Here is a 53,897-nt window from a genome sequence, read left to right as displayed (position 1 = left end):
CTCACTCTTGAGAGTGGGTAGAATCAGTGACTGACTTCGAACTGAAACAATATGGTGAGTATGGAGAAATTTGGCCAAAGTAATTGAGGATCTCAATCAGATGGTTTTGACTAATTAAAATGGAGATTATTTAGATTGAGGGAGAAAGGGGTTGACTTATTCAGATGAAATCCCCCAAAAGACAGACTGTGAGGATGATGAAAGTAACCAGCCGTATGTGGAGAAGACAGCAAGGAAGTTTAGGCAGCCTACAGCTGACAGCTAGCAAAATGCAGCCACAAGGAAATGAATTCTGCCAACAACCTGAAGGACCCTGGAAATGAATTCTTCCCCAGGCAAGCCCCCAGATGAGAATGCAGGCCTGGCCAGTATTTTGGCAGTATTCCTGTGAGATACTGAGCAGAAGACTCGGCTGCACCATCTGCACCATTCCTGACCTGTGTAATAATGGATGTGAGTTGTTTGAAGCTTCTTAGTTTGTGGCAATTTATTACCAAGAAATAGTAAACTAACATAGACTTCTAAGCTATCAAAGATGTTTTTCTTGTTGTTGTTGTTGTTGTTTTCTATATACTTTGGCCAAAATGGCTTATATATCTCAAGGAACAACTGACAAAATATACTAGTTAGAACAAAATTTAAATGTATTTCTAACCTACTTTCCAATTATGTGAATTACAACAGAGTACTTCAATTCGATTTGTTCTTTACGATAGGATATATAACTTTTATTTTCGTTTTTGTTTTTGGTTGCTCAGGCTCTCATTCTTAGCACTTTTTCTGACTTTTAATGAACCTGTTGCTCTCAGATGGAGGAAAACACAGATGCAGAAACATAACACCTCTGAGGATCAAAACACACCATAAACAAATGGGAGAGCGCTCCACTGCGCAACACACAGCAGCACGTATAGTAGTCCACAGCCTGGCCTGCTGCAATGTGTTCTTTGCCTCTGCCGTTTGAGTCAGTTATCTTCCCATATGAATAATTTTATAATAGGAAATTGATGACCCAGCATCAAATAAGTCATCACTATGACTGATATGGTCAATTTACATATAATAAAAGTGAAGAAGAAATTCAGGGCCTCTATAATTTAAAATGAAAATAGTATGCTTCAAGTGATATAAAATAGGCATAAAAACAAGCATAAGATTCATCTTGATTATATAATAAATTTATAAGTAATATAATAAATGTGGTATAAAATAACTTTATAATTTTTAAATCTAATATGCATGTAAACATACATCATTTAACATAATTTTAAGAAGCTAATTATCCCCTATACAAAAACCTGGCAAAGTTAATTAGAAACCTATATCGTTTATGACAATAGAATTGAAATTCTAAAATACCAGAGAAAAAGATGCAACAGTATATAAAAATAATCCTCCCTGACCACGTAGAATTTATCCCTCAAATAAAAAAAATGGGTCAGTATTAAAAAATAAATTATAACACATCTATTAATAAAGGGGAGAAGGTTCAATTTGATAGGAGAAATGTGTTATGTTGAAAACTGTTAAATTTCTGTTTATACTTTTAAAGTTTAAAACTCTGAAAACTAGAGCGAGTAGGATAAACCTAAAATATCCAGTAACCCACCTAATGTTTAAAAGGTGGCTTCTAGATTCTTTCCTGTGTAAATCCACTATCTCTGATCAACCTCATGCATGAGATGCCTCGCTCCTTCCCCCATATCAGGACACAGTGAAAAGACAGTTGTCTATGAACCAAGCAGATGGCTCTCGTCAGACATCAGAACTGTCAGAAACACATTTCCGTGTCTGCAAGACATTCAGTCATGGTATTTTTTAATAGCAGCACAAATGGACTAAGACAACATCACTGCCCTTGGTTTAATTCTCAAAAACATTTTCTTCACTGTAGTCAGAATCATCTTTTTAAACTTAAACACAACCTTTTCCTAATTTAAACCCTTTGTTCCTTTTTATTTTCAAAAGAAAATTCTAGCACCCTAGCTTGCACGCAAGGCTCTTGGTGCCCCGACGTGGCCGATCTCTGCAGCCCACATCTTGCTCTCTCTGCCTGGCCCTTGCAGGTCCTGTGCTATTTCCAGCCTCCTGTCCGGACAACACTTCCTCTCTTTTCACTAGGTGTATTTCTGTTCATCTTTAATCCCCAACTCAGGCCTGTGCTCCCTACTTTACTTCTTATTACCTCTAGGAAGCCTTCTCAGATACTACTTTACCTTTTCAGGTTGCAGCTAATGCCCCTCTCTGCTGCCTTCATAACATGTGGTGCGTGCATCCACTCCCTGCTCTTAGCACAATTATTCAATTTATATGTCTGTCTTTTCTGCTAGATGAGTGTACTCCTCAGTATGCTCCCCAGTGCTTTAGCACACAGGAGGTGACTACTGTTCACTGAAAACATGAAGGCGTGAATGAAAAAAAAAAAAAAGTGAAGAGGGAGCAAAAGTAAGCTGTCAGTTGGAACACTTCTACTGAGGCACAAGTTGAAACAGAAGCTTCTGTGGAAGTTGCCCAGACAAGGGGATAATGCCTGAGACTATTATCTACCACCAATCCTGTGAGAAACCCCAGCAAAGCCAACTGTCTAGATTTGGGATCGCCTACAGACCTGCCAATACCACCTCACGCCCACTCAGAGGATGTGCTACTCCCCTTTGAAACTTAAAAAGGAAGACTAATGTATAAAATGGATGTCAGCAACGTTCACCTAACAAAGTGAAGATGGTGGCCACTTTAAGAGTCTTCATGCTTTCTAAGGAGAAAGGTGAGGACAGAGAAACTCATTCCCTCGTTTTATAATCTACAAGCAAACATCCCTCTATTGGATGAAGTCTAGACTCAGCCATTTCTTACAAAGCCCTTCCTGACCTGCCTCTCCAGTCTTCTCTGCACAGGCTCCTTCCTGGGGCCCACGTTCCAGGAATTTCCTCCTATTAAATTTTAGACAACTTTGTTCTTTGCCAAAGTCAATGACTTATTTGAAGAGAGTTCAATAACGATAGCAATATTTAGACAACCAGATAGTCTTCAGTTTCATTTTAGCAGATAAAGATCTACTGTGTATGATTTTTTTAAATAAAAAATGTTTTCTCATTTCGCTAGTATTCAGATAATAGAGTAGGTGTCTTTTTACACAAAATGTGCTTCGAATTTATTTTGAAAAGTTCAATTCGTCTGAATGTCAAATAAAGCATAATTGCTTTTTGACATTTTAATTTTAAGTGAGCTGATTGTCAGATTTTACTTGAAAAGGACTCACAATATCTACATCAAGGATATGTCAACTATTTCAACCATTGTTATCATTTTTCTATGTTCAGCTATTTATTCTACTATAATAAATGCTATTGATGTGTAAAGAAAGAATAATTATGGTTAATCAAATTTCCAGTTTATTGCAAAATCATAAACATAATACAGGAATTACAGGGATTAAAACTTTATAATAATCTCGACATGTATTCCACATTATTTGACAATTGATAAAATTAGATATGAGATAATACTGAGCCTCTATGGTGGTCAAAGGACCACACTAGATATTGCATCTACAGAAAACACTCAGAAATGGCCTCTGCCCAGTGGGAAAAGAGATTTGGAGACAAATTATCCCAATTCTATAAAATTTGTAATTGTAGTAGATTGCCTTCAGGTCATGGAAAAATGTCACAGAGGGGGTGACATGTGAGAAGTGTCCTGAAGGATCTACAGGATTTTGCCAGACAAGGAAGAATGAAAGTGATGGCCCATAGCCATGAAAGGGCATGGTTCTCCCTGGAGCCTGAGACTGGAATATCAAGGGCAGGGTGCACGGAGAAGCAGGAGACAAGTCTTCAAGGAAGGTCCAGGATGTCACACCAAAGACCATGGGCTTTTCCTGTGGAAAGTTAGATTCGCCTTTTGAATGAAAATAACTCTGGTAGAAGTGTATACAACAGACAAGAAGGAATAGAAGAAAAAAAAAAAAACCTAGTTAGGAGTCTCTAAAAAATCCTAGCAAGGCATGATGAAGCGCTAAATCACAGCAGCTGGAATACAGATGAACTGAGATGTTTTATCAGTTACCTACTGCTCTATAATAAACACCAGAAAACTCTGTGGCATACAATGGAAGGCATTTATCCCTATATATCTGAGAGTCAGTCAGTTGGCCCAGACTAGGCTGGGTTTGACTGAGCAGCGTGGCTGAGACAGCTCTACTTCACGTCTTACATTCCTTTTGAGACTACAGCTAGCCCAAGTAGCTTTGTGTGTGTGTGTGTGTGTGTGTGTGTGTGTGTGTGTGTGTGTGGTTGTTTTTGTTTTATTGTTTTGTTTTGTTTTGAATATTCATGCTGGAGGTATTAGAGAGCAGGTGGAAACATGCAAGAGTTCTTAAAGCCTAGGCTTGGAATTGGTACACCATCATTTCTGCTTTATTGACTAAAGCAAACCACATGACAAAACCCAAAGTCACAAGGTGGGTAAATACACTCCACTGTTTTTGTAGGAACTGCAGTCAAATAGCAAAAGGCAGGAATACAAGTAGGGGCGAAGGACTGGTAGTAATGCTGCAATTCCACACTCTGCTCTCTGGGCCACTACAGCTCAAGTGCCTCCCAAATGCAATGCAAGCTCACCCCCATCCAAGACTCTGCAAGTTGCATCCAATCACAGCATCAGGCTCAGTTTGTGATCTTGTGATCTACACTGGATTCAGATGTGTAACATCTTGATAAGAACAATGACTGCTCTCTTCAGAGACGATGAACAAAAGGATAGGCTATCCGACCCACCCCTTCTCTCTCTCTCTCTCTCTCTCACACACACACACACACACACACACACACACACACACACGCACGCACGCACATGTGCACACACAGCCTACCAACAATGGCGAAGCTGGCACAGAATAACTGGACATTAACAATTCTGAAATCCCAATGGGCAAATGCTGCTTTGTGGATGGGTAATGTTTCTAGATTAGGCCTGGGTTCTACTTCCTGGTAGTGCCTCTCCAGGCAATTGTTCTCCACCATTTTAGACTCTGTTCTTTGAGACATCCTTCCCTTTTTTATCCTCCTCTTCAACCACTTCCAAAAAGAGCTTTGGAAGGTATGCCCTTTTGGCAACTAAGGGGCTGTCCCAGCTTGCCTTCAGCAATAGAAGTTTGCTTATTTTATGTTTCACTTACTATTATTTCTATCTTAAGGTCGAAGCTGAAGTCTGACTTGAGTCTTTTCCTTTTCCAATAAAGGCATTTAATAATATAAATTTAGCTGATTCCCATAAATTTTTATGTCTTCATTTGCATTCAGTTCAATATACTTTCAAATTTCTTTTTATATTAAAACTATCTGTGTCTTTATATTTGAAGTAGGTTTCTTGAATTCAGTGTATAGTTAGATAAAAAAAGACAATCTGATTATGAGGGTAACTGACAATTTACACAAAGTAATTGCTATTGATAATGTGATTACTAATATGCTTAAGTCTACCATTTACTATTTATTTTCTATTTGTCCTATGTATTCTTTATTCCCTTTTCTTCTTTTCCTTCATTCTTTTGGTTTATTTTTTATGGCTACATTTGACCGTCCTTGGTGGTTTATTAGCTGTTTTTCTTTTTTGTGGTTGCTTTAGGGTTTACGGTATGCATTATCACAGGCTACTTGCAAATATAGGAACAGCACAGGAACCTTAGAGTAGAATGCTTTCATTTCCTCCCACCCTTGGTATTATTGTCAGACATTTCACTTTACATATGTTAACCACACAATGCCTTATCAGTTTTGCCTTAAGGAGTCAATTATCCCTTAAAGATAATTTAAAATAAGAAAAAGACCTTCATACGTGGACTATTTTTTTGTGTGTGCTCTTCACTCCTTTACCTAGAAGTAGATTTCTACCTTGTACAATTTTCCTTCAGATTAAATGCATTCTTTAACATTTCCTGCAGGCAAGTTTGCTGGTGAAAAATTTTCAGTCTTCATACGTGTGAAAAAGTGTTAATTTCATTTTCATTTTTGAAATATATTTTTGCTGGGTATAAAATGCTGAGTTTTTTCCTTTGGTACTTCAAAGATGTTGCTCCACTGCCTCTGACGTTATCTTTGTTTCTCTGTGTCTTTTGACTTTAGTTGCTTTAAGAATTTCCTTTGTCACTGCTCTTAAAAAATTTTATTATGATGTGCTTTGGTGTAATTTTTTTAATGCTTGTGCTTCGAGTTCACTGAGTTCCTTGGGTCTCACCTGTTTTCCTCTCTCAGGTATCATAGTCTTGCGCTGCCTAATGTCCAATATTTGAAAACTATTTCACATATTTTGTCTCTTTTAACAATTTCAGATGGGTAAATCCAATTCCTATTATTCCATCTTGGCCAGAGGCAGAAATTTAATTTCAGATTTCCCATTTTTATCATATAAAAATTTTATTTTTTTGTACTTAACTTTTAAGTTCCATGACAATGTTTTAACTATATACATAAAGTTACTAAAATTTTTTATTTATCCCTATTCTTTTAATATACGGTAAGTACATGAATAGAAAAAGGCAATAGGAAAATATTAATGGATTTAAATACAGCATGTAGGCAAAACACACTTTTATGTCTTCTAAACCTGCTCAATAATGATATATAAAGAAACTTGTTACAAGTCATAATGCTTTCATAATCCACCAGGAAAAAGATCACAGTAGCACCCTTTTATGCTTCAATACAAACGTATTCTCTGAGCCACCCTGGGAAAAAGTAACATTTCCATGTTTATTCCTCGAAGTAGTTATTAGCATGTTTACACTTACTAAAAATATCCTTAAATTTTTCCATTGCGTTAGAAAACCATAGTTAGTAAGCTAACTCAATTTCCTTTTTATTTTAGTAAATATTTTCATCTCAAAAGTGAAAATTGGGCAAGAGTACTATTATATAAGGAACACAGTTTAAATCTTTGGAATAAGACTATAAGGAAGTAAACAAGCCAGTAACTCCATCTAATCTTATACCACTAAAACTGTTGATCATAGTAGGTAAATGTATACATCTACCTATTGTCAAAGAGGTGTAAATTCTGACAATTAACCTTTCTAAATTTTATGGTTAACATAAAATTATTACATACAAAGAATTAGAGAAAGTTAATGATATAAACCACACACACACACAAAAATCCACACTTCATTTGGGAGAAAAAAATGGCAATAATACAATAATATTTAGTTTCTAATTTATATGTTCACTGATTATAAGTTGAATCACGTTGGCTGAAACTTTATAGTATAATTTTGCTTGTTATTAATTCATGTGATAATTAGCAGATACAAAGCTCTGGTCGAATCTTATAAATCCTTATAAGTTTTCATAAGTAAAATAAAGTCAGCTAAAAAAACATCAACCATGAGTACAGATTTGTCGGAAATACAATACAATAACATAAATGCAATAGATATAATGTAATCTGTGCAACTGAAAATTCCAAAAATTGTCTAATAAAATATACAAGTAATAAATAACAGTCATACTTGACTTTATCAAGTTAAAATAATTACTAACTCACCTTGTGTTTTATTAATCAATTACTTAGAAATATCAATTGCCATTTTTAAAATTACTTGCTCCATAAAAATAGAATGTGTATCTGTTTAATCTCCAAACATCCAAAAAAATTTGGAAGGCAATTGTCAATTGAAAATATATCTGTTTAAAAAAGGTGATTTTAAAACATCCATAACCTATTTTTTGCACAATTTTCTTTTCTTATGAAAAAGGGCACTTAGTGTTTAGCTAAAGCTTTCAGAAAATAAAGATCCTATTGACTTTCCTATTAGGCAGATCATACACTGCACTGCTTTTAATATAAAAATATAAATATTTTTGACAGAGAAGATGTGATAGTGGTTGGTATAAAATCCCATCACCTTTTTACCTAATATATGGCAAAAAAAAAAAAATTTTCCCAGAGTCCTTGAAAACAAGAAAGATTCCATGCACTGCTGTGTTGCCAGAAACTTTCCAGATTACAAAACACGTAGAAGGCATTCACTGAAATTTCAAAAGTGGGCCCGCAGTCTTTTGTTTTCTTCTCGTAGTCTTTCAATTTCGGCCACTAACCCTTCATTCACTGAGTATCTTTCCAGCAAAGAGTGCATTTCATTCTAGAAAAGGACAAAGATGCTTTTAAAATTATGTGGTATTTCACATTTATTTTACATATTTATTGTTTCTCTCATGTGCAACTAGCTAAATGATATAACTTGTACTTAATCACCCTTATTACTTCATTAATATAAATGAAAGGTCATATTAAAATTTACATATTTGGAAGGCTTATATTTGCACATTTGGGAAGTTTTTTGTTTACCTATTGAAAAGAATAAAGAATTGTAAAAAATTAGCCTTATCTATCATAGATTAAAATAAAGGGTGACCTATTAAAAACTATTCTACGTATTAAATTTCTAAAACTCCATTTATCAGAGCAACCAGATACAACTAAGTAAAAAATATGCATTTATATGGATTTTGTATATCTACAACTCTACACTAATTTAAAATAAAATTTTCATACATACCAACTGCATATGAAACTGTTTAATCATCTCCACTTGCAAATTCACAATGTCTTTATGACATGCTTCTCTAGGGGAAAATATAAAATACTGTTAAAATTGTAACGGTTTACCAAATCTAGATCATTAAAGCAAATGGCTAAGCTCTTATTTTTCAAATTATTGGATGTTAACAATTATTATAATAAAAATACTAGCATACCTAGCATTTATTTAATACATGCTAGGTACTAATTTTTGTGTTTTACATGTAAGAACTCATTTAATCTTCACAACTAGGTACAATTATTACCTCCATTTTACCAGTTAAGTAACTGAACCACAGAGCAGTTATAATTCATCCAAAGTCACAGAACCAGTTAAGTGGTGGACTTGGATAGCACCTAGGATAGAACGGGAGGCTGTCCACCTCCACTTCACTCCACTCCATTGCTTAATATAGAAATTATCATTAAGGAAAGACACAGATTTATATTACAATGAAATAGACAATTCACTAGGTTATAATGTTTTAACTATTATCACTATATTAGCTATTTAAAAAAATACTTCCAGTAGAATGGAAAGGGGTGATTTGGGTGGTTATATCAGCTTACTCATAAAATGCAATTAATTCGTGCTTATACAAAAATATATGAAAATTGTGATTATAATAAAAAAAACACTCAATCACCCACCACATAACATAAGCTAGAACATCACCAAAATCATATATACTGCATGTATGCTCCTGATTCCATCACTTAACTCTTGCAAGAAGCTTAAGAAAAAAGACACTACTCTGATGAATTTTTCTTAAGCGAAAAATGCTTTAAAAAATGCATGTGTATAATAGAGAATATGTACTCAATAATGCTTAAAAGCATTACAAAAAGGGTACTATATCCTATGTAGTCTGTGTCTATCTGAGTAGTAATCTGAGTAGTATACATTTAGACAATAATCCAATATCACATTTTCAAGATTTATGTTCTATACATCCGTAATTCACTGATTCGTCCTGATGTATACATTTTCCTGTCAATTGATATTTAGATTATTTTCAAGTTGTATTATTACAATAGTGTTATAAACAATCATTTATATATCTCTCAACCCGCACGTGCCAATTTCTACAGATGACATATCCAAGAGTAGGTATTGCTGAGTGATAGGTATGACCCAGATGTACACTTGTATAATGCGAACTGTTTCTGGAAGTGGTAAATATCAACGGACATGCTCATTATCAGTGTAAAAGAGTTCCTCTTGCTCCACATCCACATCAAGACTTGTGTTGTCAGACTTTTTACATTTTCCCATCTACAGGGTATGAAATATCACATCGCATTTTTAGTTCCCTGATTGATTACAGGATTGAGCATCTCTCCTAGTTTCATATACCATTTCTCTTCTGTGAAACGCTGTTCCATGTCTTTTAACAATTTTATTATTAAATGCCTTTTTCTTATTAATAAGAGTTCTTTACATAATCTGATCCTTTGTTATGTGAGTACTGCAGATATTTTCTTGTCCTTTCACTTTGTTAATAGTGTCTTGTGATGAGTTCTTATTAATATGCTGATTTACTAAGATACCACAGTCAAATCTAGCAAACTATTTTTATAAGTAGAATATCTTCTTATTTCTTAATAACTTTCCAATCCTGAAGTCATAAATTCCCTTATATTGTATACAATTTTGCCCTTTAAATTTAAACTTTTACTATATGTGAATTTGATCTTTTAATAGCATGAAATAGGGCTCTATACTTATTTTTCATATGAATAACCATATTTCACAACACTATTCATTAATTTTCCATATTCTGCACACAGATCTGCCATGTTTCCTCTGTCATAGATCACATTTCCAGATGTGCATAGGTTTCTTTCTGGCCTATTTGATTCCTTTGGTCAATATGTCACCCTGTACTATTGCTACACTATTTTAATTATAGCTTAATAATTAAGCTTATATCGATAAACAAATCCCCTTCAACATTACTCTTCTCTAGACATGTCTTGATTATTCCTGGATCTTTTCTTCTTTCATATGCATTTTGGAACTATCCCATCATCTTCTTCCAAAAAACCCAGGGATTTGAGTGTAACTGCATTAAATCTATAGACCAACTTAGAATAAATGACATCTTCTTAACATCTTTTCAGTTAGTAAAATGTTCATGCTTTCTAACAAAATTTTAAAATGTTTTTCTATAAAGATCTTTATCATTTTTGGTTAGATTTATTCCGGAATGCCTTATTTTTTCTGTTTCAACTATAAGGGTATGTAAAAAAAAATTTTCTCTCTTGCTTTTTGATAAAAGCTATTAACAAACTGCAGGAATCAGAGAACCATGAAGTAGCCAGGATTTCTTCTCTTGCAAAGAAGAGAAGTCTACTAGATAAGTACCACATTTCATTCTGTTTTTCCTTCTGGAGAATGTGCTGATTCCAGTGTGGGGAAAAGAGGCTGAGCTGAAAACAGTGCCTTGGAGCTTGAGAGAGTCTCATTGGGGAGGGGGGTGGGGGTGGAGTTTGGGGCTGCCAGAGCACCCAAAGCTGCAAGGTCCAAGATCCTGGAAAGAGAGCAGCTGAAGTGAAGTAAATCTGAAACTGTGCAATTTCCCCTGGAGACATCTGTTGATTCCTAAGCAATGCCTATACTGGGTTAGATGACGGTGAAGCCAAACAAAAAGCAGCAGCTCTAAAGAGCAGAGAAAGTATTTTGCAGCCTTATGATGCTAAGGAAATGAAGGCTGAAGTTCAAGACCCAACAAGGTAAAAAGGCCTGTGAACACTGCAGACATTCAGCTGATGTTCTCAAAGGCACTAGGAACAAAGGCAAACCAGAAATAAACTAGCCCTAAGAAAACCTGTAACCCATCAAGTACAGACAAGATCAGTGATGTGCCTGCCGAAGAAACTTAAATCTTCTTGAAAGACAAAAGAAATAGACTCACAGACTTCCATTTAGGATGTAATCTCTCCAACCCTAGTAAATGAGAACAAGCCAGATTGTCTATAAAACCATGTGTTTTAAAATTCAACCACAGAGCTGAGAGTGTAAAGAAACCTAAATGAAATAAGATCTAGAAAATAATGATTCTCTCCTAGCAGAAGAGAGACCCATGATGTTTTTCATCCTCAACAGAGCACTGGGAGAAGACATTTGTCATTGATGGGTAAGGAGAATTAACTGAATTTTTTACAGATTTGTAAAGGCCAAATGAAGACTGGAGCAACAGTTCAGAAGAGTCCCAGCCACAGAGAAAGTCTGCAGGCCTTCGCTGAGTACTTCTGTAAAAACAGGGGCACAGCAGGAGGGCTGAGAGAGATTCCCTCGCCCCCGCCAACACCTAAGGAACAGATACACAAAGCCTAGTAAAGACTTGGGTTAAGGGAGAACTCAGAGTAACCTCTCTCAAGCTCTAGAGCACTCCTGGCCAGGCCCTTGTGGAGAAGGCAGCCACACTCCACAGCTGAGGAAGAACTGCCGAGAGATTCCCTCACAGCCTCCTTTGTGCACCTACTCTGAGATAAAGCTGTGCAAGACCTACTGTGCAGAGCAGGGAAATTTACAGAAACCCTTTGAGCCATTCTGGGTCCTCACTGAGTCCCAGGCAGAGGCTGCCTATGGTATGTGGAGTACAGAAGAGCTAAGAGAGGCCCCTACCCACGCCCTCCCTCAAGTAAAGGATGCAAGGCATGCAGAAAGCTGAAGGCAGGACAGGGCAGGACAGGTATCTTTCTAAGGACGTCGCAGCAGAAGGGCTCCCTTTCCATGTTCCCAACGTTGCTTTGTTCACATATTAAAATCAGCTATATCCAGATGATTCTGCTTTTTTGCCATATATATGCATTCCTCACATTCTTTAAAACTATGTACTAAAAATAATGGAGACAAATTTCTAAATTGTGATATATACCATAATAGAATATTCAACCTTAAAAAAAGGACATCTTGCAATATTCAACATGAACATGAACAACATAATGCTAAGTGAAATAAGCCAGTTACAGAAAGACAGACAAATACTGAATGATTCTGCTTATGTGAGATATCAAAAATAGTCAAACTCATGAAAACAACAAATAGAATTGCAGCTGTCAGGGGCTGGGGAGAAGGGGAAACAAGGAGTTGCTAATTTACGAGTATAAAATTTCAGTTACACAAAATAAGTTCAAGGGATCTGCTTTACACCATGGTGCCAAGAGTTAACGATACTGTACTGTACACTTAAAAATCTATTAAGAGAGTAGATCTCATCTTAAGTGTTCTTACCAAATTAAAACTTTTTTTTAAAAAAAAGGAAGAAAAAAGAAAGAAAAAAGAAAATAATAGGACTTAGGGAAAAAGGATTAGGGCAGACCACTCAAAATAGATAAAACTTTGTAACCAAAGCACTATAAAAACAATTAAATCCTAATAAAAATACTAGCCTAGTTTAAATATTAAAATATTTAATAAAAAGACTTCACCTTAAAAAAGTGATTGTCCCTTGATGAAAGGGGAAAGAAGACAGAAGGAAGAAGCATTGAGCTGTCAAGCATGAAGGCAAAAATAAAATGTCCAAAAATGGAAGAATAATCACAAAATAAGTACTTCCTAACACAGAACACATAGCCGAACTGGCTAAGAGGAAGGCTTCAGAAGATGGACACTGACAGGCGGTTTGCTGCCTTCGGCGATGCTCATGCACTTTGTCGTGGATGCTGTCACACGAACCGACACTATTTACTCATCATGTTGTCATCACTGCTTTATCTATCGATCATAAATGAATTAATTCACATTAAAAAAACACACATCATAGCAGGACACGCTGTACCTATCTCAATTAAAATATAAGGCCTTTGAGAGCAGACCATTCATTTTTGCATCTTTAGTATCTGTAAATGTTAAAATGATTTTTCTTTGAAAATTGTATATGTTAACATTTAAAAATGTTTTTTCAAAACATTGTTAACATTAAAAAGAGACATGTACCAATAAAAACTGCACATCTCCAACATTCTTACCCATGATAACCAAATCTAAGTTAGAATACTAAGTAACTATGGCTCAGAAAGAAAATAGAAGATCTTAATAATTGGTAATAGCCTCCAAAATATATTAAGATGATAGGTAAAAGGAAGCAGCATTCTAGGATACATGCTTACAATGTTCAAAATTCAAAGAACAAGAAGACAAGAATAGATAGGTACAAGAATTTTTTTAACTGAAGTGGTACATTCTAATGCATTCCATTTGAAAATTTTCAGAGTTCCTTTTAAAGATATTTTTCTCTATATAGTGCACCTAGCAAACTGAACAGGTGATCTATAAACACTGTACATAAGGATCCCATTTGAGCTTACCGGAATCCATTCACATTTTGATGGTAAAAAAAAATCCACAATGGCAGCCTACTTTTTAGAATGCCCTGCCAAATTATCTAATAATTACCCTAGGTAATTGTGCCTTCTCCTGGCTGATATTTAATAAATTTGATTTATGAAGATCAACAAAACTTATTATGTTTTCTATGGTTTTATGAATACCAGAAGCTTGGCAAAAGCAGTAACCACCAACATCACTTATAGTTCTGGTTTTACACCTAATAAAAAAACCCAGTTAAGGTATAGATAGAATGATTGCTCAATTACTACCTAAAGTCATCCAATGTTTCCTGTATCATGTTTTGAATAAACCGGATTTGAACAGATGTCAATGGTGCACTTGGCCGATTACTTCCAATGGTATCAGCTATTTTTTCTGAGAGTGAACTGGCAACTCCAGCAGTGACAGAAGATGCTAACTTTGGATCTAAAATAAAAAATAGAGAAAATATTAATAGTCAACTTCGACTAAAAGACATCAAACACTTCTAAATAAGATTTGGCATGAGAAAACTTGAAAAACTAGTAAAGAATGGTGACACTGAGGAAAATTCACTGTTTGGAATAATACACATCTTAGAAACTTTCTATGACATTGTTTCTAAAAGTCATTTATCTATATATGTAAACTGCCAACTGTCTAATCTAATAATATATGACAGAGGGCTTAATCCTGAAGAATCTCTGAACCACTTCCTCTTATAAAAGATGAATGTGACAAGTTGCAACACAAACTATATAAACCAAGACTATTAAAAACAAACAGAAGAAATACAGGAGCAAAGTAGTGCTACAGGCAAAATCCAAGAGTTTAAGTTAATACAATTTATTTACAGAAACCTTAAAATAAAATACAGATATCTACACAAAAGAGTTTTTTCTATACAAAGAGTTGTTTTGTACAGATAACTCTTATAGCTGAACCTAATATCTCCTTAAATGAGATCAACTTTTTAGGCTCAGTGGTATGAACTCTATGAGTAAGACTTCAATATGGGAGGGGGGACAATTTGGGGTAGTTAATGACCTATTTCCAAAGGGTCCTAACACTATATTCCTATCTGTATCATATTAGATGAAGACACAAATTAGGCTAAAAATGAAATTCATACCAAGAGAGTTTCAAATAAATGTGGTTACATTTAACCACTCATATACATTTTATAGTCTTCTAGTAAGACAGTCAGTCACACTAGAGAAATGTTATAAACTTTAAACTCTTTAAACATTTTTACTTTCAGTCTATGATCACTCCATTTATTTATCTTTTCAAGTTAAATAGTGGGAGTTTTCAACTTAACACCTTCAAACATTAAGAAGTTTTATGCACTTACTTGGAGTTGAGGATCCATTGATTGTAGGTTCATATAGTAACTGGGCTTCATTTTCTTTGTCTGGCTTTTCAAATTTCTCAGGACTTCTTGTTTGGTTAGATGATGGAGAGGTATTTATATTCCCACTTTCAGCACTGGAGGTCAACTTAGCAAACTTCACATTTAAAATAAACAATTACTATATAAATTCTGGTATCATCCATATAATTTGTACCTACTTTTCCCTTTCTATCCAGTAGGTAAAGTGGGGTAAAGGAAGAGCAGAAAGAGATACAGAAAGAGAAAAAGATTGCTAGGACTAGTACCAAAATAAATCAAATTACGCATCAAAAACAATCTTAGTGATAACATGATGAGGAAACCCTTATTTACTAAGCATCTGGCTATTAAATATCATTTAAAATTAATTTTAAAAAGATTCCCCAACATCTCATGTGATAACTAGTCAGAAATAAATAAAAATAAGTCCAAAGATATTTCTGTACTTCTTGAGTGGTACCTTTTCAATATCATTCTAAAAAAAAATAATAATTATAAAAATAAATAGACACACTGCACAATACTCAGCCTTCCTGGTAATATTTGATCATTTTAAACCATTACATAATAAATTTACTTCTATATTGAATACTGTATTATCATAAAAAGTAATGACAATGAATTATATCAAGTTGCTCTAAGACCAAGAGCAAAGGACTTGACCACCAACTTGGTGCTTTCTGCTGCAGTGAAAATACAATCTAAAAAAATTGAGGAATAAAATACTCTTACACGGTTAAATCAGGATTCTTGTAAAAAAAAAAAAAAAAACATAATAGAAGTTTAAAAATTCTGTTATCTTTAACATGCCCAGAGAGATTTCAAAAGTATCCTTTAGTTTTTAACATGTGACATCAAGATATGAATATTTTTCTACTTAGTAAGTGACAATAATTAGGACACAACCAATGGCATCTGCCTGTTTTCTAGTGATGAACTTCATTATGCTTGTTAGTGATAAATACACGTAGTGAGTCCAGTATCATTATCAGGCAAGATACCTGTTTGAAGGGGTCTTTAGGTTCCTGTTTTCCCAGATACGCTTTCTTAGATTCAGCTGTCAGATCATGACTTTCATTTTCTTCTTTCCCTGGAGATCCCATGAAGACATTAAGAGGACTAGAATGCAAAACTGAAGTGCCTGAAGATCCTGGATGTTTTCTTGGAGGAAACATTGAGTTCAATTGTGTTAAAAAGTCAAGACCTGAAAAGGAGGAGAAAAATAATTTCATTTGCATAAGATGTTCTCAATCTTGGATATTTAACAGAAGCACTTAACACGACAGACAGGTTAACGCAGTAGAAAGACATGGGATTTGGATTTAGCGAGCAGGTTCACTTGTCAGCTCTAGCCTTTATATGATGTGTATTTTTGGGCAAAAGTCATAAACTCTCAATGATTGCTTCCTGATCTGTAAATGTGAATGATGATATCTATTTCCTTGAGTGGTAAGGATTGAAGGAGATACTGTATGTGAAAATGTTTTGAGAACTGCAAAACAAAATTAACGTTTTAGTTAATATTAGTTTTTGATAAACTGAAAATTGTTAATTTGGTACACATCTGGGCAGGCAGCGTCGGAGATAGCTCCTAATGATCCCTGCCTTCTGGCCTGAATCCTTGACCTTGTGTAATATCCTTCCTTCAAATGGGAATCGGACCTAGTAACTGCTTTGAAAAAAAGAATGTAGCAAAAGTGGTGGGATGTCACTTTTGAGATTAGGTTATAAACACACTGTGACTTCCATTTTGAGTGCTCTCTGTCACTCTCTTGCTGACCAACTCTGAGAGAAGCCAGTTGCCATGTTGTCAGCTGCCCTGTGGAAAGGCCCGCAGGAGAAAGAACTGATTGATGTCTTTGGCCAACAGTCATATGAATGAGCTTGGAAGCAGATCTTTGCCCAATTAAGCCTTGAGATGACTGCAGTCATGTGTAAGCCCTGATCACCAAGAAAGCTAATGCCATAGGCACTTACTTGGTTAAGCCGTGCTCAGATTCTTAACCCACAAGTATGAGATGATAAATGTTCCTTTAAGATTTGAAATGGTGGAGTAATTTGTTACACAGTAATAGATAACACGATATCACTTATCGTTTTTATAAAAATACTTCTCAGTGGTCCTTACCATCTCCATTGCCTGTGGGCTCATCACCTCCCTTGTTAACTCCAGTATCTATAAGAAAAGTAGAAAATCAAATTTAAAAGATAGTGAAAAAGACACCATAGCAACTTAGGCTTCCTATTCATTCCCCAAAGAGTCTCGAGACTAAAAAGAAAAATCTAAGTAAAGTTAAAGCTAGTATTCACATAAACTTCTGTTTTTGTTCTTCTAGCTTCATGCATAGCAGCAAATATGAAAAGATAATTCTATGATATAGTCATTTAACAAGGCAGCAAAGTATACTAGATGAAGTAAACTCAAAAGATTTGTTAGTAATCTAGTTCTGCCCAGACTTAGCAGCTTTGTGACCTTGGACAAACCTTGAATACAATTAAGCTTCAGTTTCTGCAAGATTGTTTTGAGAATCAATAGAAATAATGCAAAAATATTTTGCAAGCAGTACAATGCTATAAAAACTGTAAGGTTTTATTAATATTTCAGTAGTAGAATATTTTAATACTATTAATATTTCCCATTTACCAATTAATGACAAAAAATTGCTTAACTCCATTTTAACAGATTAATAGAAAGATAGTCAATGGTCATAAAGAAATTCACCAGAAATCCAAGTGGCCAATAAATTGATTATCATAAACGATTATCATATTAGTAAAACTGTCATCCATCTATCCATCCATCCATCTCTCCGCATGTGTGTATATATACCTAGTAATTGCATTTTTAGAAGTTATTCATTTTGCCCTAACAAAAGCAGTATTCTTACTTAAAAGATTAAAATACAAATCTCTATAATAAAAATCAGTACTCTTTTTAGTATCCTTATTTTCTTATTACTAACATAAACCTAACATAACATAAATGAAGGGCATATAGCTCATATGCTAATTGTATTTTCAAAAATAGCTTAAGTAATTAAAGAGGAATTTCTATGCATTAGTCATTTCTCTTAAAAACCATTAAAGAGGATTTCATTTATAACTCGAAACCCTCCAAAAAGTCCCTTACTTACATCCTTCAACTCAATAGTTAACTCCATGGGTTCTCGATAAGCCACAACTCCTCCAACTGGGTACCAACTTCTGAACCCCTCTCAACTCCAGCCCAAGCTACTTTTCCCTCCTTGACCAACATCGTTCCTGTCTTTACCTTTTAACTATGGAGTCTGACCTCCCTTCCTCCTGAAACAAAGGAATCCTTCCTCTTTCATTAGGAGGATAAGGGAATTTGACCTGGCAATTGAAGTAGTCATTTTCAGGCTGGGGTAAGGTAGAAGATGCAATAATTCTGTACTATCACATATGTATTTATTCTTTCTCATTATGAAATTCATTGTAGAAAACTGGAAACTAGGCAATTTTAAAGTAAAAAATGAAATTTTATAAGATCATGAGCAAATGTAACAATTTAATCATCCTGCTACTGTTAACATTTAGATTTGCTCATTTTTCACTATTATATATAATAGTAAACATACGAATATTTGTGGGCTTCTCTGAGTATTTCCTTAGGTAATTTATAGAAATAAAATTAACAGGCCAAAAAGTATGAATAGTTAAGCCTGCCAAATTATCCTCCAGAAATTGACCCATATTGTTGATAATACTGCTATTATTAGCTGTGAAACTGTCTCATTAAAGGAAACAGAATGAACATGAGTACCAAAAAAACACAGCCAATGTGCCTAGTTCATACAGTGTGAACAACAATGATAAATAATGTTTCCATTTATCAGGCTGGCAAAGTTTTTTGCTGTTTGTTTCCTTTTCTTTTTAACAGCAACATCTACGAGCCATATTTCTCTATGAAAACATTTAATAAATACCAATTAAATACTAATAATCATAGAACAAATTTTTTTTTAAGTTAGGAAGATATATTTTGCTTATCTAATTATCCAAGATTTTATGAAAATTTATTCGGAAGTAGATACAAATAAAAGATTACCTTTGAAGGCCAAACTTCCTTTAAGAAATTTCTGTGGAAATGAAAATGCTAACTTAAGAGCTTTCTGCATAGTTCCCATGTAAAAATTACCGTATATATTTTAGAATAACATTTGAAATATCAAGGCAAAGAAAAAGATATCACCTTGAGGATTGAGAAAGTTAGCAAACTGTCATGAAAAGAGTTAAACTGAAGCTATTACCCACATCTTTTCGCCAGAATAAAAATGTAGTGATGACCAGCAAGAGAACATGACCCTCTGATCTCAACAGACTTACCATCTCTGATAGGTGAAAACATGTCACCTAAACTACTTTTCCCAGTATCATCCAAGCTGGAGAAATCCTGATTTTTTCCACTGTCTGTTTCCTTAGTTAAAATATCCGTATTGATGCTTCGAGGCAAACCTTATAGAAATTATATACAAAAATAACAGTTCTTACACCTAAGTAAATTTATCATCAGAAGCTAGGTTCTAAAAATTAATGCATTACCATACTATTGGTAATATTACAACTGTCGCATCAGAAGAAAAAAAAAGCAGAATTTAACAATAGGCCAGTTAACCATCATTTTCATGGAATAAGGGCTCCCCCCAAAATCAAATACCTTATGTATTCATACAATACCGCCTTATTTTAGCCATTTTAAATTGGATTTTTTTCTAAAATAACACATACTTTGCTTCCCTCTTAAAGAATACCAAACAAGTTACTTTTGTTAATAAATGACTCAGTCTTAATTTATCCACAAATAACTTTTTTTAAAAAAGTCTGTAAGGCGTATATAACACAAAGCCTCACAGCAGGATTCAAGTCAGTTGTTTCCCCAACTTCCAGTGAATAGATTTTTTTCCCTCTCCTGTCTTTTCCTTCACTAACAGTGGGAGCTTAACATTGCTCTCAGCATTATTGACATCAAATGACTTCAAGAACCTCACAATAGTTTACTAAGAGGAAGGGAAACAGAATGCCAAACTAATAAAGAATAGTATAGTAGACAACGACAAGGAGGCACACGGCAGTTTATTGTTTACTCCTTGAGTGGCTGTTTCCTACTGAAAACGAGCACAAGTAACAAGTCTGCAGAGGTTGTCTTCAATAACTACATTCAGGACACCTTCAGTAGAAGCAACTTGAACTTTCTTCAAACTCTGGATTTATTTTACAAGAAGCTTAAAATAATAATAATAGTAATGATGATGATCATGACGACACTATCATTAGTCACACCATAACTTACTGATCGCCCGCTACGTTCCAGGAACTTTTGATATATTTTCTCTGATTTTCACAATAACCCTAAATTTACATATTATCTAAAAAGAGAAAAATAAGGCTCAGAATGGTCAAGAAAATTCCCCAAAGTCATCCTTGTAGGAAGTATAGATCTGATATTTAAGCCTAATATATACTCTTAATGTTTCAGAGGGAAAAAATTGTGTATATTTGTGTGAGAGAGACAGAAAATGAGGAAGCAAATGTAGCAAATTTATAAAATGATGGCTATGCTCGGCGCTAGAGCCTAGGAGTTCTTTGTACTACTGTTATAACTTTTTTGTAAGTTTGCAATTCTTCCAAAATAAAATTAATAAACAAAATTTTTTTAATGAGTGCTGAGCAAACATTCATTTTGCCAGAAACTTTGCTAATCAGCCAAAGAGCTGTTAATCAGTGACCCTGCAGACCCAAGTCTTTCATTTTCTAATTAATGCTGTCATCATCAAACATGAGTCTCCTTATTAAAAACTAAGTGAATAACAGTAAAACCTTGGGAAATTTACAGTAAATGAGAGAATCTTTATTTCATTTAATTTTTGAAATTTATGCATAAAAATAATAAAATAATTTTGAAAATAATAGAGCAATTTTTAGTTAATTCAACATCTTGGCAAACATTACTCAAAGTTACAGTTCAAAAAGAATTTATTTTTTTAAGTATATAGCAATGGTATTTATTTCCAGGAGTTCTTATATAAGGACCTAATTATTTTTCTATAAAATATATAATGATTTTTATGTACGGATAATGTAGATATTCACAGAAAATTTACAGTGAATACACTTATTACTCTAAAAAACTATTCCACACTATCGAGGCTATCAAATTCAAGTTTTGCTTATACTTGGGGATAGTAAACTCAGACTAAGGAAGGTACCAACAAATATTTTTGTCGAAGTCAAGTACTTCTCCTAAAAATTAAAGACGACACAGATACATCTATTTTTAACAAGAATATTTTGGAAATATACTGCTATATATACTATATAGATAAAAATATCTGTTTCAAGTTGACAACTTAGCATAGCTTCTTAAAATAAAAACCAGAAGGTTTTCATGAGTTTAGGAAATATGATCTTTATTGTGGGCAAAGAATATATTCTACAGTAAGTATGGGGAAGCTTATTGTCAAATTACACCTTCGCAAAGTCTAAATAAATTCTTCATTAAGAAATGCATCAATATGATTATCAGAGTGGAAAAATATATTTAAAATTACAACATATTCATTTATTTTTAGTTAATAAACTACTACGATCTGCTTAGCATGTGCCAGGCACTAGCCAACATCTAAGTAGGTTCATTTCATCACCTGACTTACCTTCCATTCTAAAAGATGAAGTCATTAATAGCCTTTCTTTTAAAAAAACAAACAAACAAAAAACCTGAGATCAAATCATGACATCATCAAAATTCTATTCTCTACTGATTAACCAATCTGAAGATATAATGGAAAGTCATCCAGTTTAGTGATACTAAGAATAAATTTCTAAGTTGACATTATTGTTCTTATTTTTTTCCAACAGAAGTTTGGCCAAATAGAATAAGCGCCTTTCATTAATTTTTAAAAGACTTATAGTGGAAGTTAAATTTTTCACTTTTTCAATGACACCTACTAACATATTACCTAATTACTCAAGTAAATTTACGTCCTAGGTTCTTGAAAAAAGTGCTAATCATATACATTGGAGTGGGATGAGGTCACTTTAAACAGTATGCATAAGCGACATTTACCTGCTTTGTCTTGAGCAACAACTGCTCCTTTCCCCACAGCTGCTGTCATGGGCTGTGGCAGAATCGTGGCGATGGACGCGGTGGTTGCGTCTCTGATGATTCCAGGATTCTGAACTCCTCCACCAGCAGCGCTTACATTGACAGTTCGTTTGTTGACAGCTGACGGCTTATTTGAAGAGCCTTTATTTAAACTTGACTGAAATGTAATGGAATATTTAAAAGCTTCTAATGCTCTATACTGTTATTAATATTTTATAAGTCCTTGTTACATTAAAAATATGTATATATTTTCCCTTACAAATCTTAAGCTTGCTGGTGGGTCTGAGAGTCCCTATGAATCAAAAGCCTTTAAAAATATTTTTGAAAAGAGGAAAGTATGAGAATCTGGTGTAAAATTAACAAAACATAGTTTTAAAAACACACATCAAATATCTTTGTACTAAAATTATTTTAACGCTTTCATATAAAAATAATGATAAATCAAATCTACACTGTGTTTAATTGATTGAAAAAATTTCCATGAACTAGATTTATTTAGTAAAATCAAAAACGCAGAAAAGAAAGGAAATACCTTACCTTAGAAAGCGCAGTGGAGTACTGAAACGCTATACACTGCACAGATGTCTTGTGAGCACTGATGGTTTTAACTGGTGATTTCAACATCCTTAAATCATATTGATATATTTTCCCACGGGAAGATCCAATAGCCAAACTGGCTCCATCAGGGATGAAATCTACTGCAGTTAGAGGACTGTCAGCCACTAAAGTTTTCACTAGTCTTTGGGAAGGAGAACAAAGTATATACAGACATAAGAACACATACAGGTACATAAGCTTATATGACACATAAGTAACTGTATACCAAAACTCAACTTACTTAGACCTGGGCAAACAGCATACACATCCCAAATATTGTTGAAAGTAGAAATTTAGAATTAGACTTAGAGACATTTCTAATACAATGGCATGTAAAAGAACTGCTGAACACTCCATCCTAATTTTCTATTCTCTTCTAATAGGTACATTCTACATCTTCTAGAAGCAGTATCTATTTAAGTAATTATTACTTTGGCAGTGAAGGTGACAGAATTCCTGGGTATTACTCCATAAACAAGGGCTCTACCCTTGGGGTTAAGGAGGCTCTCGGCATCCACTTTCCACTTACTGACCTACTTAAGCCTCAAGAGGGCTGTGACCTTTCACAGGGGAGCAGCTGTTATTTGTTCTTAGTTGTGCATCTTTTGACCAAAAAGCTAACAGAACCCATGTGGCTTGATCCTCAGGAAGCTACAATAGAAATATGCATACTGATCTGCTGAAGCCAAGCTCTTTGCTGGAGTGTCTGATGTAAGAGAGGAATGGCTTACTAACTCAGGTCTCTTAGTAATTTGTTCCAAAAAAAAAAAAAAAAAGAAAAAAAAGAGTGAAAAAGAAAAAAGAAGCACATGAAGTAAGTAATGGTTAAACTTTTAACAAGGGGTGACAGTACAGGTCCTTCCCCAGTAGTAACATTACCATTTTCTTCTACATGATCTTTAGCTATCTTGAATATACGTGTGGTATTCTTGCAGCTTTTTAAAAAGCTAACCAAGCACCTCTGCAACTCTGAGAAGGATATGAAGGCACAATGGACCCAATTACTTAGATTATCCTTTAGCTCTGGACTAGTGGTTCACAACTGGGAGCAGTGAAGATGTCACAACTGGGGAAGTGCTCCTGGCATCTAGTGGGTAGAGGCCAGGGATGCTGCTGAATATCCTACAATGACTAAGACAGCCCCCCCCCCCCAAATCAGAAATTACCCAGCCCCAAATGTTTATAGTTTAGAAACCCTGCTTTAGGTAAGGAATTAATTTTAAAGCAAATTAATCATATTACTTTAAAGCTTTACATATTTAGTTGCATGCTACAATAAAGATGTGAAATCATTAACATGCTATCCCTCAACATGCACGATCTGGAAGCACTCTCAAGAATGCCCACGTCTCATCTACTTTTTTCTGTATGGGAAGAAAAAGAAAAACATCTATCTTACCAGATATGAGGTACACAAATTTTAGAGCTCCTGAACATTAACCGGAGGTCCATACTAATCGCAAATATGTCTGCTATTGAGATATTTATTACTAAATTAAGAAATGAGCATGGCATACTTACTTCTTACTTGAAGTATCATAAAGAATGATTCTTTTATCCAAGCCTATGGTTACAAATAACAATTCATTGACAGGAGAAAAACAGATGCCTGAAGCTGGAGCTTTATGTGTATTGTCAAAGTTATGGTAGGGACTCTGACTGTTCACATCCCAGAGAGTTACTATTCCGTTATCCGAGACACTGCCCAGTAGTGATTTCTTAAATAAGGAGTACTTCAAGTGCCGAACAGGCTGTAAAAATAAGAATAAATTTTATGTAATTGCGAGCATTCATAAGAACATTTTACATAAACTGTAAAAATAATGGCGAACCACCAAGCACAATACTCACAGGATTTGGGACTTCTCTGGTTTATAAGTTAACAGGTGTCAATCACAACAACCATAAAATCATTTAATGGGGTATATAAGATGACTCCAAGACATACCAATATTCTAGTAACTGAATATTTGTCATGATTTTATTATCTTGGAGTATAGCTACCTCAATCTCCTTTTTCCAGAGGAAAAATATAATATGTTGAGATTAATTGTATTAATTCATCAGGGTTAAAATATCCACCATAAATAAAAGGCCTAGTTATAGCCAAATCATAAATAAGTATAAGGGAACACTAGCAGAGCATAAACAATATTTGCATTCTATATATGTTTTAGGTATTTGGATGTTTTGATAAATATGAGTATCCAAGGCACTGGCAATTCAATACCTGAAGCATAATAAAAATTAAATAAATCACGAGGAAAAATTGTCTAGACTGGGGATGGATATACCCATTCTTTCAAAAGCATGAGCCTCAGGGCAATGCTAGCTTTTCTCTAAACACTTGTCCCTGAGAGCAGTGGAGACATTCTCTCTTTCTAGTTTCTGCTAGGTAAACCATAATAAACAAAAATACAATTTAAGTAAACAAGTCTGGATTAAAACTGCTTGAAATCTACTTTTACTAAAATACTGCTTTCAAACTTGAATTCATGTTGCCATTTACTGTGCTAAAAATTAAGTACTTTACATTTAATTTTTCCCTGTGAAGGAAGAGCAATCTGACTATACAAATTAAGCAGAATCCACTTGAGTGGGAAACTGGCTGTAAGATACCTTCAAACGGTTAAGTTATAGTCCTGAATCAAGCAATCGGTCGGGTTCTAGTAGGCAAGTATAAGCTTTATATTTGGTCCCAGATAAAACTGGCATGGAACAAAAGTCAAATCTGAGCAGATTTAGTCTGTTTGTTCTATCACTGGCTTTTAGATATTAAAAACTCATATTCTACTTACTTCTAAGATATTCCAAATAATATGTATTAGCCTCCGACAAAAAAAAAAATATTTAGAGAAAACATCACTAGTGAATTCTACTAAGCATTCAAACTCTTCTAAAAAATTGAAGAGGAGGCAATACTTTCTGACTCATTGTATAAGGCCAACATTACCCTGATACCACAACCTGGCAAGGATAACAAAAACAAACAAACAAACAAAAAGACAACTACAGACCAACATCTGTGATAAATACAGATGCAAAAATCCTAAACAAAATACAACAAATCGAATACAATACATTAAAAAGGTACTACATCACGATCAACAGGGGTTCATTCTAGGGGTGTAAGGATGATTCAATATACAGATATCAATCAGTGGGATACACCACATTTACAAAATAAAGGGAAAAAAATCATATGATCATATTATCAGATGAAGAAAAACTTTTTCATAAGATACATCCATTTATGACTAAAAACAATGAATAAAATGGTTCTAGAGGGAAAGTACCTCAACATAATAAAAGCCATATATGACAAACCCTCAGCTAATTCTCCTACTAAGTGGTGAAAAACTGAAAATGTTTTCTCTAAGATCAGGAACAAGACAAGGATACCCACTCCCACCACAGTTACTCAAAATAGTACTGGAAATCCTAGCCGTAGCAATCAGGCAAGAGAAAGAAATAAAAGGCATCCAAATTGAGAATAAAGACATCAAATTGTCAGTTTTTACAGATGATATGATTTTTTTTATATAGAAAACCCTAAACACTCCATCAAAAACTCTTTATAAACAACAACAGAAAAATACAGTGAAATTACAGGATACAAAATCAATGTACAAAAATCTACTGTATTCCTATATACTAACAATGAAATTTCAGAAAAAAAAATGAAAAAAAAAAACAATTCCTTTTGCAATTGTTTAGGAATAAACTTAACAAAGCATGTGAAAGACCTATACACTGAAAGCTACAAGACATTATGAAAAGAAACCAAAGAAGACACAAAGAAATGGAAAGATATTCTGTGTTTATGGATTGAAAGAATCAATATAGTTAAAATGGCCATATTACCCAAAGTATCATACAAATTTAACGTAATCCTCATCAAAACCCCAATAGCATTTTTTAAAGAAAGAGAACAACAACAACAAAAAATCATCAGATTTGTATAAAACCACAAAAGACTCTGAATAGCCAAAGCGATCCTGGGGGAAAAAAAAATAAAGCCAGAGATATCACACTTCCTGACTTCAAATTCTACTGTGAAGCAACAATAATCAAAACAGCATGGTACAGGAAGAAAAACAGACACACTGATCAATGGAACAAAACCAAGAGCCTAGAAATAAACTCACATATACATGGGTAAATAACTTTTGACAAAGGCACCAAAATTATACAATGGAGAAAGGAAAGCCTCTTCAATAAATGGTGCTGAGAAAATTGGAGAGCCACATGCAAAAGAACTGAAACTAGACTATTTGTCATCATACACAAAAATTAACTCAAAATAAATCAAAGACCTAAATATAAGACCTAAAACCTTGGCCTTAGAGAGGATTTTTATGAAATTGACCCCAAAGGCAAGGGACGTAAGAACAAAAATAAATGAGACTATATAAAACTTCAAAGCTTCTGCACAGCTAAAGACCAACAAAAAAACCAAAAGGCAACCAACTGAATGGGAGAAGATAATTACAACAACACCTCTGATAAGGGGCTAATATCCAGAATATATAAAGAACTTATACAACAGCTAGAATAAAACCCCAAACAATTCCATTGAAAAATGGGCAGAGGACCTCAACAGACACTTCTCCCAAGAAGATATACAAATGGTCAACAGATACATGAAAAGATGCTCAACTTTACTAGCTACTAGGAAAATGCAAATCAAAACCACATTGAGATACCACCTCACACCTATTAGAATGGCTATGATCAACAAGATATGTAATAACAAGAGGTTGTGGGGGAAAAGGAAGCCTCATACACTGCTGGTGAGAATGTAAATTGGTACAACCACTATGGAAAACAGGATGGATATTCCTCAAAAAATTAAGAATAGAATTATCACATGACCCAGCAATCCCTCTTCTGGGTATCCACCCAAAAAATTTGAAGACATTTATTCATAAAGATATGTGTACCCCTATGCTCACTGCAGCATTATTCACAGTGGCCAAGACATGAAAACAACCAAAGTGTCCTTTGACAGATGACTGGATAAAGATGTGGTACATATATACACAGTACCTACCACTACTATTCTCACAGGTTCACAATTCCCATATTCACTATTGTTATGTACCTATTCAATCATTTTTTACACATATTTTTTGAAAAGACCCTTAGGTAGCCAGACTGATTTCTGTAAATGCCTCCCCTTTATCTCTTGATAACATTCATTTCTGAACTTTCTACATCTATTAAATCGTCGTCTCTTTAAAATAACATTAAGAAAATATTCAATGTTCCTGGATAAACAAAGTACTAATCTACTACATTCTTTTAAAATAAGTATTAATTCATTTCAGTATCAGCAGCACTTAAGTCCCTATCTTGTTCCAGATTAAAGCTATTTATAAGAAAAAAACATATTGCCAAGAAGCTATGAAAAACCCTAGCATTATACACAGCAATCTATTTTTTCTTAAAATACATTATTATTATGTAAAAATGTGTGTGCTTGCGGAGGAGGGAGGTTGTTTCTAAATATAAAAAATACATCACTCACTCTAGATCAGGGATGGCAAACATTTTCTTAAAGGAAAAGATAGTAAATATTTTACAGTGCTGTACTGCAAAAACAGTTATGAACTATACATAAATAAATGAGCAAGGTTGTGTTTCAATAAACTTTTCCTTACAAAAATAACAGCCAGCCTATGGGTCATAAGTTTGCTCACCCTGCTATAAACATTTAGAAGAGTGGCGGGGGGGGGGGGGGCGGAGTGAGGTGGGTAACTATCCATAATCCCACCACCTAGAGAAAAACTGGTTAACATTTTGGAAGATATTCTTTTAAGTTTTTTTCTGTGTGTATGTATGTTTGTGTGTATTTAGTAAAGCATTAACAGAAAATTTGAGATAATAATTATTATAAAGTTAGCCATTTCATTAATATTTTCTACTTCATGACTTTAATAGCTGGATAAACTGGATAATATACAAATGTATGAAAATCAATTTATCTAAATAATCTAATGTTGGACATTTAGGTTATTTCCAATTTCCAAGTACTATGATTACCATCATTTTTAAAAACTGCTAATTTATGGAAGAATTTGTTATTTCACTGTTGTACACGCTTTAAAAGGTCTTGGTTGAAAAATGCTAAGTGACCATTTGTTTTCCTTCTTTTGTGAATTACCCATTAATGTTAATTATCCATTAATCTATTTTGTTTATTTTCTATTGGATTATTAAGATTTTTTACATACTAATTTGGAACTGACTTAATGAAGACATTAATGCTGTCATAGGTACAAATATTTTCCCTTCAATTTTGTTGATTTTTTCAAGTCTTATTTTTTGTCGGATTTTAAATTTTTATATACTTAATCAAACTTGCCCCCGATGACTTATGATTTTGTTCCCATGCTTAAATAAAAAATCTTCCCTTTGCAGAGATAAGAATGTACATTCATATATTCTTATAGCTTTATAGTCTCGAATATATATACTAGACACTACATGTGTATGCGCATATACATACATACATATACAAACACACTAATATACAGTGTTCCTTCAAGTCCATCCCTCTTGTTTCTTGATTCCCAGTGTCTTATTTCAAACGCGAATCAACTATCATGGAAGCTAATGTCTACTTCCATTCTCAACAGCTTATTATCCATCCTTCACACTATTGCAACACTAACCTTCTCAAAACTGGAAATCTAAATGCATTTCTGTGTTACTTAAAATTCTTTTAATTAAAGGACTCTAAGAAGATAGTGGTTATGGTGATGACAGAGTTTATGAATCTCCTTGAATTCCCCCTTTTATGTGTATGTATGTGTGTGTTTATGTGTGCAAAAAAAAAGACTTATGCAGACCTGAGACTGCGTATCCTTAGAAAGTCCTGCTTTCAAAGTTGGCCCTTGTCTGATGTCTGGGAACTTTTGAGAAGGTCCCCACTACCCTAACTGATAAAGAGCGGCTCACTGACTGATACGATTGCTTGCTGTTTCTAAACTTTTTGTGCAAACATATGGTTTATTGGCTGAACCATAGGTCAACACCTGCTTTCCTTCTGGAAGCTTGGAATTTGGGTACATGCTAGGCAGACGGTGCCTAGGTAATCAGCCTCCCATAAAAACCCGGGGCGATGTCTATCTAATGAATGGCCCTGGTAGACAACTCTTCATACGTGCTGTCACAATTTGATGCAGGGGAAATTAAGTACATTCTCTCCCCTTTAGAGAGGGCTCTTGGAAGCTCTCACTGGGTTTCCGCAGGATTTCACGCCATGCGCTTTTTCCCTTTGATTTTGCTTTGTACCCTTTCGCTGTAATAAATCAGAGCCATGTGTATGAATATATGCTGAGTCCTATTAGTCTTCCTTGTGAATCATCAAACCTGGTCTTGGGATTGCCAGCACGGTGAGTATAAGTGTGTGTCTGTGTGTGATTTACAGATAGCAAACCAAACAGCGAAACTAAAATCCCATAAACGACATTTACAACAAAAGTAGATAATCAGGTATCCCCATGAGCCCCAAAATATTAGGCCAATCAATTAACAATCACAAGTCCTTCTCAGTATTAGTGCCTGTGCAGGAGGAAGCAGAGGAAAATAACAGGGAGTCTGAGACAAATCTGAGATCAGGAAAAGCCCTACATAGCCCTATATAGGTAGTCATAGCAAAATACAGTAACCGATTGGACAATATTAGCTGAAACCAGGAATACCCACTGCATTAGTGGGTCTGTATTAGAGGTTTGCAGGGAAGTCAGAGGGGCTAAAGCCTTTTAGCTCCAATGAACTCCCAAAGTTACCAGCCAAGGTGCCTCCCCAGGTCAGGGCACCACACTAAGGAGACACTACTGGGAGTGGAAGTAAACCTGAAAAGGATGGAGTCAACAGCTGAAGGAAAGCCAAAGTTCATATACATGTAGGGGAGTGGAACAGAGCCAGGCAACCTCAGAAAACAAGTTGCTGTTAAATAAACAAACAAACAAACAAAAAAGCTACCTGAAAACAAGAGGAAGCTCTGTGAAATTAGATACCTTGGACTCCATCTCTGTCTAGATGTTCAGGGAAACTAACTTCACAGATAAATCCCATACAAAGTTATTATGAGAACAAAGAGAACAAGAAGAGAACCATTCTCAACAGATGACCAAAAAGACAATAAAATGATGCAAGACACTAAAAAAAAAAAAAAAAAAAAAAAAAAAAACATAAATTAGAATTAGAAAGCTCATAAGTGAGATGTCAGAACTTGGAAAATTAGAAATTTTAAAAATCTCTTCAAAAATGAAGGCTAATTTAAAAGAAATACAAGGATGAATAAAAAAACAACAGATAATTATCTTAAAGATAGGTAAAAAGAATTATTAAAAACCAAAAATAAGGAAACAGTTAAAAATTATGAGAGAAAGGAATTACTAAAGAAGATTCAACAAAGAAAAAACAAAGATAAAGAAGAAATACTAAAAACTATAATTCAAGAAAACTCCTGAAACAAGAAAAATTTTGAACTACATATTAAATGAGCACACCATGTACCTATGAATAGTAATATAGAATGGCCAACACCAAGACATAGTCCAGTAAAATTACTGGACTTTAAAGAAAAAAAAAATCCTTTGGTCATCTAAGGAAAAAGAACAAGTGACTTGTAAGGAAAAAAACACTGAAATTATCATCAGACACTTGAGACCAAAAAGAGTAACACACTTAAGCTCCTCAAGGAAAGAAAATGTGAGCCTGTGACTGAGTTAGTTACATTGAAAGAAAATTTGTAATCGCAAAGTAAATGTCAAAATCAGAAGATATATGCATATGCAAACAACATTAACATGTAGTGCTCACTGCAATTATAAAAATTTAGAAAATGCCTAAATTCAGAAATGTTTAAGGAAATGGTGGCATTTGAACAATGGAATATTATGCAGCCATTAAGAAAACTAAGTGGTATGAGAATATCTGGGGTAGAACACAAAACAAGACTGGACCAACAACATGACTACAACCACAGGAAAGGAAGACAGCTATACATAGAAATACTACAAGAAAACTTTCTTCAAATAACATCCCATTAAAGAAAAAGTGAGAGAAAAACAGAGGGAAAAAATAGCCTTTAAGAAGTAATATGTAAAGATACAGAAGTTTATTTTATGCCGACATGTCAACTATAAAACTGCTTAAGAACATAATACATAAGCTAGAAAAATATACACAAGTACTAAGGAAATATATCAAGAGAATCAAGGCCATACTATTACGTACACATAGTATATTAATGCTTCTCTATAACATAAAGGAGACCACTACTCTAGAAATAAAGCTTTGTAGTCAGATAAACTTTTTGAGTGCCAAAATTCAGGTACAAACATAACCAAGTTAACCAAATCAGAATTAACTCATTCTTGACAAAATAATTCTTTTCTTATTGTAATTAATAATTATTAGCATTTACCAGATCTCTGTGCTCAAACAGGCTTATTAATACTTATAAAATCTATACCTAAAATATCAAAAATTTCACTGAAGACAATAAGCTTATTTAACATATACTGAAATACATTATATTTAAAATCTCACAGAAAGATCATTTTAAATGTAAGGAATCAGTAAAATACACCCACGTTTTCAACTGCTTTGAAAAAGACTGCAGTTTGAGAAGCCCAACACAGGTTAACCTATTTGTGAGCCTAAGCTGCTGAACTTGCCAAATAGTGACATGCAATTATAATCTAAGAAGTCTGTCAGCCCTGGCAGTTCTGCAGAAGCAGGAAGGCTCTTTTTCCCCTGCAGAAAACCACTGTGATCCACATAAAACTAATAGCTTCAATTCAGCTCATACACTTCAAAGTAAGATTCTAAATATATTCAGGCAATCTCATTTCTGATATGAAATTCAGTATAATGCATATTCAGTGGGACTCCCTGGTTTTATTATTTTTACTATGAAATCAATTTGATAGTTTTAAAGATTTCAAATTCTTGATCGTTCATAGAAACAAAAACAGAAAATCTTTAATTTAATCATTAGATATGCCCTATCTACTACTTTTCTCAATCATTCAGAAGCTATCTACAATAAAACTGATCAACTCAGAAACTGGGCTGAGTAACAGTATATTTGAATTAAACTGAGTCAATTTTTTGACAGACTTGAAATTTTTATGAACTGTTTAAATTTAAGGAATGAATTTTTAATACATTTGAAATATTAAATAAATTTTGAGAAATCTTTTAAAAAATTTTAATGAATACTCAATTAGCAATTGTATGGTTTGGTCAACAATAGATAAAATAAGCTATAGCAAAATCATTTGTAGGGAAAAAACTAATTAAAAAAAAAAACACTCCAAAGATTTCAATCACATTGCCAGAAAAGGGGAAACTGAAGCATGAAGAATCATGAAAACTATGACTTTCTTCACTGAGAAAACTGAGACTGCATACTTGCGCACACAGGGCCCAACTGCTATTTCTTAGCCTGTGCACTGTTTTAATAGTACTAAGGAAAATAAAATAATACGGTACAAAAAATACATAAACATTTGTTCCAGGAAAAGGGAAAAAATTAACACACTCCAGTTCAATTCCTTCACCTTCTTTAATGCTCTCCTTATTCTAAGTTGGTCCAAAACATGAAATTTGATACCCCACTCCAGGGGTTCAGAGGGTATGCAAACCTAAAGATGTTCAAACCAGTTAGGGGAAGTAAACACAACAGCTTTTTTAATGAATTAATATATTTATTCATTTGAAGTTCACAATAAAGTTCATTGTTCTCTTACCAAATATTCATTAAATTTAAGGACTTCTGTTCATTTAAAAAAAGGAACTATGCTGAACAACGTATTCAGCATCTCGTCTGGTCCTTAAAAACAACAACAACAACAAAAACCCAAAAAAACAGTTGAAAGTATATTCTCATTCCCACTTAGCAGATAAGGAAAAGGAAGCTTGAGAGTTAAGTAAATAGGCCAGGTTCACACAGCTAGCTTAACAAATAAATGCAGGACTGACTGGCAATGTAAAACTATACCAAAAGATCCTATAGAGATGCCAACTGCCCTAGCAGGAGGCAGCAGGCACATGAAAATCTCAGGTTCTGGTTTCTCTGACCTTGCACAGAGATAAGCTTTGACCATTACTACTTTCCTAAAGTAGAGATAATTTCAGTTTTACTATGCTATTAATTTTTCATTAATCAATGAAAATCCTTTGAAAATCAACCATGCAGCAACCTATCTATCACCTAGAATTTTAAAAGAAAAAATTTTAACATGAAGATGAGATAAGAATTTTGGATTCGTGCACAAAGTGACAAGAGAATACTGCAAAATTTCCGGAAGCTTAGGAGCCTCAAATCCTTTTACATTCATCTGCTCCTGAGCTAGAAAGATTCCAAAAGAAACAATGCTACAGCTATTCAAAACAGGTAAGAGTCTTAGGACCTCAAAGTCTTGGAATCTCTTTTCTCACTTGTAAAATGAGAATAACATGCACCTCACAAGCAAAGATTAAACAACAAAATGTAATATAAAGCAACGATCACAGTACCTAAATGGTAGTAAGGATTCTAGGAAAGTGATAATCTCTATCTGGAATGCTCACCAAACCTTCCCACCACCTACACCTCATTGGCAATAGTATGGTATTTGCAACATATAATGCTGGCCTAATTATACACCAGTATGGAAAGTTGAATACTATCTCATACCATACACAAGAATTAATTTGAAATGAATCATAATAGATATAAATGAGACAGGTAAAACAACAAAGCTTTATCTAAAAGAAAACTAAGAACACTATTTTTAAGATCTTGGGGAAAGCGAGATTCTTTAAGAGGACACACAAAAAAACAGCATTTTTTTTTTAAAAAAAAATGATATGCTAGACTAGATTTCATTAAATTTAAGGACTTCTGTTCATTAAAAAAAAAAGGCATTAAGAGAGTAAAAAGGCAAGCTGTAGGCTAAAAAGCATATGCAATATGCATATCCAAAAAAATGACTCCATCTGGACTATATAAGACAAATAACTCAATACAAAAAAAGAGGAAAAAACTTGGTCACTTCACAAAAGAAGGTGTATGAAAATGCACTCAAGTAATTCAACACAGAGAAATGCAAGTTAAAACTATAATGAGCACCTCTATATAACCATCAAAGTGGCCGAAATGAATAAGATAGACAATACTTGGTATTAGTGGAGCAAATGGAATATAAAATGGCACAAGCTCTTTAGAAAACTTTTGTGCAATTTTCTAAAAAGTAAAATTTGTTACCCTAAGATCTAGTGATTCCCTGACTGAAGATAAAAACATCCGTTGACAAAAATACTTGTATAAAAATATTTGCTTTATCATAACAGCTAAAAACTAGAAACAACTCACGTCCATGACCGATAGGATGGATAGTGTCACATCCATATACTGGAACACTAGGCAGTAGCAAAGCAGTATGAACTACTATTCCATGCAACAGAGCAAACATAATGAAGACTAAAAGAAACCAGACACATAAACTCTCTTAGGAAATATGAGGTAGTAGTGACTGGAAAGGGTTAAGAGGGAGTCTTCCAGCGTGCTGGAAATGTTCTCTATCTTGAGTTTGGTAGTAGTTACACAGGTATATGTATGTATATATAAAAATTCATCCAGCTCTACACTTTATATGTACTTTATCATGTGTAAGCTATATGTCAATTTTAAAAATTTAAACATTTTACACATAATAAGGCCAAGAGCAATAACTAAAACAAATGTTTTCAGGATTATTCCTTCATGCCTGGTTTTAATAAGAAAACTCTTCAGCAAGATATAATAAAAACTGAAACATAAGAATACACATGGTAGTTTCTGACCTACTTTTAGTGTTACTGAAAAGTCAGCCAGAAATTTACAAATCTAAATTTGTCATGTCTCTAATATACAAAAAAAAAAAGGAAAAAAGAAATAAAATTAGAAAATAGTCTATTTCCTTACATAGCAAGTAAGAGTTTTTACAATGATTCCAACATCTAAGGGCTTAGGCTTTATGTCTCCATTATCAAAATACAAATAACCAAAAAGAATCGCAAAAACAAAATATTGCTTCCTACATGTATAACAATATTAATACATTCTCGGTGGCAAATCAGTTATCCTCATCCACAATGCAGAAAGTGAGATTATCTCTAAAGGTTTTTTTCCAGTTCAAGGATTCTATCATTCTGACATTCAACTACACAAAAACTTTGATTAGTTCCTGAAATGCCTACCAAAATGAAAGCCAAATCTTTGGTCTGGCATTCAAAGTCCCATATCGACATTATGTTCATGCATATCTTTCCAATCTTTTCTCACATTGGCTCTAATAAAACCTATGCATCTTCCGTTCCTTATTTTTGTTCTTGTGATTTCTTCCATATAAAACATCCCTCTCCCAAAGTTCTATATCAGCCTATTAAAATCTTTGTTATCTCTAAATATATTCATCCATTCACATTAACGGAGGATCTTTTTCCATGTAAGGCACAAATCTGGACAATGGTTAAAGACAAAGAAAAGAAGATATGGTCCCAACTACAGTGTGGAAATGTAAAGAGTTAACCCTAATACTAGTTAGAATCAAGTAACTGGCAAAGAGGCCAGTTTATATTGCAGCAAAAACAGAACAAAAAGTCAAGCCTTAGACCAAGTTGAAATCCTCCTTTCAATTTTCTTTATTTTGTTCCCAGTTTTCTCTCACTGTTCTGAATCACCGTAACATTGTTTTATATCGATCACCTATATTATCATTTATATGTATATCTCTTTTATTCCTAATATATATGAAACTTGAAGACTTTTCTATGTATTTGTAATATCCATTATATTTTCCTTGAACATTATATATATACTATTCAAATAATAATTTTAAAAAGTGCTTTTCAAAAGTGAGGAGTTCCCATCTTTTATCTAATAGTAATTATGGCCAAAATGATTACAATAAAAAGTAAGGATTAAAGTAAGATACCTCACTGGAAAATTCTGTGGAGAATTTCATAGAAAGTTAGCCAAGAATTACATTTCTTGAGAAACTAAATTTATTCTTTTAGGAATTTTATAAACTAATTTTTATAAAGAAAAAATGTGACTAATTTCCCTTTATAAAAAGTTTCCCTAAATATTCCTGTATTAACCTAAAATACATGAATAAGCATGATACATTAACTATCACATACTTAAAAAAAAACAAAACTCAATTTACTCTGCACCTAAACACGCTCAACCACTCTATGTCCACTGGCCTATTTATGAATATATCTGACACAGTCTGAGCTATGCAACATTCCTATAACTACAATATCACAAAAAGATTAATATCCATGTTCTGGGCTTAACCTATTAACACTATATGTGTTTTGTTATATATAGCTATATTCTAGGAGCATGTGACTACTCAATGGCCTAAATGAACTCAAGTAAGCACTATAATCTAGCATAAATTAGCTTGTTACTTGAACATTTTAAAACACGACCATTAAAAAGTAGCTAGCTGTGTTTTCAAGTAAACTAAATGCAAATTTAAAATACTTAATTTTAAAAGCTTAAAATTCCTTATCTAAGACAATTCAAAATCTATCTTATCAACTTTATTTTGAAAAAACCCATACTGTACCTGGTTACTACCATGACCAAAAGGAGTACTTGATAAATTAGTGGTTACACTGTGCAAAATAATTTCACCACTGAGAGATCCAGAAGCAATATAGCAATCATTCCAATTATATGTTACACAAGTTACTTCATCTTTATGATCCTGAAAGAAAAAAAATGAAAGTAAGCACGGTGCCATATAACCTTCTAACAGCACATTCTCACATTTTTCTAAATTTAATGTTTTATAAATATTATCTATTTGTCAACCTAATATTTGCTTTAACATTTTCCTCAAACAACATTTAAAAACTCAAATAAGTAGGAAACAATCTGATCAACACCAAGTCTTCTCAGGGAACTGAGATCTATTTTTCACAACTATAATAATGATCAGGCACTCAGAAACAAGAGACAGAAAGGAAAGGTAATTTCTTTATGGCATTAAAGAATTCACTTCCACTGACAAGTTACATTTATTGCAAGTTGATTATTATGAGAGTCCCTACCCTTGAGAGTATTACTGCTCAATTGAGAAGACGGGACATTTAAGTTAACACGAAAACAGCAGAATGAATGCAAAATGACTGGTAGAGGCAAAGTGTCAAGAGGAAAGAGAAAGAGGCATCCTTGTGAACTGAGTTTACAGAGGAAGCTTTATGGAAGACATAAAGCTTGAGTTTAACCTTAAAGAAAGAATACGAGATAAGTTAGGAGAAGGGGAAAGACATCGGACACTACAAAGCAGAGCAAAAAACAAAAGCCCCGAAGCCAGAATGAGCAAGATATGCTTAGAGCAAGATATGAGAGATGATAGCAGCTGCTTCTATTTACTGAATAACCTACTAATTCTGGGAGCTTCATATATTATTATTATTAATCCTTAGAACAATCCTGAAGGCAAGGTTATTTTTCCATATTATAGATGAGTTAACTAAATGAGACACAGAAAGGTTAAGAAAGCCGTACAAGCCCACATAACGGCTAAGTTGCAGTGCCAGGATTCAATGCCAAATCGAACTCCAAAGCGTGTTTGCCCCCTTCTCCTAGGCTGTCTCCTACATCCAAAGGGGAATTCGCTTTGAGGAAATAAAACTGTTTTCAAACAAACTGAGTTTACAAGGACTATGCTTTCCAACATCAAATTAGGGCTATCTAGTAGGAACATAGACAAGTGATCAGAATCAGGGGTATAGTTTTTAACAGTCTAGTGTCATGTCTTAATATAAATTAACCTTTGTATCTAATAATTAGATTAATGTAATATCAAGAATAGTAACTATAAAATTCCACTTATATTACGACTTTTCCACATGGTCCTTCAAGCATGTTTGGAGGTGTCTTTATATTTTATTCCTTTGCTAAATCAAAGAAACAACTGCTACCCTGAATAAAAAATGTCTAATGAGAAGAAAAAAAGAAAGAGTAGACATTTAGTGCATTGTTTTCACTTGGGAAATTAAGAACATGAGGTTCACTACAATTTCTATGACTCTGTAAAGAAGCAGGTATGTTTTTTCAACTGTGGAAAATATATCACTCAGTGAACATTTACTAAGCACCTACCAAGTGCCAAAAATTGTGCTGTTACCAGAAAGAACACTGCAGAGAAGGGATACAAAGGTAAAAGATTAGATTTCCCACTATTACAATTAGTCAGTCCAGTACTTATCAATTTAATGAATGAAAGGATAAAGTATTCAAAAAGTTTCAAACAATAAGAGAAAAAACTACTGAGAATAATTTGAGAGCTGAGGATAGAGAAATTAGTAGAATTTTTGCCATGCAGTAAAGATGGATGGGGGGCAGGGGTAAGTGATGCTCCTAAATTGTGTGACAATATGTGACAAAACAGGTCATAGACTTCTAAACTCTTCTCAGTTTTGTACAATGTTCCCTGTTCATAGTAAGTATAGCCCTCTAAATAACTTTTAGTCAATTGCTGAATAATTTAAAAGATTAAACAATGAATAATATCTGAGTTTGCTTCTCATCTCTGTCATTACTAGTTGTTTGACTACTGAAAAAGTCCTTTAACATTTATAAGCCTGAGTTTCTCCACCTGTACATAAGAATAGTAGTACCTGCTTCATGGAGCTGAGATAAAAAGATAAACACATGTCAAGCACAGTGACTAGCATATCAAAGAACTCAATAAAAATTAATGATTTTCATTATTGGCAATTTTTCAATTTTTCTTAAGCCTCTTCAAAGTTTAGCTAATACATAAAATAATGAACTTTCATAGGTAATATTTTAAACAATTACAGGATTATATTTCAATTTAGCTAAGAGAAAACCATTCTTCTAAGTATCATTTCCCTAATAAGAATTAACTCAATGACATTAAGGTATATAACAAGATGATAACGATATCTGGTATTTGCTTCAAAATAATCTGAGGGTATGAGGATTAGAGAGTAGACGAGGGTATAGATAAAACATACCGTCTATGAGCTGATCATCACTGAAGTCAGATATGATGAATACATGTGTGTATATATATGTATGTGTACAAACAGATAAATGTTAAAAATTTTCCATGTTAAAACTTCTTTAAAAGTCACATAAAAATTAAAAATAAATGTGGACTTCCAAATATCAAAAGAACACAACAGTGAAAAGCACCATTAAAAAAAAACACACACACACACAAACAAAAAAAACCTTCATAACCCAGAGGGTTCTGTGTGGTATTTTTATTTTCTCAAACTACAAAAAGCTAACTATTTAAAGAAACACTAATTATAAACAGTAAATTATTTTAAAAATTATTTCATTACGAAGATGAAAATGCATACACAAATATACTAGACAACTAAGAAGCCAAATCCCCAACTCTATCAGATAGAGTACTATCTTCCTAAAACCACTCTCATTTTTTCACAGTGCCTTGAAAAAAAACATCTCTGCTGACAATAAACCGTATTTCAGAAAATGTGAGGTGGTTCACTAAAACAAAAGTAGAACTAAATGGGAAAAAAAAAGTTGTAAACACCAATAATATGCATTAATGACATACATGGAGGAAAAAGTAGACAAAAAAATATGTTTCTGGCTAAACGGCATCTTTATTTTCCCTAACAAATCTCACTTAATACTGAAGCATCTTATTTTTATCTTAAAAGCTCAAAATTAAAAGCAAAGTTTGGTAACTAAACACACAGTGAGATACCCATTTCTGCAAGGATTAAAAGAAAAATGCTGCTTACCTTAAGAGATCGATGAACTCTTTTTGATTTTAAATCCCAAATATTGACAGTGTTATTTAGGCCTCCGCTTACCAAATACATAGATGTGGAATTTAAACTGACACATGTCTGCTTTTGCTATTAAAGAAAAAAAGAGTTACCTTAATTTAAGAGACCAGACATGACTTTCAAGTCCCATCCAAAACTTAAGGTACTTGATAAATATCTGTTGAATTAAATGCTAAGAACATGCTAATACTTATACTAAAGATTCGCCTCTCATCATCTTCCACATGGAAACAACAGCTTGTAAGGAGTTCAAAAAGGCTTCAAGGAAATCATCCAGATTTGTGTTCTCTTCCACAGAACAGAGGTGACAGAGGCAGCTGAGGAAACACCAGCAAATCCTGGCCTCCCATCAGGGCTTACCCTTAACATCTCCCCTTAATAAAACCTGCTCTTGCACTTCCACAGAATACCTTCGAATCAACCCACAGCTCAAAAAACATTATAGGTAGAGGGAACTTTAAAGGATGTCTAAACCCTTCATTTTACAGATGAAGAAAGTTTTGTAAATAGGACAAAATATTTTCCCAAAGTCTCATAGCAAATTTCCCCTAAGGAGCCCAAGTCTCAAACATCAAGTCATCAGAACTTGACTCTATACCCTTCCTCATGTTTGTAAACACACCATCCATCCAGTTTCTCAAGATAAAAATCCAGAATTACCTTTCACTCCTCATTCTTATTTCCCCCAATCTATCATGAATTCTCTAAACCCCAATACTAAAATAAATCCCACACGGGCTCTCCTTTACCTATCGCTACTGCTTGCACTCTAATCCAAACCCTGCCAAACCACAAGAGCAGCCTCCTAACTGGTTGTCCTTCTTCTACCTCCCTGCATTCCATGCTCCACAAGTAAGGAGACCTTTATAAAATGTGAATCAGATCGTGTCTTTCTCATTTAAATATCTTCAATGGCTTCTAATCAGCCTCAGAATAAATTCCAAACTCATTAACCTGGCTTTCAAAGCCCCTTTCATCTGTCCCCTTCCCACCTCATCTGTCACCATTTTCTTCCTCACACACTAATTTTCCAGCCACATTGACCTTCTTACATTCCTTAAACATAACCAGTCTACATTTGTCCCAAGGCTTCTACACAGCTGTTCTTGCCTGGAACCTTAAATTCCCTGAACCTTGACTGAATGGCTTCTTCTGGTCAACAGATAGCAACTTAAACGCCATCTCTTCAGGAGATGTCTTTTGGCTACCTGATGTAACTTGCTATGTTGGTATCTCATTTTAGTTGTCTGCATAACTTATCACTATCTGGGTATTCCGTTTACTAGTTTGTCTGTCTTCTACCAGAATATCAGTTTTATTAGAGCAAAGAATGTATCTATGTTCAATAAATATTTATTAAATAAATGGCTAAAATATAGAGCTTATTGAGTTTTTGTTTTGTTTATTGTTTTAGTGTGTGTGTGTGTGTGTGTGTGTGTGTGTGTGTGTTTAGGCGAGGCAATCCTTAGCTGACCTCACAGATTACAAGAACATTGTCATCTTACAATCTGTTATTTTTTATTTTTTACGCCTACAGCACCTGGTCTTCATAGGTGGTCTCCCGTCTAAGTACTAACCAGGCCTGACCCTGCTTAGCTTCTGAGATCAGATGGGATTGGGCTGGTTCAGGGTGGCATGGCCGTAGGCAACTGAGTTTTTTTCACAGTGATTATCTATGAATGTCATCTATCCAGTGGTACTCATCCACAACTATGCTACAACACAGAACACAAAAGTTGTATTTTTTTTTTTCATATTTAACCTTCAGGTATGCTATGTACTTATATTAATTGTTCTCATTTCCAGTTGAATGCCACAGGGAAAAAAAAAAACAGAGAAATAAATTCCAAGACATTTTTGTGAGTTAGTCAAAAGACAAATTATGTACTTTTAGGTAAGTCGTCTCATCTTTCTGAGCCAATGCCTCTTCATCTGAGAAATGAGAGATGAAGACTAGATCTACTGTTCCTACACTGAGAGTCCATGCATCTCAAAAACATCCAGGTTCTTAAAAGGATGCAGATGGGCCTCTGCCCCTAAGGTTTCTTACAGCTCTCAAATTTTGACAATGGGTTCAGAATTACTAACACATATAAAAATATCGGGAGCACACTGCATCGATGTTTCAGTATTGTTGATATAGTTCTCTTGAAGGATCCATGCTGGGAACTGACTTTAGTCTAAACAGACCAATAAAATTTAAAATCTGGACAGTCTGCAAAAGCTATAAAAATAACCTTTAAAGAAAACAGACGAGAATGGTGTCCATCAAAGATCAATACATTAGGATTCTAATTGTCAAAAACAACTCAAATTAATCTTAAGGGCTCAGAACAAAATCTGTATCTGTAGCTGGCTACAAAAGCTGTATCTATAGCTGGCTTACCCTAATGATAGACCTTTTTTTATGTTAATATATTATTAATGTATTAATGTAGCAAATGAACTTAAATAATTAATAAAAACCATATGGTTATTATAAAAATCCTGTTCCCCAAGACATAAGCAATGGGTGCAGTTTTAAAATCTAAAAATAAGAGCTGGTCAAATTTCTAGATTACATAGTAGCCTATCATATCCATTAAAAAACTTAATACCAATCGGCCTACTTTAAAGAAGTAAAATAGTACATCAAAGAAAATGAATATGGACTTAAAGTTCTACTCTAAAAATAATGTTAGAGTAAAATAGAATCTTACTTTCCCATGTTGGAAAGGTCTAATATCTCATACGGCACATGAGTAAAAAGACTTAAGTCCTACAAAGCATAGGTTATCAATACAATAATATCTTACAAGAAATTACCAATCAAAACTACAAAAGCAATGTTTGCACAATATTTTTGTAAACAAATAAAAGCAGATTCCAATTTTAACTATAATAACCTCACTTCCATCCACCTGCATTCTGATGTGATTTCTTACCTGTGGGAAAGGGAATTAACTATAGCAACTGATACGGAATAGTCACAAAATCCTTAAAATTGTGTCACATTTGTGAATATCATCTGTTCTTTTGCGACTTTAATAACAACAAAAAGGTCCCAAAGTGGTTCTAAGGCATAATGCATAAAAGTAGCACAATGCATATCGTGGTGGAGGTGGAAATCAAAATTGTTTTGATGTTTATAGTTAAATAAGCAAATGTTTGTTGACCGCCTTTGACAAAATTTAAATTTCCAAAGATGACTAAGATATTTTGCCTGCTCTTGAAGAGTACATTTTGACTTCTATCAACCAGGGATACTTTCTGCCTCAGTTTTACTTAATTGAGCCTGAACAGACAGTGTGTCTCAAACTCCATTTTTACTCTCAGCAGACATTCTCTCTAATGGGTTTGGATTAATCCCACCAGATACCTTTAGGTAAGGACTGAGAGAAATCAAAAGTCCTTTTTAAGTTAGATGAGCTTTTAGATTCCATGTCCTGCTGTGTTCTTTCTAATTGGGCTATCTTACCTACTCCAGTGTATAAAATTAAGACAATTCATAATGATTTAGGGTCTACTATGAAAACTTTGAAACCTAAAAAAAAAAACAAACAAAAAAAACACGCTACTGACTACCTTTTTACTTAGACTTTATCCTATTTAAAAAAGAAATAGCTTTTGAGGAGTATGATTGGAAATGAGGAAGCCAGCATTATCCTGAATCAAAGAGATTAATTTACAAAACGAAAGAATAAGAAAACAATATACAGGGAACTCTACATTTAAATGTTCTGGGACCAAAGCTTATTTTGACAAAGTCATCCTGTTCCAGGAGAGTTTGGAGAGGCCCAGGCAGGCCCCTCAGTATGAGGTGAACAACAGCAAAAGCAAAAGAGATGTCTTTAGCTGATGCTCCTGAGCCCAAAATCAGCGAGGGCAGGGCTACATCATCAGGGCTCTATAGTCAAGTCAACCTCTTGACCTAAGGGAGCCTTGGTCCTAAAAAAAGGCACTCACACCAGGGAACTTTTCATAAGACAGAAAATGGAAAAACCAAGTGCCTAGTTGACAAAATCTAAGTCCTTGATTACTCTCCTAGGATCCAGTATTATTTTATCTAAAGATGTTTCAGTACTGTCTCACCTGTAAGTGTTACTGTATTATTTTGACCTTAGGTTAAGAATGTTTTTAAATACCTTTACATTTAGTTGCAAACACCATAAAATATAAGCATTAACCACCCAAGCGGAACCAAGATTTTTTTAAAGTTTTTTTAAAAATCACTTACCCCTTCACCAAGCTCTAAAAGTGGAACAGGTTTACATTTGCAACTTGAAACAACAATTTTGTCACCACTGGAAGATGCTGTCACTAGAAAGTTATCTAAATAAAGAGTTACGGAGCATAAAACAATCCATGAGCATCTCTAGCGCTAGACTATTAATATAAGAAATGTGAAGATAAAAGCAAGCACATCAACCTAAGAAGAAAAGCAAATGAACAGTTATACATTGGCTTTCGAAAATGGCTCAGGTTACTAATTGCTAAAATGAATTCTCTGTACTACCACCGCAGGCAAGAACTATCCTTTCTGGCTTTGCTATCACTTGAAAGCTATGTAACACATGTGAAATACTACTCCACTTTCAAAGCATAGGCCAGAAGGTCTAATTTTATCCTTCAAGAATAGGAGCATAAAAGCAACCTCAGCAAATATCAATCAGCTTTTTCATCTATAAACACTGTTCAAGATAGTTATTTATTTACAGGGTGCTTGCTACTCATTTAAGCTAGAAGGCAAATATCCACATTAGTCTCTATTTGCCCACTAAAAAAATAAAACCTGATATTTTCTCAGAACTACAATTTTTCTGATAGAATGCTTCAATCCTAAATATATTAAAAAATATTATAATATAGAAATATAAGTAAATGTTGTTAAATAGCAACAATTTGTTATGACAGTTTATATTAAATTAAATTAAGTTTAAATTATTTAAAATTTAATTTTAAATTATTTTAAATTAATTTAAAATTATATTTACCTTATTTGACATAAATTATAAGTAGAACAATCAGTAAACACAAAACAATGTAAGGTAGATATTTTAAAACTTAAATGATTAAATACAATAACATAACCAAAAATAAGAGTCTGATTTTGAGAGTCCTAATGAATTAAAATTTCGGAAGTTTAAATCAATGCTTGAACAAGCAGTTCTAACTGCATTCCTTTCGGATGATTTGCAAAACATTCAGATATTTTCTGAACAGACTATGGATTGTGATTTTTTAAAAAATGTAGTCACTTCACAATGAGTTTGATTAATAGAGTACCAAGGTAACTTATTTTGCTACTATAAAACAAAATCAAGGAATGATAAAGAGATAAATTTAATTCAATAAGAAAATTCATCATTTTTGCTACATATTTGCAAGAATAATTAGGTTGGGCATGAAAACTTCTAATACTTTTGTTCATGAATCAGTCATATTTTAATGCTTTGCTACTTTCATCAGTAAGCAGAATATGAATACTTTGGTATTGATAATGTCGTAAGTATTAAAACCTAATGCTACTTAAGAAATAGTGTAGAAGTTCCACAAAAGAATAACTTCTAGTATGCCAAGTATATATAATACATTTACATAAAAAGTGATGAGTACTTTCTTTATAGCCATGGTTCTCAACTCGGGGCTACTGGCATCTGGTGGGTAGAGGCCAGAAAGGCGTCTAAACATCCATCCAATGCACAGGACAGTCCCCATAACGAAGAATTATCTGGCAAAGACAAAATGTCAACAGTATGAGGCTGCAAAATCCTGATTTCAAGTTTCACTGCCTCATTTATTCTATCCACATATAGGAAGGAGAAAATGAAGACAGGGAGGGTATGAATCAGAAACCTAAAAAGCTTAGAAAAATTCACTATAATTTGCCTGTTTGGGAAATAAGACTATTTCATCACAGAAATATGAGAGTACATCGATAAGATGAGGATATTGGACAATTTTAATTTGTATCTCCTCACCCAACCTTTGCTTCTGCCTGTCTTTAATTTTCAAACCAGATCCACAAATATACAAATGTAGATATAAAAACCCACTCCAAAATCCCACCATTACCTACCTTTTCCCATTTGATTCAATAATAAACTTTTGGTAACAAAACTAATTCTATGGTCTGGATCTAGTCATTGATATTTAGATATTAATTGCAGTGTTTTTCAATGTAATGGGCTGCAATTAAAGTTTTTAGAAATCAACACAGAATATCAGTGTGCATTCATGACATACTGCTAGTAAAACTCTTGTTTCTTTTTATCTAGCTTTCATAGCCATGCAAAATATATTTCTCATGGGTTGCATACAAAAGTTCCATTGACACTGGTTGTTTAACCTAACAAAAAAGTGTTCTGTTGTTGTTTTTTTTTTAAAGGATACTATTGCTGCTCCAACACACTGAGCTGATTCCATGTGGTGATGTGTGTGGGTTGAATTTATCCACCAATGTCATAGATGAAGCATCCCATATTTTAATATCATCTCCTGATGAAGCAAATCTGAGGTTTTCCTGCATGACTGCACCTGCAAATAATATTTAAATAATTAAGGACAGACCAAAAAAAAAAAGTTAAAATGAAGCATCTAATCTAAAACAAGTGGCACTACTTGTCCACTCTTGCTCCAGAGTATGCTCACCACAAAGTAGTTGGAGTGATCTTTCTAAAATGTGAACCAGATCATTCTTAGTCTACCTTTCCCATGGCTCTCTACAAAAATTGTAATGAAATCTGACCTCCTTATCATGCCTTACAGAACCAGCCCAGGTGTAACTCTCTGACTTCTCTTCCTTGGCACTACCAGACTCAGGCCTTCGTTCTTGCCTCTGTGTCTTCAATTTGTGGCCCCTCTCTGCCTGGAATGTTCTTTTCCCAGATTTCCCTTGGTCATCTCCTTCATGTTATTCTGGTCTCAGCTCAAATATCTCCTCAGAAAAGCCTACTCTGATCACCATGGCTAAAGCAGCCCCATTGCAGTTGCCCTATATCCCATTATCCTGTTTCATTTTTTTTTCATGGCACTTCTGCTATCGGCAATTATTTTACTCACCCCTGGCATGAAAAAAACAAAGATCCTGAGGACAGAGATTTTGTCTTGTTTACCCCCAGTCTTGAAACATTCCTGACACACAGTAGGTACTCACAGATAAGTACTGGAGAGGTAACCTCTTAATCTTTTTTTAAAATGTATGATAAAGTGTAGCACTCCTGAAGATTAGAATCCAGTCACTCCAGTTTTCCCAAGTAACTCCAAAATTAGCAAATACAGCCAAACTAGATGCCACTAAGCCCCTATACCAATTCTTGGTCTACAATGCCCCCACTCATATTATTTATTCACAGTATATACAGTTCAAACATAATTCTGACAGTGACCTTACAAATTAAAGCAATCTAGAAGACAGAAAGCAAGGAAGCTGCTCTAGGGAGACACGTTAAGGGCAGTAAATAGTAATGAATGACAGGTCAGAAACAATGCTCCAAAACATATGGGAGGGAAGGGAAGGGGACCTAGAAATAAATCCTCCATACCTTCCTGAACTGTGCAAGAGTACAGCATTAATGATGTTACAGACAGGTTCCCAAGTCATCAACAAAACAACACATTTGTGTCCAGTATACCCTATTTCAAAGGACTAATTAGAGGGATAATTACAGGACCCTTTGATTCTCAAGAGACCAAAAAAAATTTTTTTAATTTATTTATAAAAAGATTAAAACATTTTAATTAGGAACGTCACTCGTGATTCATTATACTTCATTCATCACAGTGTATTTACACTGCTACTATAAACCATTACAGTCATCTGTTGCAATACAGACACAGTATCTAGACTTGGTGCTTTAACATGCTGTAATATGTGCCCTCTGGTTCCCTACTGAAGGAATAAAGTGCTGGAAAGACGATCTCTAAATCCAGTAAACATAACTGAAAGGTGTCTTCACTATTATTATACACCATTCCTGTTGAGCAGTGTGCTGTAGTGCAGTGGAAAGATCACTTAAGCTAGGTCTCAGAAAAAGTGGGTTTGAACTAAATGCCCAAGAGTTAGGTGACAGTGACTTTGGCCAAGTCATTTAATGTAGCGGGGATGGGGACCATCTGCCCACCTACATGTCTTCTGAGAACTGAGCACATTTGAGGGCAATGGATTACATCAGCCTTTCAAAGCAGGTTTTAGGGAAAGTGAGCTGTCAGGACACGAGACGGTAACAGGCGGCCATCCCCGGATTTAGAGATAGCAGCTACATGAAACAACTCAACAACAACTCTTAGTTTAAACAAATAAAAGTTCTCCAACTTTCATTGACCAAAAATGCATTTTACTTGCAGAAGACTTGCTCAGCTGGGGTTATCTTGTAAAATGCATTCAAGCGCCTACTAAACGAGTCTCGTTAGAGAGGTTTACAAAAGGAGCCAAACTGTGGAGAAGCTGCAAACTTTTCAGAGGCAGCACATCCCCCAGCGCTGCCACCAACCTACCCCAGCTGACCCGGCCACCTCTCAGGTCAGGCAGGAGGTCGTCGCTGGCAGGGAGGTCCGCGCCCCTGGCCCGCTGCTTCCAACTTCCGCGCCAAACCCGCTACTGCTCCCCTGCTCGGCAACCGTCCGGAGCACGGGACCAGCCGGGGCGCGCCGAGTCCCGGAACCTCAGACCCGCCCCCTGAGGTGGCCGGAGGCGGGCGAGGTTCGGGAATGCGCGAAAACACGGTGGGCGATGACCCGCTGACCCCAGGCCCTCCGGAACCTCACCTCTCGGCCGCGGTACACCGGGGGCCACCGCACAGCCCACTCCGGCACTCTGCTTCCGGCTCCCGCCCGGATTGTTAAACTTCGGCGGCCGGAAGTCCCACCCCAAGTGGCGTCACGTGTTGAGGCGCTGCCCTAGGCGGTGGCTTCGGATCGCTGGCTGGGCTCGGGTCTGGAGCTGACCCTGAAGCAGCGCGGGGGTCTCCGCTGGGGCTGTTACCCTGTGCCAGGGCGGGAACTGTGGATGTGGACGGCTCCCTCCACACCAGCTACGGCGCTCGGGCCACAGGCAACTACGCCTTTGTCATTCGTTTGTTGACTGCTTACTGTGTGCGAGGCACTATGGTGATGGGTTTAGCCTGGGAGTACAGGCTCCATAGAGCTTACAGTCCAATATAGGAGGCGGACGTTAAATAATTACATACTTAAATAAAAAGTGAAATTTTGACAATTGTTTTAAAAGAAAGGTACATGACGTACGAAACCCCACAATAAAGGAAATGAACGAGGATGTAGGTATAGGATAGGTTTTCCTGAAGAGGAAACTGGTTTAAAACCAGGAAACAGGCTCAGAAAGGCTAAAAAATAAACCAAAGCGTAAGCATCTGAGTTATCTGACTTCAGACCCATACTACCTCTTCCACATCATGCTGCTAAGTCAGGAGCATCAAACAGCATCTGGTTGATAATTCTTTTGAAGGGGATGCTTCTCAAAGTGGAAAAGGAACTGAGCTTTCAAATGTTCCTTCTACCTGGACCTCTATTACAAGTTCTACTGACGATTTTGCTGAGAATACTTATAATAAATGTAGGGCATTTCTTCTACAAACAATGTTATTATTCTGTCCTCTTAGGACATCTGGAATGTGTTTCTAAGTATACAAGCCCCAGTTATTTGTGCCCATATTGCAAATAACTGGAAAACTCTAACATTGAAGTGCCATTTTTTTCAGAGCAGAAATGGAAGTCCTAGCCAAGTTGTAAAGATTGATTGGGAGCCTCAAAAGGAGAAAGATAGCAAGCAGCAACTTCCTTAATTGTATAGTTTGTAGTTCTTGACGTTATTAAATCAAATTTTTGTAGGGATGGGGGCCAAAAATTGAGAAATGAGAAAATAGAGTAAGGGAGTAGGGACAGAGACAATCAGGGCAAAAAGGGAAAAGACAGCTAACTAAATTTCTACAAATTTAAAGTTAACAGGAAAATTGAAACTACAATATATGAAACTATATGACTACATATCAAATATGTGTTATATATTATATAATATTATAACAAATATAATAGATATCTATTGAACACACTTTATTAAGCACTATATACATATGTATGTATAGGTATGATATATATAATGTGTACATACAGTGTACGTGTATATATATACAATTTTATCTTTCTGCAAACATATATGTACTACTATATGTCCCCATTTTACATATGAAGAAACAGAGGTTAAGTAAATTTCCTAAAGTCACACAGTTCAGAAACAGTAGGAACTGGAGTTAAACCCAGATCCATAAGACTACAATGACTGTGCTGTAAATCATTATGCTATATAGTCAAGAGCCAAAACACTGCATAAAGACCCAAAATTAACCTCCACTCCTCGCTCTCTGCTGGTGTCACAGACTCGTCAAAACTTACGTGGTTCTGGAACAGTTCTATCATAAACAAGTCTCAATAGATTTTAAAAGAATAAGTCTTACACAATTTGTTATCCATAAAGCATGCAAAAAAAGCCCAAATATCTGAAAATCAAACAACCTTATTTCTAAACAACACATAAATCAAAGAAGAAATCAAATCACACATAGATTATAAAACATTCAAACTGAATAAGTAAAATGCCATAAAATTTATGGAATTCAGCTAAAGCAGTGCTTAGACAGAAATATATAGGTTTAAATGTCTAAATTATGAAAGAAAATGAAAGATCCAAATCAATGACCTATGCTCTCAAAGAACCTAGAAAAAGAGTAGTAAATTAAACATAAAGGTTAGAATGGAGAATAATGAAACTGAAAACAAACGAATACTATTTTTTGAAAGGATTAATAAAATTGATAAGCCTCTATATAGACCTAACAAAAAGAAAAATACAAATTATCAATATGAGGATAGAAAGAGAGGCCAACCATATAGGACCAATGGTATTTAAAAAGATAATAAGGGAAGAGTATTGGAAAAACTTTATTCCAATAAATTTGTTAACATGAACAAATATCTTAAAAGATATACATTAAAACTGACACAAGAAGAAAGAGATAATATGAGTAATCCTATGTATACTACAGAATTTGAATTTATAATTTTAAAAACCCTTCCTCAGAGAAAACCCCAGGATCAGATGCCTTTACTGCTGAATTCTATGGAACACATGAGAAAGAAATAATACCAATTCAGTATGAATTTTTTCCAAAACCAGAAGAGGACAGGATATTTTTAAACTCACTTTTTTGAGGATTTAGTTCTCTAATGCTAAAACCAAACAAAGACCTAACTATAGACTCACAGCCCTCATATACGGATACAGAATATATATGTGTGTGTGTGTGTGTGTGTGTGTGTGTGTGTGTGTGTGTGTGTATACTAATTGAATCCAGTAACATATGAAAAAGATTCTACATAATGACCAACTAAGGTTTATTCAGAAATGCAAGATTGTTTAACATTCAAAATCACTGAACATAATTCATTATATTAACAAAATAAAGATAAGTAACTCATATAGTTATGGCAACAGACAAAACAAAAGCATTTGAAAAATTCAGCATCCACTTATGATTAACTCTCAGAAAGCTAGGAATCAAAGGGAAGAAATATCCTGAACTTGTTCAAGAACATCTATGAAAAGCCCATAGTAAAAATAATGCTTTTTTCCTAAGATCAAGAACAAGACAAGGATGCCCTGTCTTGCTATTACTATATAACATTCTTCTGGAGATCTTAGCGAGTACAATAGACAAACAAACAAATGAACAAATAAACAAATAACATACAGAATAAAAAATAAGTAAAACTCTATTTACAGAAAATGTGATGTGTACTAAGAAACCATAAGGAATAGAGAAAAAGCTCCTGAAACCAATAAGTGAATTTAGCAAGATCTATGTAAAGTCAATACACAAAAATAGAGTAGTATTTCTATATATTAGCAATAAACAATTGGAAAATGAAATTAAAATTTCATTTCCAATAATATCCAAAAGTATAAAATACTTAGAAATAAATTTAATAAAATATGTACAATAACTATACATTAGAAACTATAAAACATTGCTGAGAGATGTTAAAGAACTAAATAGCTATATTAATGAAATGGAAAACAACATTGCTAGAATGTTAATTTTTTCATATTTATTTATTTATTAAAATTAATCTCCACAGAATTCCAGTAGGTATATTTTGCGTGTGTGCAAATTGACAGGCTAGTTCAAAATACAAATGACCTGGGAATACAAATGACGTAGCCAAAACAATTTTTTAAAAATGGACAAAGTCAGAAGACCTATACTAGATACCAGTCTATATTTAATGCAAACTAAAGCATAGTGACAGAAAGCAGTGTACCACTTGCAAGGGTGGAGGAAGGAATAGAAAATACAGGAGTCAATGACACAATTGGCGATGATGGAAATGTTCTTCATCTTGATTGTTGTGGTAGTTTCAATACATCTGTCAAAACTCAGAAAAGGGTATATTTTAAATTATTCAATTTATTATCGGTATATTTAAAAAAATAAAAATAAAAATAAAAATAAAACTTTGTTTAAAAAATAAAAGATTTCAATGACCAAGAGCTCCTGATCATTAATAAAGCAATGTCCTTGACTTATAAGAGAAAAAAAAATTATTTTTTTAAAACAACACACCAAACTACATAATTTGAGAGAGATTTTAAACATTCTCAAAAGTGGGAAAAAAAAGATATTACTAAACAAGTTTCAAGAATCAGAATGGTTTCCATGTTCTTAATAGTAACACTAAAATTTACAAGACAAAGAACAATGCCATCACAGTTCCGAGCAACAATGGTTATTAATCTTAAATTATCTAGCCATATTATCACCCAAGTATCAGGAAGGAATAAAAAAAATTTTCAGACATGAAAAGTCTTAGCAAATTGGCCTCCTGGGCAACCTATCAGAAAGCTACTTGAGGAGGTGTTCCATCAAAACAAAGGGGTAAAATGAAAGACAGGAACACCCAGAATCCAGCCTGAGAAAGGTCAAGGGAATCCCTGAGATATTGGTAAAGGAAAATCTCAGAATAGTAGCTGGGCA

General features: G+C 34.3%; 1 protein-coding gene and 1 pseudogene across 3 annotated transcripts; both read right to left on the bottom strand.

Annotated features, from left to right (window-relative positions):
* Positions 1–6,394: 6,394 nt before the first annotated feature.
* On the bottom strand, positions 6,395–49,689 carry NEDD1 (NEDD1 gamma-tubulin ring complex targeting factor). 3 transcript variants are annotated; one of them, XM_016159401.2, is made up of 15 exons: positions 49,618–49,689; positions 47,245–47,388; positions 45,089–45,183; positions 40,825–40,941; positions 37,635–37,775; positions 24,529–24,758; positions 22,948–23,149; positions 22,372–22,567; positions 19,635–19,763; positions 17,416–17,463; positions 16,289–16,491; positions 15,249–15,402; positions 14,185–14,341; positions 8,555–8,621; positions 6,395–8,137 (listed from the first exon to the last, which is right to left on the bottom strand). In XM_016159401.2, the coding sequence occupies exons 2-15, from the start codon at positions 47,378–47,380 to the stop codon at positions 8,033–8,035; spliced, it is 1,980 nt and encodes a 659-aa protein (XP_016014887.2). In that variant the 5' UTR covers positions 47,381–47,388; positions 49,618–49,689; the 3' UTR covers positions 6,395–8,032. The 3 variants fall into 3 exon arrangements, with proteins under 3 accessions (XP_016014887.2, XP_016014885.2, XP_016014886.2); XM_016159399.2 differs by lacking the exon at positions 49,618–49,689 and adding an exon at positions 49,348–49,611; XM_016159400.2 differs by lacking the exons at positions 19,635–19,763; positions 49,618–49,689 and adding an exon at positions 49,348–49,611.
* Positions 42,401–42,519, bottom strand: LOC118614652 (annotated as a pseudogene).
* Positions 49,690–53,897: the final 4,208 nt, after the last annotated feature.

The sequence above is a fragment of the Rousettus aegyptiacus genome, unplaced genomic scaffold (assembly GCF_014176215.1).
Source record: "Rousettus aegyptiacus isolate mRouAeg1 unplaced genomic scaffold, mRouAeg1.p scaffold_m13_p_2, whole genome shotgun sequence".
In the NCBI taxonomy this organism is placed as follows: domain Eukaryota; kingdom Metazoa; phylum Chordata; class Mammalia; order Chiroptera; family Pteropodidae; genus Rousettus; species Rousettus aegyptiacus.
The sequence above is the reverse complement of the archived record's forward strand: the minus strand, read 5'-3'. Positions and strand labels throughout refer to the sequence as shown.

Bases quoted from the DNA above. Each gene is read 5' to 3' on its own strand.
- NEDD1 (XM_016159401.2), bottom strand. From the start codon at position 47,380: ATGCAGGAAAACCTCAGATTTGCTTCATCAGGAGATGATATTAAAATA. The intron at 24,759-37,634 runs GTACAGTATGGG...TTATTTTTACAG, and splicing joins TTGGTCATGGTAGTAACCAG to CCTGTTCGGCACTTGAAGTA. The intron at 8,622-14,184 runs GTAGTAATTGAG...ATTTTCCCCTAG, and splicing joins GAAACATTGGATGACTTTAG to AGAAGCATGTCATAAAGACA.